The sequence below is a fragment of the Salvelinus namaycush genome, chromosome 28 (assembly GCF_016432855.1).
Source record: "Salvelinus namaycush isolate Seneca chromosome 28, SaNama_1.0, whole genome shotgun sequence".
Taxonomy (NCBI): domain Eukaryota; kingdom Metazoa; phylum Chordata; class Actinopteri; order Salmoniformes; family Salmonidae; genus Salvelinus; species Salvelinus namaycush.
Window position 1 is genome coordinate 8,262,907 of NC_052334.1, and position 72,089 is coordinate 8,334,995.

General features: G+C 40.5%; 2 protein-coding genes across 2 annotated transcripts; both read left to right on the forward strand.

Moving 5' to 3' along the window:
- Window positions 1-20,619: 20,619 nt before the first annotated feature.
- LOC120023016 (tubby-related protein 4-like) lies at window positions 20,620-29,576 on the forward strand. Its single transcript, XM_038966967.1, is given in 14 exon segments — window positions 20,620-20,871; window positions 21,268-21,396; window positions 21,626-21,787; window positions 22,091-22,295; window positions 22,560-22,667; window positions 22,830-22,993; window positions 23,324-23,548; window positions 23,800-24,034; window positions 24,218-24,362; window positions 24,605-24,749; window positions 24,980-25,073; window positions 25,235-25,378; window positions 25,514-29,211; window positions 29,460-29,576. Coding segments are annotated over 14 exon segments (5,823 nt in total).
- A 1,941-nt stretch (window positions 29,577-31,517) lies between these two features.
- Window positions 31,518-48,142, forward strand: LOC120023110 (MFS-type transporter SLC18B1-like). The gene is made up of 14 exons (XM_038967083.1): window positions 31,518-31,777; window positions 32,084-32,226; window positions 35,615-35,710; window positions 37,560-37,633; window positions 37,846-37,993; window positions 38,340-38,496; window positions 38,734-38,870; window positions 39,068-39,169; window positions 45,897-45,988; window positions 46,079-46,174; window positions 46,322-46,396; window positions 46,500-46,593; window positions 46,990-47,039; window positions 47,178-48,142. Exons 1-14 carry the CDS (start codon window positions 31,735-31,737, stop codon window positions 47,233-47,235), a joined length of 1,365 nt encoding a protein of 454 aa, XP_038823011.1. The 5' UTR covers window positions 31,518-31,734; the 3' UTR covers window positions 47,236-48,142.
- Window positions 48,143-72,089: the final 23,947 nt, after the last annotated feature.

Below are 72,089 nucleotides of genomic sequence, written 5' to 3' on the forward strand. Positions count from 1 at the left end.
GAGGAGTAAAACAAAGTTGTCCACTATTGGCATATCTATTTATTATTGCCAATGAAAAATGTGCTGTTAAAATCAGATCCAACAATAATATTAAGGGGTCCAAAATCCAGAGTTTAAAAACAAAGGTGTCATTCTATGCTGATGATTCATGTTTTCTTTCAAATCCACAATTTGGATCCCACCACAGCCTCATAGAGGATCTAGATCATTTGTCTAACCTCTCTGGATTACAACCAAATTATGATACATGTATTATATTGCGTATTGGATCACAAAAAAATACATCTTTTACATTATCGTGTAGTTTACCAATACAATAGTCTGACGGGGATGTGAACATACTCGGTATACATATCCTGCAAGAAATAAATGATCTCACTCCAATATATTTCAATAGAAAGTTAACAAAAATAGATAAGATCTTGCTACCATGGAAAGGAAAATACCTGTCTACTTGTTGAAAAATCACCCTGATTAACTCTTTAGTCATAACCCAGTTTACCTATTTGCTTATGGTCTTTCCTACACCTAGCGACCTGTTTTTTTTTATTATATGAGCAAAGAATATTCCATTTTATTTGGAATGGCAAGCCAGACAAAATTAAAAGGGCCTATTTCTAAAATGAAAATGAATTTCTGAGGGCAGAAATGATTAAATATTAAAGCATTAGACCTCTCACTAAAGGCTTCAGTCTTACAAACGTTATACTTAAATTCGAACTGGTTCTCAGGCAAATAAATAAGAATGTCTCAACCCATGTTCAAGAATGGCCTTTTTCCCTTTATTCAGATTACAACCCCTCGCTTTTGGTTATTTGAAAAATAAATAATCTCCAAAATATCGTTTTTTTTTTATCAAGCCATAGAAATTTGGTTGCAATTTCAGTTTAATCCACCAGAAAATACAGAACAAATAATATACTAAACATTGTGGTTAAACTCAAATACACTAATTGATAAAAAAAACATTATTTTTGATCAATTAGTGTGTAAAAGATATCATAAATAGGACTGGTGGAGTGATGTCACACATGCAGCTAACAAAAATATATGGAAATGTCTGCAAGAGGGAAAAAGTAAGGAGCTTGTCTGTCGGCCTTGCATTATAGACCAAAATTGGTTGAAGAAATATGTTGATAAATCAAAAAATATACCAGTTTCATTTAAGGACCAAAAAATTGACAGCTGCGCAATATAGATTGCAAAATAGTTGGGAAGAGATTTTCGATGTACCGATTCCATGGCACAAGGTTTATGAACTGATACGCAAAACGATGCCGGATCCAATATGGACGGTGTTAAGAGATAGATGGGAGGGGTTGAATGGAGCTGAAGGGTGGGACTAATAACAACAAGATAATTTTTTTTAGATATACTGTGTCTGTAAAATGTATATACTGTAGGTTCAGAATTTTTGTGAAACAGCAAAGTAAAAAAATATATGGCAAATAGAAATCGAACTGGATGGACATCAGAAATAGATGGGAGAGGTTGAGCGTAGAGGAAGGACAGGACTAAAAACAAACAAAAGATAACCATTGTAACATAGATTGTGTCCGTAAAAGGTTTATAGCTGTCACGTCCTGACCTTAGTTCCTTTTTTATGTCTCTATTTTGGTTTGGTCAGGGTGTGAGTTGGGGTGGGCATTCTATGTTTTTCATTCTATGTTTTGTTCTGTGTGTTGTATTTCTATGTGTTTGGCCTGGTATGGTTCCCAATCAGAAGCAGCTGTCAATCGTTGTCTCTGATTGAGAACCATACTTAGGTAGCCTGTTCCCACCTGTGTTTGTGGGTAGTTGTTTCCTGTTTTGTGTTGTGTCACCTTGCAGGACTGTTTCGATTTTCGTTGTTTCTCTTTTGTTATTTTGTATTCAGTGTTCAGTTGTAATAAATGTAACATGGACACGTACCATGCTGCATTTTGGTCCGATCTTTCCTATTCCTCGTCCGAAGAAGACGACAATTGTTACAATAGCGTGTATAAGCAGGAAGTAAAAGCCTAAGTGTTGTTGTTCATTAGTTTACTCCAATTAGGGGAGGGGTGGTAGGGTTAGCGGAAAATAATAAAGGAGATATATTTTTAAAAGATATATATATATAATGTTTTGCTGCCAGACAAGGCTCTGATGATAGCCAGGTGTAGCAGTGGTAAGATGTTGGGACTGCTGTTGGGACAGCTTTATGTAGGCCCTAACAGTTTGTGGGCACCGTTTGTCACCGTTATAGTGAAATTAATGTATTGTTTAGTGTTGTGTTGTGTAGTGGCTTTGCTGGCATGCATTCATCTTATTATTGTTTTTGCCCCACCAAGATTTACATGCTAAAATCTCCTCTGGGTGGTTCTAACAAATATGAGGGGCTAAAATATTATTCATAGAAATTCAGGAAAAGAGGAAGGAGCAGCAAACAGATGCAAAGAGGAGCCACATCTTGTGTCACTTCTCTAAATCTAGCCTACATGAATAGGGTTTGTTCACTGTTGAGTTTACCTGTCAAATACTCAAGCGTTCATGTGGATGTCAAACATATAGCCAACTGTTTGGTAAGATGTACACACACTAGGTTGTCATTGGCTAAACGTAGTAAGCTTTACCTTACATTGAGCCAGGTTAGCACATGCCCAGTTGAAGCTTGGGCATGCCTAAGTAAAGAGTTTGAGAGTAAGGTTTCAACACAAACACGCATGCACACACAGGCACTGAAACATGCACGCTCACACACACATGCACAAAGGAAAAAGTTTTACAACTACATATAGCCTTTAATAACATTTTAGTGTTCAGTCACCATCACATTTTTCTCAAAGATGATGATTTATTCACAAAAATGAATTAATAAAAATACCAAACCTTGCACTTTACATCTCAGCACCTACACTGTTCTGTAGAGTTTAAGACTGAATCTCTATCTAAAAATATTGTGATGATTACATTGCCCACTCAAATGGCAGGTGTTCTGGCCTATTGGCACTCATCGCTTCAACATTTGACATAGATTAGAAATAGCTAAAGCTGACGCCCAGGAAATCATCCTCTTAAAGAGCAGGAAGTTGGTTATCGGGCAGATGTGGCACAACCACACACATGTGTTTCATAGCACAGTAACTATGGTAACAAGCTACACACACAACGAATAGACATAGAAATAGGCAGAAGTGGTACAAACACACAGAGATGTTTCATAACACAGTAACTATGGTAACGAGCCACACACACATCCGCCTACTATCAGAGTGACAAAACATCCACAAGTGGTGCAGGTTACGAGCTGAAATTCGGTCCCAATTCACTCCCTACGCCTTCCCCTTTCCCCTAACCCAGAACCCTTTGATGTTTGCAGACCTGTAAGTTCCATCACTACACTGCTTTTGACCCTTCAGATCTGCAAACATCCAAGGGTTGGGGCCAAGGGGAAGGGGTAGGGAGAGAATTGGGACCACACACTCTCAATTCAGGGATGGATTTAGAATTTCTATGGACAAAACTCCCACAGGTGAAGGTGCTGAAAACCTAGACTCTCAATTCAGGGATGGGCCCTATCAGGGGGTGGTGGTGATGACCTGATGCCCTTGTGACAGGGGGGACACCAACGGAAAGACTCCCTGTATTGATCTGTTCTCTTTCCTAGGATAGACTTCCATTTCAGCGAGCAGAAACATTTCTCATTTGAAGATTGGCTTTGATACACTCTTAAAAATAAGGGTTCCAGTTAGAACCAAATAAGGTTCTTCAGAGCGATGCCATAGGGGAACCATTTGAGGTTCTCTGAAGAACCTTAAAAGGGATGGTTCTTTGAAGAACCACACACAATCATCACCTTATTTTATGGAAATAAGATGTTGAGCCTTATTTGCATATTTCCCAGGGTGCCTTTTGTGTTACCAGTACCACCCAGGACTGTGCTTGCTAGTGACAAAGACATGGTTGGTGCATTCATTTATTTTCAGTCCTGTGACCTTCACCAAATGAAATCCTAAGTGAGTGTGTCATCATTAAAATGTAATTCTTTAAGACAATACTGTACATTATTTCATAATTATTTCATATTTTGTGGGCCTAGTTCAGCGTTTCCCAGAATCGGTCCTCAGGACCCCAAAGGGTGAATGTGGGGGTTTTGCCCTTACACTACAGAGCTGAGTCAAATCAAAGCTGGATGATTAGTTGATTATTTGAATCAGCTCTATAGTGCTAGGGCAAAGAACAACATGTGCACCCCTTGGAGGACCGAGTTTGGGAAACCGTGGCCAAGTTTTACTCTAATACAGTGGCGTGAAACTCATGGTTTACAGGCCATATCAGGTCTGCAAGTCACATTATGCTGGCTTGCAAAGTGATGTGTAATTCCAACTGGAATCCAATCAGAGTGGGGATATCAAACATTTGGAATTTTACCCTGCATTAAAAATAACTGCCAGGGTTGGGAAGACTACCTAAATGAGACTACCTAAAGCATGTGAACTGGAACAACCATTCTAGTAATGGGTGAAATAAGTCCAAGTAACAGATTGGATCAGTTTAGTAAAATGTACATTATTTATATTTGAGTAGCATAAGATTAATGACTCAATCAATGTACATGCAAAAACATAGATATTGAAACAAACGATTCTAAAAATCAACCTGCAATAGAGCATGCTGAGAAATATGATAATGACAGATAGGCGGGGTTTAGCTTCAACTCTGGTTATTAACACCAACACTGAGGTTATTCTACACCACTGAGTGTTAATTTAACTATTTAGAGTGTTAATTTAAATCCTTAATCAACACTCAAAATGTTACACTAAAAAATCTACATTAGGTAACACTGGCCAATTTACTGTGTGATATGAAAGGGACACGTCTGCAGGCTTTCATACATTTCAAGAACCTTTTAGAATTCTGAAGAACCGTAGATGACACATCAAGAACCCCCTACTTAACTATTTATCGAGCAAGAGTTCTCCAAGGAACTTTAAGAGCGGAGGAGGAACCATATTAATTAAGAACCTTCAGCGGAGCTGAATTAGGATTATTCTTGATTCATGTCATATCGGACCTACAGACACTTGCACTTAAGCATGTAACAACAACAACAAAGTAACAACAAAACAAACTCCTACAAACTGTGTTTAATGCTGATCATTAAGTTCAGATAACAAATAGTAATAGCAAGCTATGATTGCTCCATTGCAGCAAGTGTTTGGGCTCCATGGCAACCAAAGTGTGAGATGACTGACAACCTTATCACTTTCCCAAGTAGCATTGCTCTACTTCTCGAAAACAAGACAGTGACTAAGAAGAACTTATTTTTATATACTGAACTATATAAAAATATGAACGCAAGATGTAAAGTGTTGGTCCCATGTTTCATGATCTGAAATAAATGATTCCAGAAATGTTCCATATGCACAAAAAGCTTATTTCTCTCAAATTTGGTGCACAAATTAGTTTACATCCCTGTTAGTGAGCATTTCTTCTTTGCCAAGATAATCCATCCACCTGTCAGGTGTGGCATATCAAGAAGCTTATTAAACAGCATGATTATTACACAGGTGCACCTTGTGCTGGGGACAATAAAAGGCCACTATAAAATGTGCAGTTTCACACAACACAATGGCACAGCTATCTCAAGTTTTGAGGGAGCGTGCAATTGGCATGCTGACTGCGGGAATGTCCACCATAGCTGTTGCCAGAGAATTCAATGTTAATTTCTCTACCATAAGCCACCTCCAACATTCTTTTAAATAATTTGGCAGTTCGTCCAACCAGCCTCATAACCGCAGACCACGTCAGCCCAGGACCTCCACATCCGTCTTCTTCCCCTGCGGGATCATCTGAGACCAGCCACCCGGACAGCTGATGAAACTGAGAAGTATTTATGTCTGTAATAAAGCCTTTTTGTGGGGAATAGCTAATTCTGATTGGCTGGGCCTGGCTCCACGGTGGGTGGGCCTTGCTCCAAAGTGGGTGGGCCTATGCACTCCTGCCCAGTCATGTGAAATCCATAGATTAGGGCCTAATGAGTTTATTTCAATTGACTGATTTACTTATATGAACTGTAACTCAGTAAAATCTTGGAAATTGTTGCATGTTGCATTTATATTTTTGTTCAGTATACATAGTGAGGAAGTGTCGTGAACATTTTGTGTGGTTTAGAGCAAACAGGATATGTTTTTTTTATATCAATGTCACCAACTATGTGTAATATGTGGCTCTGGAAACCAACTGCCACATTTCTGAGAATTAATTCTTATTGCACTATATATATATATATATTTTTTTTACATTTATCTAGGGACAAACTACAACCCTGCTTCTCTTTGTAGCTCGATGACCACTCCTTCTATTGCAGGAATTATCTAAATGCATCTCATCAGTTACCTTAATGAAATTATCAATTACTTTAACTTTAGTTCCCAAAAAGACTACAACAACAAGAAAACACAAGAGGTTCCTTATTCACTGTTTTGGGATGAATGAATAGGAGTCATTCTCTCCAATGTAATAAGACTGCCATAGCCTATCCCCCAGGCAGCACTTCAGTGGCAGTGCATTACAAGCAAGACATTGTTTCCTGGGTGATTTGAAAAGTCATAGTCAATCGATCAATAATATAATATTACTCTTAGCAAAAAAATGTATCTTTAATTTACAATCTGTAGGAACTATGTGAAAAATCACAGCACAATTGGAAAATGTATGGCAATTAGAAATCAAAACTGGATGGTCTTCAAAGATAGATGGGAGGGGTTGAGGGTAGCTGAAGGGTGGGACTAAAGACAAATATATATAAAAAAGATAACTAATATAAAATACACTGTGTCCACAAAATGTATATAGTATGTATAAACTGGACATAGAAGCCTAAGTGTTGTTGTTCATCAGTTTACTCCAATTAGGGGAGGGGTGGTTGGGTTAGGGGAAAATAATAGAGAAGGAAGATATTTAAAAATATATATTTAAAATAATATACACTACCGTTCAAAAGTTTGGGGTCACTTAGAAATGTCCTTGTTTTTGAAAGAAAAGCCATTTTTTTGTCCATTAAAATAACATACAATTCATCAGAAATACAGTGTAGACATTGTTAATGTTGTAAATGACTATTGTAGCTGGAAATTACAGATTTTTAATGGAATATCTGCAAAGGTGTACAGAGGCCCATTATCCGCAACCATCACTCCTGTGTTCCAATGGCACGTTGTGTTAGCTAATACAAGTTTATAATTTTAAAAGGCTAATTGATCATTAGAAAACCCTTTTGCAATTATGTTAGCACAGCTGAAAACTGTTGTCCTAATTAAAGAAGCAATAAAACTGGCCTTCTTTAGACTAGTTCTGTATCTGGAGCATCAGCATTTGTGGGTTCAACTACAGGCTCAAAATGCCCAGAAACAAAGTACTTTCTTCTGAAACTCGTCAGTCTATTCTTGTTCTGAGAAATGAAGGCTATTCCATGCGAGAAATTTCCAAGAAACTGAAGATCTCGTACAGCGCTGTGTACAACTCCCTTCACAGAACAGCGCAAACTGGCTCTAACCAGAATAGAAAGAGGAGTGGAGGCCCCGGTGCACAACTGAGCAAGAGGACAAGTACATTAGAGGGTCTAGTTTGAGAAACAGATGCCTCACAAGTCCTCAACTGGCAGCTTCATTAAATAGTACCCGCAAAACACCAGTCTCAACGTCAACAGTGAAGAGGCGACTCCGCGATGCTGGCCTTCTAGGCAGAGTTCCAAAGAAAAAGCCATATCTTAGACTGGCCAATAAAAAGAAAAGATTAAGATGGGAAAAAGAACACAGACACTGGACAGAGGAACTCTGCCTAGAAGGCCAGCATCCCAGAGTCGCCTCTTCACTGTTGATGTTGAGACTGGTGTTTTGCGTGTACTATTTAATGAACCTGCCCCCGCATATTGTTTGAGATGTGTCCGAATAGAATAGAATATAATAAAATAGAGTAGAATAGAGGAGAATATAATAGAATAGAGTAGAATAGAGTAGAATGGAGTAGAGTAGAATATAATAGAATAGAATAAAGTAGAATATAATAAAACAAAGTAGAATAGAATAGAATATCGTGGAATAGAATAGAATATAGTAGAAAATAATAGAATAGAGTAGAATAGAATAGAATAGAGTAGAATAGAATAGAGTAGAATATAATATAATATAATATAATAAAGTAGAATAGAATATAGTGGAATAGAATAGAATATAGTAGAATAGAAGAGAATGGAATGGAATAGAATATAATAGAATATAGTAGAATACAGTAGAATATAGAATATAGAATAGAATAGAGTAGAATATAATAGAGTAGAATAGAATAGAGTAGAATAGAGTAGAATAGATTAGAATCGCATATAGTAGAGTAGAATAGAATAGAGTAGAATATAATATAGAATAGAGTAGAATAGAATAGAGTATAACAGAGTAGAGTAGAAAAGAGTAGAATAGAATAGAGTAGAATAGAATAGAGTAGAATAGAATAGAGTAGAATAGAGTAGAGTAGAATAAAATAGAGTAGAGTAGTATAGAGTATAATAGAATAGAGTAGAATAGAGTAAAATAGAGTAGAATAGAGTAGGGTAGAATAGAGTATAATAGAATAGAATACAGTAGAATAGAGTAGAATAGAATATAGTAGAATAGAGTAGAAGATAATAGAATAGAGTAAAATAGAATAGAATATAATAAAGTAGAATATAATATAGTGGAATAGAATAGAATATAGTAGAATATAATAGAATATAGAATAGAATAGAATAGAATAGAATAGAGTAGAATAGAGCGGAATATAATAGACTAAAATAGAATAAAGTAGAATAGAATATAATAGAACATAGTAGAATAGAGTAGAATAGAATAGAGTAGAATAGAATAGAATAATATAGAACAGAATAGAACAGTAGAATAAAGTAGAATAGAATATAGTGGAATAGAATATAATATAGTAGAATATAATAGAACATAGTAGAATAGAGTAGAATAGAATAGAGTAGAATAGAATAGAATAATATAGAACAGAATAGAACAGTGTACAACAACTTTGTCTGTATATGTGTGTCTGGGAAAGTCTGCATTGTTCATTCTACCATGCAGGGGAACGTGGCAAACTCCAAACATTCAGGCACAGAGCCAAATTATTGAACAAACTCCCGACATGCGGGCACATAGCCAAGGTATTGAACAAACTCCAGACATGCGGGCACATAGTCAAGGTATTGAATCAGAATAATAGCAAGGCGGCACAGCATACATACAGTACATATACAGAAGGTTTGTCTAAAATGGCATCCTATACCCTATATAGTGGACTATGTTTGGTCAGAGCTCTGGCCAAATGTAAAGTAGTGCACTATATAAGCCAGGGAATAGGGTGCCATTTCGTACACATCCAAAGTATCAGTACCCCAATAGAACCCAATTGAATGAGATCTACCTTGCAGTTTTTGCATCACGTTGGCAATGTCCTTGGAGTTTCTTCCGGACTTCCATGGTGAGGCCATGTCGTTTCTCTGCTACTGTACTGGACCACAGTAGGTAATACACTGATGCAGATGAGACAACACGTTACTTTTCTGAGAAGGGCAACCCTCATGCCCCTCCTCTCTCTGACTGTGTATCTCTCTTCTCTCTGTCTGTCTATTTGTCTCTCTCTCTCTCTGTCTTATCTCTCCCTCTGTCTCTATGTATGTCTCTTTGTGTCTCCGTCTGTCTCTCTGTCTATCTCTCCCTCTGTCTGTCTCTCTGTCTATCTCTCCCTCTGTCTGTCTCTCTCTGTCTCTCTTAGTCTCCGTCTTTCTCTCTCTCTCTCTCTCTCTCTCTCTCTCTCTCTCTCTCTCTCTCTCTCTCTCTCTCTCTCTCTCTCTCTCTCTCTCTCTCTCTCTCTCTCTCTCTCTCTCTCTCTCTCTCTCTCTCTCTCTCTCTCTCTCTCTCTCTCTCTCTCTCTCTCTCTCTCTCTCTCTCTCTCTCTCTCTCTCTCTCTCTCTCTCTCAAACAGCAGAGGGGTCCACTCAAATCTCAGGTTTCAGATAGGGGGATGAGCAGTTTTGCTACCCAGTGGCAGTCGTCCTTCCATTCAATGTCTAGAGAGGAGAGAGGAGAGAGAAGACAGGTGTGCCAGTCAGTGTGTGCCAGTCACTGTATCGAATAAAAATATTCAACAAAAATGCGTCATGTTTGCAACAAGGTACTACAGTAGAACTGCAACAAATATGGCAAAGAAATGAACTTTATGTCCTGAATACAAAGTGTAATGTTTTGGGAAAATCCAACACAACACATAACTGAGTACCACTCTTCATATTTTCAAGCATGGTGGTGGCTGCAACATGTTATGGGTATGCTTGTCATTGGCAAGGACTATAGAGCTAAGCACAGGCAAAATCCTAGAGGAAAACCTGGTTCATTCTGCTTTCCAACAAACATTGGGAGACAAATTTACCTTTCGGCAGGACAATAACCTAAAACACAAAACCAAACATACACTGGAGTTACTTACCAAGACGACATTGAATGTTCCTGAGTGGCCTAGTTACAGTTTTGACCTAAATCGTCTTGAAAATCTATGTCAAGACTTGAAAATGGCTGTCTAGCAATGATCAACAACCAACTTGACAGAGCTTGAAGAATTTTAAAAAGAATAATGGGCAAATGTTGCACAATTCAGGTGTGCAAAGTTCTTAGAGACTTCCCCCAGAAAGACTCACAGCTGTAATCACTGTCAAAGGCAACTCTACTAAGTATGACTCAGGGGTGTGAATATTTATTGCTTTATCTTGACCAGGTCGCAGTTATAAATGAGAACTTGTTCTCAACTGGCCTACCTGATTAAATATAAAGGTGAAAATAAAAATAAATAAAAACGTATGTAAATTTGATATTTCTGTATTTCATTTTCAATACATTTGCAAAACATTTCTAAAAACATGTTTTCACTTTGTCATTATGGGTATTGTGTGTAGATGAGTGGGAAAATAAATCAGTAAAAATGTAATCTATTTTGAATTCAGGCTGTAATACAACTAAATGGGGATTAAGTCATGGGGTATGAATACTTTCTGAAGGCACTGTCAAGCATGTACTATTAGATGAATTTCAAATAAACAAATTCACAATACATAGCTCATAAGCCTTTATACATGTGCTTAAAATGCATTATTACCAAAAATCCCTAGTGCATACAGTATAAATGAAAATACTACGAAAAAGTGACATGAAGTCTACTGTAAGCCTACAGTGCATCATCTGAATAAACTGTCAAAAAGTGTTAATTTTGAGCCGCACTTCAAACAACAAAGACTTTGCATAGTCACTCACTTCAATGTAGGCTCTATTAGGAGTTCTAGTCTCGCGCTTTTGCATCCATTAGATATAGGCTATACGAGAAATATGCCTTCCCTCATTTGGTGAAATAACAAAACAAAAAAAGGAACATAGCCTACGCAGTTGTAGTACTAGTAACACATTAGTAAAACAAATTGATACAAATTGATGTATCTAGTAAAATAAATGTAACTAATAAACGTTGTTCTAAATACAGTGTTCAACCGTTTCTTACCACTTCACTGTCAATTCTGCAGCCAATCCTGCAGCCTCAACTTTAGGCAGGAAGTGTATGTTTTACTATGTTGCCAATGGTAACAATCAAACGTTGTAGCGGTTTCCTAAGTGTTTGTAGCAATAGTGTTGAGTGTGCAACATTGTAGAAATATTAGATACACTTTCAGTTCCTTGTAGTTTCTTGTTATAAAAAAACGTGATAATATGATCCTCGCGCTAAAGTTAGCTATACGCGCCATGTCGAATTGGAACATTCCTTCCCACTGGGCACAGACATCAATTCAATTTATATCCCACGTTGGTAATTTAATTGAAATGACGTCGAAACAACTTTGACTCAACCAATGTGTGCCCAGTGGGTTTCCTTTACAGTTTTTTTTTTACATTCTATTGGTGTCCAGTGATGATGCCTGTGAATGTGTCAGTGTGTGGATGTCACAGAAATAGGGTGTAGTTTGAAACATGTTATTACTTCATTCAACCATTGGCATGTGTACATTGACATGTATACATTTTGTTATGCACATTCTTTTGCAACAAATATGTTAGTAATGTACTGTTTGTATCATCTTATTTTATCAGCTTTAGCTTTCTTTCCTACAATCAGACGTTTCATGAGCATATGTTTTTTTAAATGTAAATCTGTCTATCATTGGAATTCACTGCCATCTTCTGGTTCCTTGAAGTAATGTATAGTTTGTCAGCCTGACTGTATGGGTCTACAAACAAATCAAATTTTATTTGTCACATGCGCCGAATACAACAGGTGTAGTAGACCTTACAGTGAAATGCTTATTTACAAGCCCCTTAACCAACAATGCAGTTTTAAGAAAAAAAAGAAATACAATTTAGAAATATAACTAATAATTAACGAGCAACAATAAACAATAAATAACAGTAGTGTGGCTATATACAGGGCGTTCCTGTACAGAGTCAATGTACGTGGCCACAGTGCTAACTACACAGTGCATCTTAGTAGGCCAAGTAATTAGCTACAATATACTTTTATTCAGCAATGTCTATTTGACATCTAGATTCTAGGCAACCACTTCATATCAGCAATTCAGTGACAGCACCCATACATTATTGCAGCCTACATGGGAACCACTGGAGCAAGGGAGGACTTAGAGTTTAGGGAAGTGGGAGTAGCACAACAATTGAAGTAAATCCCAGCACACTGTATACTTGATTGTGTGCACTGCAGACTTTTTTTGGACAGTGAGTTTTCTTGGTGGGTTTGCCTATCATAACCTTAGTGAAACACTTGCAAGACACTTGGAAACAAATAGATTATTGTGTGCAACAGAGTGTTGTGTTTATATTTATGTACGCTCTACCCCCTTAGTCCCTATCCCTATACATTACAATATACATTTGCAGCACTTTATAGAACATCAAAAAGGCTCTTGATCTAAAAATCACATCATTGCCATACAAGTAAATCACCATATTTGAATAATGGAGCCAAGAGGCCATTGTTCACAAGAGGAAATTATGTCAGAAGAAGCAGCCTTGTTTCCCAGAGTTCTGTCAGAGGAAGCAGCCTTGTTTCCCAGAGTTCTGTCAGAGGAAGCAGCCTTGTTTCCCAGAGTTCTGTCAGAGGAAGCAGCCTTGTTTCCTAGAGTTCTGTCAGAGGAAGCAGCCTTGTTTCCAAGAGTTCTGTCAGAGGAAGCAGCCTTGTTTCCCAGAGTTCTGTCAGAGGAAGCAACCTTGTTTCCTAGAGTTCTGTCAGAGGAAGCAGCCTTGTTTCCAAGAGTTCTGTCAGAGGAAGCAGCCTTGTTTCCAAGAGTTCTGTCAGAGGAAGCAGCCTTGTTTCCAAGAGTTCTGTCAGAGGAAGCAGCCTTGTTTCCTAGAATTCTGTCAGAGGAAGCAGCCTTGTTTCCTAGAGTTCTGTCAGAGGAAGCAGCCTTGTTTCCTAGAGTTCTGTCAGAGGAAGCAGCCTTGTTTCCAAGAGTTCTGTCAGAGGAAGCAGCCTTGTTTCCCAGAGTTCTGTCAGAGGAAGCAGCCTTGTTTCCTAGAGTTCTGTCAGAGGAAGCAGCCTTGTTTCCAAGAGTTCTGTCAGAGGAAGCAGCCTTGTTTCCAAGAGTTCTGTCAGAGGAAGCAGCCTTGTTTCCAAGAGTTCTGTCAGAGGAAGCAGCCTTGTTTCCTAGAGTTCTGTCAGAGGAAGCAGCCTTGTTTCCTAGAGTTCTGTCAGAGGAAGCAGCCTTGTTTCCAAGAGTTCTGTCAGAGGAAGCAGCCTTGTTTCCAAGAGTTCTGTCAGAGGAAGCAGCCTTGTTTCCAAGAGTTCTGTCAGAGGAAGCAGCCTTGTTTCACAGAGTTCTGTCAGAGGAAGCAGCCTTGTTTCCAAGAGTTCTGTCAGAGGAAGCAGCCTTGTTTCCCAGAGTTCTGTCAGAGGAAGCAGCCTTGTTTCCAAGAGTTCTGTCAGAGGAAGCAGCCTTGTTTCCCAGAGTTCTGTCAGAGGAAGCAACCTTGTTTCCTAGAGTTCTGTCAGAGAAAGCAACCTTGTTTCCTAGAGTTCTGTCAGAGGAAGCAACCTTGTTTCCTAGAGTTCTGTCAGAGGAAGCAGCCTTGTTTCCTAGAGTTCTGTCAGAGGAAGCAGCCTTGTTTCCAAGAGTTCTGTCAGAGGAAGAAACCTTGTTTCCTAGAGTTCTGTCAGAGGAAGCAGCCTTGTTTCCAAGAGTTCTGTCAGAGGAAGAAACCTTGTTTCCAAGAGTTCTGTCAGAGGAAGCAGCCTTGTTTCCAAGAGTTCTGTCAGAGGAAGCAGCCTTGTTTCCCAGAGTTCTGTCAGAGGAAGCAGCCTTGTTTCCTAGAGTTCTGTCAGAGGAAGCAGCCTTGTTTCCAAGAGTTCTGTCAGAGGAAGCAGCCTTGTTTCCTAGAGTTCTGTCAGAGGAAGCAACCTTGTTTCCTAGAGTTCTGTCAGAGGAAGCAGCCTTGTTTCCTAGAGTTCTGTCCCACACAGATAAGCAAAGCCCTAGCAATTTTTTTTTTAACTAGAGAGAGGGGCAGGAAGCATGAAAGCAAAGTTTCCGCTATTGCAAGCAAAACAGACAGAGAAAAAAATGAAAAAGTTCAGTTCAGTGTGTTGCAGGGTTCAAATAATTGTATTTTCTGTATTATAATGGCGTTCAATGAGAAAAATTTCATTTCTGTATATACTACAATCCTTTAACATTGGCAAGAATTTTAAGCCTGCCTTATTAATACATGTGTATTTTTTTCATTAAGGAAATGCTATCTGCATTAGTATTCTGTATAGGATGCATTTTACAGTACACCTTATGTTATTTTGGTCTTATAATACATACTTGTATATAATACATCAGTCTGGAATCGTTAGTCAGGTGAAATGTTAATGCTGAAAGTTATTGTCTGAATTTAACCGACAGTCCTTTAAGTGATATGAGACCATCTTTGACTGTTCAATTTAGTACTCAGTTTCTCATTACAATTGTGGACTATGGAAGCAATCATTTGCAATTTATCAAGGAAGTTAAACTAACATTTTGAATCTGATAACTCAGTTATACAACAAGTGAGTTCCTTGCCTCTCCTTTTTGATCAACCCCAGCAGGCAAAACTGGTTGCAATGATGTCATTTTAACCAGTTTTTCCCACTATCCCAGCACACATCCTTTGGTGTCAGATCTCTTCAAATCTGTTGACTTTAAATTTGTGTGACATGCGGCATGTCTATGTCTAGACTATTCGTGCTACATTAGGGAAAGTCTTGAAAAGTTGTCTAATATCTTCCATATTTGCCTTGATGACAGCTTTGCACACTCTTGTCATCAAGGCAAAGGGTGACTACTTTGAACAATCTCAAATATAAAATATATTTTGATTTGTTTAACACTTTTTTGGTTACTACATGATTTCATATGTGTTATTTCATAGTTTTGATGTCTTCACTATTATTCTACAATGTAGAAAATAGTAAAAATAAAGAAAAACCCTTGAATGAGTAGGTGTGTCCAAACTTTTGACTGGTACTGTAGGTTAAGTGATTATTACAGTAGGGTTTACTGCTGGCAGTCTTTGGAAGAGACAGGGGCCCTGTGTTTATAGAGAACTATTCCGTTTTAGGTAAGGTGCCCTTTGGCCTTTTGGCCCTCGTTTGGTCCAACGTCCATCCTGCCTTCTTTTCAGTCTACTAACTAAGAGAACTTCAAAAGATCGATTAAAATAAATAAATTGTGCTCTGATTGACCATACTATAGGCCATGTTTTTTTTATGAACTGTATTCCAATGGAATCTATGTGCAATAAGATGAAGGGGGATTGTCTCTTATGGCCGATATTTCTGTGATATCTTAATAAAGTTCTTAATAAAGTTTTTATTGTGATCCAGTCTAATCTTGTTTGCCTACAACTCCATTCTATACATCGGATAGTTTCTGTGATATATCAGCAGTACAGAGGGATGAGTTTCTGTAAAAGCAACATCAGTAAAGTGGAATCAAACATATATTTTAGTGGGGTGCAGGGTCAGAAAAAGTAGGTTTAAAAAAGATAGAACCGGAACACTCATAAGCTCTTCCACATACCTTACCTAATAAACAACGTCTCGATCCTGCAAGGCTCTTCGTCAGGTCGTAAAAGCTACAATATTATTAAAAACACATGTATGTTTTTGTTGCAAAATGATTTCCGATTATTGCTGGAAAAATATCTTAATCTGTTGACTCACTGAGATCAACATTGATATATGATATTTTTATTTCTTATCAACTGATTTTTCTCTGAAAATTGCATGTTTTTGTTTGTGTACCAGGTCATCATTATTGTATTCACACTGGGGATCTTATAGAATCGCTACATCCTTCATACTGATGTGTTTCCTGAGATCTTAAAATCTCTACGGATCGGTGCCCCCCTCCCCGCATGACGGTTGAGCTAACATAGGCTAATGTGATTAGCATGAGGTTGTAAGTAACAAAATCAATTCCCAGGACATAGACATATCTGATATGGGCAGAAAGCTTAAATTCTTGCTAATCTATCTGCAATGTCCAATTTACAGTAGCTATTATAGTGAAAGAATACCATGCTATTGTTTGAGGAGAGTGCACAATTATGAACTTGAAAATGTATTAATAAACGAATTAGGCACATTTGGGCAGTCTTGATGCAACATTTTGAACAGATATGCAATGGTTCATTGGATCAGTCTAAAACGTTGCACATACACTGCTGTCATCTAGTGGCCAAAATCTAAACTGCACCTGGGCTGGAATAATACATTATGGCCTTTCTCTTGCATTTCAAAGATGGTGGTACAAAAAAAACGCATGTTTTTTCTTTGTATTATCTTTTACCAGATCTAATGTGTTATATTCTCCTAAATTAATTTCACATTTCCACAAACCTCAAAGTGTTTCCTTTCAAATGGTATAAATAATATGCATATCCTTGCTTCAGGTCCTGAGCTACAGGAAGTTAGTCATTTTAGGCGAAAATTGAAAAAAGGGTCCGATTCTTAAGCGATATAAACACCTCTCCCTGCTCTGTGAGAGCTGATGATCCGCACATCACGACTACAATTAAAAACGACCTGGAACGTGCCCAATGTAACCTACATGGCAACTGGGATTAAAGGAGAGCCAAGCGTCAGCTCAAACAGTTTGGCAACGAATGATTTATATATACACTAGATGACACGGGGTCTCTATGTTGAAGCCACCGTACCTCCATCTTGGCACTCCCCCACCGTTGTGAAAAATATTTTGGAAGCTATAGAAATGCATTTATTAATTTCTATATTAGTTTTTGCCACATGGATTATATTACAGACACATTAATACATAGTTTTAATTTATATTATGTGAGCTAAACATAAAAAATATATAAATATATAAACTCAGCAAAAAAAGAAACGTCCTTTCACTGTCAACTGCATTTATTTTCAGCAAACTTAGCATGTGTAAATATTTGTATGAACATAACAAGATTCAACAACTGAGACATAAACTGAACAATCAATGGGATTGAGATCCGGGCTCTTCGCTGGCCTTGGCAGAACACTGGTATTCCTGTCTTGCAGGAAATCACGCACAGAACGAGCAGTATGGTTGGTGGCATTGTCATGCTGGAGGGTCATGTCAGGATGAGCCTGCAGGAAGTTTACCACATGAGGGAGGAGGATGTCTTCCCTGTAACGCACAGCGTTGAGATTGCCTGCAATGACAACAAGCTCAGTCCGATGATGCTGTGACACACCGCCCCAGACCATGACGGACCCTCCACCTCCAAATCGATCCTGCTCCAGAGTACAGGCCTCGGTGTAACGCTCATTCCTTCGACGATAAACGCGAATCCGACCATCACCCCTGGTGAGACAAAACCGCAACTCGTCAGTGAAGAGCACTTTTTGCCAGTCCTGTTTAGTACAGCGACGCGGTAGGATTGTGCCCATAGGCGACGTTGTTGCCGGTGATGTCTGGTGAGGACTTGCCTTACAACAGGCCTAAAAGCCCTCAGTCCAGCCTCTCTCAGCCTATTGCGGACAGTCTGAGCACTGATGGAGGGATTGTGCGTTCCTGGTGTAACTCGGGCAGTTGTTGTTGCCATCCTGTACCTGTCCCGCAGGTGTGATGTTCGGCTGTACCTATCCTGTGCAGGTGTTGTTACACGTGGTCTGTCACTGCGAGGACGATCAGCTGTCTGTCCTGTCTCCCTGTAGCGCTGTCTTAGGCGTCTCACAGTACGGACATTGCAATTTATTGACCTGGCCACATCTGCAGTCCTCATGCCTCCTTGCAGCATGCCTAAGGCATGTTCACGCAGATGAGCAGGGATCCTGGGCATCTTTCTTTTGCTGTTTTTCAGAGTCCGTAGAAAGGCCTCTTTAGTGTCCTAAGTTTTCATAACTGTGACTTTAATTCCCTACTGTTTGTAAGCTGTTAGTGTATTCACGACCGTTCCACAGGTGCATGTTCAGTAATTGTTTATGGTTCATTGAACAAGCATGGGAAACAGTTTTTAAACTCTTTCCAATTAAGATCTGTGAAGTTATTTGGATTTTTAGGAATTATCTTTGTAAGACAGGGTCCTGAAAAAGAGACGTTTCTTTTTTTGCCGAGTTTATATAAAAAAAAACATTTTCCTCTTAAATATAATTTGTAGAGATTACTGTTGTTACTGTCCCCACTACTACAACAAAAATTCTTAAATATGTGCAATTTTGTTCTTTAATCATTAAATTGACATTTTGTAGAATTCCATTCATTCCAAGCATTTCGCTACACTCGCAATAACATCTACTAACCTTGTGTATGTGACCAATACAATTTGATTTGATTTGATATGCAGGACTGCTCCTACTAGGGAGTGCCAATATGGCCGACAATTGGTTTCAAAGCCGCCCAATGGCCAACACATGGCATTGCAATCCAGGGTTTATATACACTATTTTTGGCAACGCGACTGCACCTTATCATTACAAGTATTTGGTGTACTGCACAGATCAAGGATATGACAGCGACCTTATATTTGATAAAGTGAGTTCTGCATCGTGTGCTCTTTTGTTGTGTGTGTATGTGGCATGTACATGTTGTCAGTTTTGCGATTGGAATTGGTCAGATAAAGAAATACGAAAGAGGGAAATCATCCGTTTTATACAGGTTCCTCGAGATCTCTGATTCCATCTAAACGAAAAGCGGTGGATGAGGGTGATGGCTTTCATTTCCATGCATTATCTTAATTCACTGTGATAGCGCGATTTGATTGATTCGTTGAGTATCCATCTTATTGTAAATATGGAAAATATAGCCGATGAATCGCCTACTGATATATATATATAAATAGCCCACCATATATATATATATATATATATATATATATATATATATATATATATATATATATAACGTTATATATATATATATATATAAGAAATAGCCCACCATATATATATATATATATATATATAACGTTCGCTTGCCATAAGGTTTTATTATTTTTCCGTGTATTAATTGAAATCTATACGTTTTATTGAATCAGTATCGTGTTAATGACGTAACAGACTGATCTCAGTACCTATGGAGACACGAACGCAAGAGTGTTCGGTTTAGAATGTGCAATGCAGTGTTGCATAAAGACCATGATTCTCGCTTGCCATTCCATTTAATAGCTGAGAGCAATATTCATTTCAAGGTTGATGCACTGAATGGACAAGGCAGTGATTTTCCTGTTTAAAGACTTCACCTATTCGATTGAATCTATAGCGTGTGTACAGGCTATTGATATTATTGGAATAGATACATTGGCTTAAGCCTAATTCATTCTTTAACTTTACATTTTTTCTTGACATTGAATAGTCATCAAACTGCATTGCCCCATATTGTAGGTATTTTGTCAGACACTTGATTGGAATCACATGAAGACACAGGCCTATGTAATGGCCCTGTCATAGGGTACCAATCAGGATAGACATTTCAAGACCTGAGGCCCAAGCCGTCTTGGTGTAGTAAACTGAATGCTGTGAAACCTTTCATTTATATATTATTTTCTCTTTTCCGGACATTAGGAATTCTCTTGGTCTTCAGTGCACCATCTGCATGGAAACATGGACACCACCTACAGAGGAGGAATTGTAGTCAACAATGTCCAGGAATTGTGAGGTGAGTAACATGTGGGCAATTTTCGTTTATTTTGTATTCTATTCTACATGTTATATCACCTGGTCGTATATAGCCGAGTAATATTGAGTTATGACTTGACTGTATTGGATGGTTTAATAGGCCTACCTCTTGGAGAAATAACCTAAGCACTTTAGCCTACCTAATGACCTAGAATAAAGTGTGATGTATAAAATAAAATAAAACGAAAACAAACAAAGAATCAAGCAAGTCAGTCGATTAAACTATTTTTATTTAATTTAAACGGTGAATCCCATTAAACAGTGAGTCTTGTTATGCGAATCCTGCATAACAAGACCAGCAGCAATTACACATTAAAAGTTAGAGACACAAATGCTTTAATCAAGAACATAGGAAACACAGAAAACACACATAAATAAAGGTTACCATGTTCTCCTCCTCTGTTTGCCTCCTAGCCTGGTCACTCAGTAAGGATGTTAGCTGCTGTGGAACATGGTCCCATCCTCTGCAGCGACTCCAACATCCTCTGCCTCTCCTGGAAGGGCCGGGTCCCCAAGAGCGAGAAGGACAAACCGGTGTGCCAGCGGCGCTACTATGAGGAGGGCTGGTTGGCCACTGGGAACGGGAGAGGGGTGGTGGGCGTAACGTTCACATCCAGCCACTGCAGGAGAGACAGGAACACCCCTCAGAGAATCAACTTTAACCTGCGAGGACACAACAGTGAGGTGTGTGGGCCGGCTTTGTCATTTTTGTGTTTTCAATATCTTATTAGGCAGAGAACTGGGCAACCATTAGAACATTATTTGATGTGTGTTAGTGTGAAGTATGTATAGTATGTATATATATATATATATATATGCATATTCAATATTTTCTCTGAAACCGTCTGATAACTTTCAATTATTGTGTAGCTTCTAGGTTATACTGAGGCTTTTGTAAGAGCTCACATCTGTACCATCAGCAACTGGGGTGGAGGAAATTCACTGTTTTGTTGTTTTTCCCATCAGGACAGTGGAGGCCTATTTCATGTTGAATATTGAACTGTATTCCACATTCACATTCCTAGACAGACCCCTGTGTTGGTGGAGTGTAATAGCAGTTGCATTGTGTTTTCTCTAAAGGTTGTGTTGGTCCGTTGGAATGAGCCCTTTCAGAAGCTGGCCACGTGTGACATGGAGGGAGGCATCTTTGTTTGGATTCAATATGAGGGACGGTGGTCTGTGGAGTTAGTGAATGACCGCGGTGCCCAGGTAAGTTTGTACCTGCCCAGGTAAGTTTGAAGTCATCAGCACACACACATCATCATTGATCATATGAAATGCACAATCATCATCATCATCATCATAGTAATATATTAATTGATGGGAAGAATATTAGTTCAAGGATAAAAAAAAGTTCATATTTCTTTGTATTTGTGAAAATATCATGTATTGATGTATGTATGTATGTTTACTCTTACCTCTCATCTTTCTCCATCAGGTGAGTGACTTCACATGGTCTCATGATGGCAGCCAGGCCCTGATCGCCTACCGGGATGGGTTTGTCCTAGTGGGGTCAGTCAGCGGACAGAGACACTGGTCCTCAGAGATTAACCTGGAGAGCCAGATCACCTGTGGCATCTGGACACCTGATGACCAACAGGTAAACCGCCTCAATCAATCAATGCATTAAATGTATCAATAAAGCCCTTATCACACCTAAACAAAACATTGTTACATGTATTACACTTTTACATACAGATACAAATACACCTGATATATTAAATCATCTGTTGGTTTCCAGGACACAGATGACGTCTAGTCCAGGACTAAAAATAATGTGGGACCCTGTTACACCCTATAATGGAGAATATTTTGTTCTTAGTCAAAGGCTTAATCTACGTCCAGGAAACTGGCTCCATATAGGCTTTCTCTCATAAAATGATTCCTGCCCACTGTACTTCAGGTGTTGTTTGGTACGGCTGATGGTCAGGTGATAGTGATGGACTGCCATGGTCGTATGATCGCCCACGTCCTCCTGCATGAGTCAGATGGCATTGTCGGCATGTCCTGGAACTGTCCCTGTTTCCTGGTGGAGGACAGCACAGAGAGCGACACCGACTCTGATGACAATAACACACCTCAAGGCAAGATCATGTAGTAATTATTATGTAAGATAGTGTGCTTATTTAGATAATGTAAGCACTGCTTTTTTGGGCACCGATATCGACACTAACTCTAATGACAACAACCCACCTCAAGGTAATATATTGTTTTAAATCTAAAACAAAGAACAAGGGAATCCCTGTTTTATACCTCTCTCTAATGTACCGCTAACTTTTTTTTTACCACTGATTTGAACACTATGATTGTGCACTACGATGGTGACAGTACATTGGCCAGGAGGCTAATGTGTATATTTTTCTCTCCCCTAGTACGTAACCTGAAGCCCGTTCTGACAGTCAGCTTCATATCAGGAGACATCAGTTTGATGAACAACTACGATGACCTCGCTCCTACCGTCATCCGCTCAGGACTAAAAGGTACTGACTTTATCAATCTTCTGTGTGTGAGCAAACCAAATTCGTAAAGTGAAGTAGTTTGCTGTCATTAAGAGCGATAATGTACTGGGGAAACCCACCACTGTGTAATATATAGATACTCTCCAGTATGAACGTGATGTGACTGAAGCCTCTCCTCTTCAGATGTGGAGGTACAGTGGTGTTCGCAGGGGGACCTCCTGGCAGTAGCTGGGATGGAGAGACATGGTGTCCCTGGAGTCCCCTCTGGCTCTATCATGAGGAACGCCCTGGTCAAGTTCTACAACGTCCAAGGAGAACATATCTACACGTTAGAAACACCTGCCCAGGTGAGCTCCCCTCTGATTTCATCCTCTGAAACGTTAGGGTGATATTTACAAACTTGTTTTAATCTGTTTGCATGGCATAATTTCAACCAGTTTTGCCTTCTGGGTAGGTCCTCTAACACATATAAGTCAAAGTCTATAGGTCATCTGAAATCTTCAACCAATAACCACAATGCTAACAGGAATTAAACTTAATATGAAATGTTGTCTTGCCACACTTCCAAGTCTCGTTCAGTTCAGTCGGCTATGGAGAAAACCAGAAATCAAGGTTCCATACAATGTGAATACAACAGGGCTGACTGGAAACCTGCCTTGTCAACCTTTGCCTTGCAGCGCCCCATCACCACCATCTGCTGGGGCCATAGAGACTCTCGTCTGTTTCTGGCATGTGGCCCGGCGCTGTATGTGGTGCGAGTGGAGCACCGGGTGGCCAGCCTGCAGCTGCTGTGCCAACAGGGCATCGCCAGCGCCCTGAGGGAGGAGAGGGACGTGGGCAAACTCAACATGCCTTCCTTACTCTGCTCCTATGTCACCACCGCCTTCATACCCACCATCAAGGTAGAAGGAGATTTATTCAGTCGGCTACTGTAGGCTATTATCTCAGCTCAAAGACTTGTTCATTTCAAAATCACATCACCCCTTGGTCGTAACCCTTTAATGTTTGTAGATCTGTAACTGTGCTGGAAGCTCCATCAATACCCTGATTATAACTATCCAGACTCTCAAGCTCTAAAGGGCTAAGGGGCCAAGGGAAGGGGTAGGGTGCGAATTGGGAACCAACTGTTAATGCTCTTCTCTTGTTTCTCTAGCCTCCCATTCCTGATCCCAACAACATCCGGGACTTTGTCAGCTACCCCACGGCTGGCAACGAAAGGTTGCACTGCACCATGAAGCGAGCGGAGGACAACCCCGAGGCAGGGGGACCCTGTTACACCCTATACCTGGAACACCTAGGGGGGCTGGTGCCTATCCTCAAAGGCAGACGCATCAGCAAGCTACGCCCAGAGTTCATCATCATGGACCCCAAAACAGACAGCAAAGCAGGTGGGCTTGGCACAGGAAAAGGTATTATAATGAGCTTTTAAAAAATAGATAGTATGTCAGACACAAACAGCTTCCCCTACTATTGTTTTTCAGAAGTTCTACAGTTCTGACCTGTTTAGGTTGAGTCATAGATCCTTTTTTATTTGTTGTTTGTTTGTATGTATGTTTTTTTGTTTATTTCAGACGAGGTGTGTGTGAATGCTATGATCTCCTACATGACTGACAGCTGTAACTGTTCCGACTCCAGCGACATTGAGTTGAGTGATGAGTGGGTCGGGAAGAAGTCGCCTAAACTATCCAGAGGAAACAGGTCTCCCAAGCATTCCAGGTATCTTTCATTACAGTGGTCTAGATTCTGTAGGAATGACATTATAAGATTTCTATTTACCATATTCAACTTTAATCCTAAACATTGCCTGTCACTGATCCATCTAATTCAATAGCTCAAGTTTCCTAAATGTCATATTTATCATTTGATTTGTTCTAACTTGTTGTAACGACAGTGTTTATTATTTAAAATTAGTCTACTTTGCTCTTATTTGTCATTGGTTTTGTTGTTTTCTGGCGTAGAAGGAACATTGAATCAAGAAAATCTCCCAAGACGTCTAGGACTAGTCAGGAAGGGCTTCGATCGCCAAGGTTACCAACGAAGAAGCCTCTGATTCGTTCTCCCAGTCTGACACGTCGAGAGATGTCCATGGATGGAATCTCTGAGGTATTATCTGAATATGTGTTATGTGGAAAGTTCATAGTGATTCTATTGGCTGAAACTGCTGTTTTCGCTTGTTTCGATTTTGACACTTCCACAGCCGGAAGTAAATCAGGTAGGTAGCTAGCTAGCTAGCACATACGATACTTGGTTCTGGGTTCTGAGATCATCTTTCATTTGGTTAAAAAAAAATCACCAAATAATCAATCTGCCTTTTTATTTGCCTGGTTTCACAGCATAATTACCTGGCTCAAGTCACGTCCAATATTTGGGGGACTAAGTTCAAAATTGTGGGACTTGCTTCTTTCTTACCTGCTAATCTGGGTGCAGGTAAGATCACTACAATGTGAGAAGAACAAAATGTACACATTAAATCACACATTGCCCAATTTAATTTAAACTTTTTACGTTTTTACTTTATTTTGACTGCTATTTCCTTTCTGTCATTTTTCTGTCAAATTTGACCAAAGACATGTTTCTCACCATTTCAGTTATCTATAAGACCAGTTTGCTCCATCTACAACCAAGGCAGATGACAATCTACCTTCCAGAGGTGCGGAGAATATCACTTGACTTCATGAGCCTGCCAGTCTTTAACCCCAACGTCTTCAGTGAGGATGAGGATGACTTGCCAGGTATGAATGAAGGAATGAATTGGATTTCACTGGATTTTTCAGGATTATTAAATACAGGATTTTCAGAATTTGAAATTTGTGTGGATTAATGTGTATGTTGATGTAATTCATAAGAGTCCCTGACTTGTGTTTCAGTAACGGGACCATCTGGAGTGACAGGTGACAACCCTCCATGTACGGTCAACATCCCCATCGCGCCCATCCACAGCCCCGCCCAGGCCATGTCCCCCACTCAGAGCATTGGTCTGGTCCAGTCCCTGCTGGCCAATCAGAACATTCAGCTGGATGTCCTGACCAATCCCACAGCTACGGCTTCAGCAGCAGCAGCAGCAGCAGCAGCAGCAGCAGCAGCAGCGGCCTCAGCCTCTGTTCTGGGGTCTGATCATGGTCAGGATGCTGTGGCAGTACATTACAGTGGGACTCTAGGAAGGTACTCTAACCCAGGACAGGTGATATTTAATGGGCTAGAGATGGGTCCCCTCCTGGCTGGAACGTTACCTCCACCTCCGCCTCAACATAACCTCCCTCAACAACCTCACCAACAACGTCCTCAGTCACAACAGACGCACCAACAACAGCAGTCCAAACAACCACAGCAGATACAAACGCAACAGCCGCAGCAGCAGCAACAACAGAGGATGCAACATCAACAACTACAGCACCAACAACCACAGATTCCACAACATCAACAACTACAGCACCAACAACCACAGATTCCACAACATCAACAACTACAGCACCAACAACCACAGATTCCACAACATCATCAACACCTACAACAGCTTCACATACAGCAGATCCAACAGCAGCAGCAGCAACAGACTCAGCAGCACCAAGCACTGCAACAACAGTACCAACAACAACAGGCGGCACTGCAACAGCAACAACAGCAGATCCAACAGCAGCACCAACACTTGCAACAGCAGCAAATCGCTCAGCAGCACCAACAGATGCAACTGCAGCACGAGCAAATGCATCAGCAGCAGCAACAAATGCAGCAACAACAACAGCAGATCCGACAGCAGATTATTGAGATGAGGCAGCAACAGCAGCAGTTGCAGCAGCAGCATCAGCAGATACAACAGCAACACCAACAGATGCAGAGGCAGCACCAACAAATGCAGCAGCAACTGAAGCTGCAGATCACCTTGCCCCCTCCGCCTACTGGCTACCCCGCCATCTCTTTGCAGCAGTTTCAGGTACCCCACCCCAGTCCAGAGTTGGGACCAGAAAGAGGACAGCAGGGCCATACTCAGAGCCATACTCTGGGCAGGCCAAGTCTACCGCGATCCAGGCCTCCATCATTCATTGATGTAGACAGCTTACGGTCTAGACCTCCTTCCTTCCTCGAAGCAGACACATCAAGATCTAGGCCGCCGTCATTCATCGACATAGACACAATACGGACTAGACCTCCTTCTTTCATTGATGTAGATACCGGTACATTGCGATCTAGACCCCTGTCTTTCCTCGATGCGGACTCCTCCCGATCTAGAACTCTTTCATTCATAGACACAGACACACTACGGTCTAGACCTCCTTCCTTCCTCGATGCAGAGACTTCCCTTGAGATCCAGATGAGGAAGGTGAACGCTCCCCCGCCCTACCCAGGAACCGTAGTGTCTGCAGCCACCGCCACAACCTCCACCGCTCCTCAGACCCTCATCACCAACTGTGACAACCCCAACATACTGGTCACAGCAGACCCTTGTCTGAAGAAAGACGAGTTCTCACTCCACCCAGTTGGTCTCCAGTACCAGATGGGATACGAGAGGATCACGACCTTTGACAGCAGTGGGAATGTAGAGGAGGTGTGTCGCCCTCGCAGAAGACTCATACGCAACCAGAACGCCTACGCTGTTCAAGGCATGGGAGGTTCGGCCACACTTAAAGTCACCTCATCGTCTGACAGTAAGAAAGTCCATCTTCCTTACAGCTCAGCGACTCTAAGCCGCCTCTCGGTGCCACGATACTCCATACCCAGCGGAGACCCGCCCCCCTACCCAGATCCAGCCAATCAGGTTAACATTAACACGACAACACTTCCTCCTCCCCAACGCATGGACAGTAGTCACATGATTCACGCTACCTTGCGACGTGACAGGCGAGATGGGGAATCCCGCTTGAAGGTGTCCCAGATGGTTGATGCTTCAAGGACTCTACCGTCCAAGTCTAAGATCAACAGTGCTGCACTAGCGCTCTCTTACCAGCAGAGGGTGCCAACAGCTCTATATACCTGCACTCAGTGCAGCAGCAACAGCAGCAGCACCAGTGTCAGCGTTAGCGGGGGTGGTAGTAGCAGCAGTGGCATAGCAGGAGGCACTGTGGTGCGGCAGGATTTCCCACCAGGAAAAGGTGCTCATCACAGCACCATCATTGTCCACTCCAAAAGCACTTCACCTCTTGCTTCTCAGTCATCGTACAATCTGCTGAGTCCTGTTGATAACAGCAGGGATAGGACTGTATACGTGAACTCTGCCTTTACTGAAGACGAGGCATTAAGTCAGCAGTGTCGTCACTTGACTCTTGGGGAGGTTAGTTTGACTCTGAAACGTCCTCCGCCATACCAGTGGGACCCAAACACCGCAGAGGAGTTCTGGATACCTCAAGAACAGACTATCTTAGCTCCCCCTCCACCACCAACGCACAAGCCCCCACCCCCACTCATCTTCAGCAATGCTCAGCACCTGGACATGACGCGGCTGCCTTTCCTACTCTCAACAAAACCCCCCAGCAGCCCAAGCACTGTTACTTTCCCATCGGGTTACCAGATCTCCCTGTCACCTTTCCCTCCAGGGGGAGGTCAGGGTGGACCCCCACTCCAGTCAATGCAGAGCCCTCCACCACCCTGCCTTCCCAACGAAGTAGTTGCCCCAGTTCCCCAGTTCACCCAGCAGGACCCCAACCTGGTCTTGCCACCTGGATACCCTCCCAACCTTGCCAACCTGGCTTGCTGCCCTCTGCCACCGATGTACCCAGGAGCTAGCTCCTGTGCCGGGCTTCAGCTGCAACCTGTTAGCCTGCACCCCTGGAACCCCTACAGCCTACCCATGCAGGACCCCTCGGGCTCTGCCACCCTGCCCAGCAAGTCTCATCAACTGTTAGAGAAGCCAGTCCTCTCCCCATCTCCTCCTACGGTTCCTCCTCCCCCACCTCCTTCACTTCCTCCTCCTCCTCCACCAACCATGCTGCCAAAACCCAAAAGCCCCACAGAGGAGCTGACGGAATCTGCCAGTAGCTTCCAGGAGCCGTCTTCTCTAAATGACAGCCCTGTTCCAGACCGGCAGGGGACTGACAGGTTCAGCAAGAAGAGCCGTAAACGTCTGGACAGCCGAGCTGAGGAGGCAAACATGACCACCGTCTCAGAGGGAAAATCCAAAAAGGAAGGGCGCGCCCTCTCCGACTTCAACTCCCTCATCTCCAGCCCCAGGCTGGGCGGCAGGGAGAAGAAGAAACCCAAAGGCCAGAGGGAGCAGCTGAACAAAACCAAGAAGCTCAACAGGACAAGTACCACCAGCGAGTTCCAGGATAGTTCTGAGAGTGAGCCCGAGCTCTTCATCAGTGGAGACGAACTGATGAACCAGAGCCAGAGCTCCAAGAAGGGCTGGAAGAGTAAGAGGAGCCTGAGGATGGCCAGTGAACTGGAAGAGATCAAGTGCAGGAAGGCCAATGAGAGAGAGGACCGCGGGCTGGGCAGCCAGGGATTCGTCTACGTCATGGCCAATAAGCAGCCACTCTGGAACGAGGCAACACAAGTCTACCAGCTGGACTTTGGAGGACGGGTCACTCAGGAGTCTGCTAAGAACTTTCAGATCGAGTTGGATGGCAGACAGGTAAGATTTTGCTTTTATTATTTACAGAAACCTGGATGATTTGTTAATAACGGCAGTTGTATATAAGTTAGAATTCTAAAATCAGTGTAGTATTGTGGTTGCTTAAAATACCAACTGTCACATTGACCTCTTTATGGCTTAGCTGAGTCAGTACCCATCGAGCTCCAGGTAGACATTGAGCGATGAAAACAGGCCTTCCTCAAAGCGTTATATCTGTTTCCCAGATTTTTCCCCCTGTCTTTCTACAGGTGATGCAGTTTGGCAGAATCGATGGGAACGCCTATATCCTGGATTTCCAGTATCCTTTCTCAGCAGTGCAGGCCTTTGCTGTGGCCTTAGCCAATGTTACTCAAAGGCTGAAGTGAGAGACTGCTCTCACCCAGTGCCACATATGTGTCATATATATATGTATCTTTTCCAACCTATACTGGTGCATAATGACAACATAATCAGAGATGATGTTCCTGGGTCCTGTAACATGGGACTGTCTATTTAGTGCTTTGCAAGCACAACACGGTTTATGGGGCTATGAACAGTGGTGTAGTGGAGGGTAAACGCACGTAAACACCGTTTACGCACCTTCTTTCTTTTGCGCGAGCGGAAATATGCATTGAAAGTATAGGGTGCTTCAGCGTTTACCCACCGATTTGTTTTTTACAACTACATCACTGGCTATGAAATACACTTTAGTAGGCCTAATATAAAAACATTTTAGAAGGTAAGTTGCTCTTACTTACTGTATCTATGCTTCGGATTTAAAAACTGCCCTGTGGAGAAGTGCAATTTTAAAAGACCTGATTAAAGAAAAAGTGCAGTGCTGGACAAAAGTGTTGAAATGATGTATTGTGAGAAAGGAGACCATATTGATTGTGGAAAGACAACAAGATGAGTTTGAAGGAATTAGAGGTATTAGAGTTTATTTAGAAGTTATTTATAACATCACTTCTATGAAGTGATCCTATAGGAATATCCACATTTCCCTAAGTTGTGCCATTATTGACAAGCCATTATGTAAATGTTATTGTATGACCACATACTCCCCTACAACATTAATTGGAACACATTCATAAATAAATTGTAACACCTGTATATTATCAATGTTAGACCTAACTTTCTGCCAATCATCTCTTTTAGTAGACCCAATGAAAAACAACAATTTAACGCATGTGTAAATCAAATGCATGGATCACGTTATCTGGGACAAAGTTTATACAGTAGAAATCCCACCTGCTGCCAGATCGGTCAACTCATGTTAAATCATACAACAACAACAACAACAAAAAGACAAGCTAACCTCTGAATTAATGTAACATTATGGTGTATAAACTTGGTTGGCTCTGTGTTTTAGTCAGTCACTGGTGGTGTTTAAAGATGCTACTTGAACATTGCATTTGAATGTGAAGTGCTTTGCCTCCTTGGAGTTGCTGCTGCTTTTTGATAGAGATTGTCCGCATTAGTGCTAATAGTGTCACATGGTATTGAAGACATCAAAGTTATAATTTTTATATTTTCAGATTTTAATTTATTTTTGATTGACTGATTAATTTGTGAACATGTTGTTCAGTAATTAACATGTCTGGTGCTGCTTTTTTTTAAAGTATATCTGCAGGTTTATTTGAAACGGTATTGTAGACAAGTTATGTGATGATTCAACTATTCAATGCTTAGCATTGTTACTCTACTGTGTCATACAGCAAGACTTCAATGCGTATTATACAATACAGACAGTATTGTATAATACAGACAGTATATACAGTATGGTGTGGTCATTGTGTTATTGTCATCACCACCTAAATTAATATTATTGTATTGCCTAGATGGATTTTTCTTAATTTTTTTTCAATTGTATACAATGATTTTTGTCCAGAATATATATCAGAAGATATATCATTAAAGATAGGTCTAACTGATTTCCAAACACTTAATAAAATGTATAACATTGAAGACACATATCTATGTCTCTTCTGTGTGTGTGTGTGTGTGTGTGTGTGTGTGTGTGTGTGAGGGGGCGGGATTTATCAAACGTCACCAGTCTATTCACAGTGTGTGTAGGGGGGGATTTATCAAACGTCACCAAGCCACCCCTACTCAAAATGTTAGTTTCACAACTCTCGATTTGTCAGGGGTGTAAGCATTAGTCCAAACAGTTACAAAACGTTTCGTTTTGCAATTAAAACGACAGTTTCTATTGGACAAATTCAGCTAGGTCTCTACACGTTTCGTTCCTTTTAAGAAACGTTTATCAACAGAATAGTTGTAATAAATAAAACCCAGGCCTCCTCCAGACTCCAGGTTTTGGCGAATTCTCGACCATAGTGCTCATTCTCCAGTCCTTATTCAAGGGCACGATATTTCTGAGATGTCCACTGGCGCCGAAGAGTCATTTACGAATTTAACAGGCCACATTGTGACACATTTGGTTTCCCTAACTTTATGAAGCAGTATCTAACGTTATTCATGTAACAGACATTTCAGTCTCGGCATTTGTGATTTGAATAGCAATCCGGATTAGTAGGATAATCTATGAATGACAACAATATGGATTCTGATGAAGTTCAACAAACAGGTCGGTGAAATTAAATTATATAAATTGCCGTTTTTCTATGTAATCTAATAAAACATTGTTTCTCAATTCATCTCAAGTGTCTAATTTAAAATGTCTTCAGAGTTTGTAGGCGAATTCAACGAATGAAAGTCCTACCACTACAGATATTATAAATGAGCTACATTTAAGGAATGCACTTGTTGGTTGCCTAAACGTTGTTACAGTCTTACTCAGACAGCAAGTATGTCATGTTCTAATTTAACGATTCCTTGTTTTTTAATGCCCAAATTGTATTCACTGTTTTTTTTATTTGTATTATTTCTGTAGATGACAGCACAGTAGAAGAACCAACAAGTATTCCTAATCAAAGGATGACAAGACATCAGATCCTCACATTGATATCAATCGCATCTGTCAACTTCAGCTCGATGATTTGTTACTCTATACTGGGACCATTCTTCCCCAAAGAGGTATTGTGGAATAGCCTACCAACAGTTTTACTTCCTCATTGCGTATGAAATATTGTTACAGGTTTTGTTTTTTCAGATTTAAGTTGAGGTTGGACTTTAGCCGTATAGCTCGTTAGCACGTAGGGCGCACCGATTGGTGTCTTCTGTGGTATATCGGATATCGCACAATTTATTGTGCATCAGCCACCTACTATGCGAGACGGAAAGAGGATTACCGATTGGTGTCACCTCGTTAGTCAATATGTGTTACACCTGTGCTGGTTGCCATCTCGTTAGTGGGAAGTCGTTTCACCTGTGCTGGCCCAGGTGCTATTTACGAGTGGCTGGCCCAGTGCACCTGTTGTCAAATGTGAAAGGTTGCGTCAATCAAATCTGGTATCAGGATAAAATGTGATTCAAAGTCACCGAATATACTTTAAGTATTTTTATTTAACATAAGCTCAGAATGGTAAATGCAATTTTCGTATATACGGGTTCACTGTATCACCACGCAGGGTAAAGCAGGGAACTGACTGAAATAGTACAGACATCTTCTTTTATACTGTTTCAGTGGTAGTTCCAACTTCAGAGTTGGCCTGTCACAGTAGAGGCTTAGCGTGGTTTAAACTTGCTAGCCTATCGGTGGTGTCCAGACACAGCACTCAGGATTCAAATGTCCGGAATGTTATTTGTGAAGATTGAACTGATTTGTTGGTTTCTACACATTCCTCAGTTCCTGTTTTCTTGTTATTCAGCATTTTCCCATCTTGTCTCAACCTTGGGGTTAGCACAGTCGACACCCCAGATTAACAACAGCTTTTCTGCAGTCACGCTATGTTTTGTGATTAACATGTCCTATTTCTATAAGGCATATATTTCTGTTAAAAAGAGAACAATACCATCCTTCACACAAATCAAGTCAAATCAAATGTTATTGGTCACATACACATGGTTAGCAGATGTTATAGCGAGTGTAGTGGAATGCTTGTGCTTCTAGTTCAGACAGTGCAGCAATATCTAACAATTCCACAACAAATGGAATGTGTCATTGGATGAGCAATGTCAGAGCGGCATAGGCAAGATGCAATAGATAGTGTAGAATACAGTATACACATGAGATCAGTAATGCAAGATATGTAAAAATTATTAAAGTGGCATTAATAAATTGACTAGTATAACATTTATTATTGGAGGCATGTAGGCTAGTGGTTAGTGTTGGGCCAGTAACCGTGAAGGTTGCTAGATCGAATCCCCGAGCTGACAAGGTAAAAATCTGTTCTGCCCCTGAACAAGGCAGTTAACCCAGTGGCCCTAGGCTGTCATTTAAATAAGAATTTGTTCTTAACTGACTTGCCTAGTTAAATAAAGGTTAAATAATATATTTTCAATTAAGTATGTAGGTAGCAGCCTCTCTACTAGTGATGGCTGTTTAACAGTCTGATGGCCTTGAGATAGCTGTTTTCAGTCCCAGCTTTGATGCACCTGTACTGACCTCGCCTTCTGGACGGTAGCGGGGTGAACAGGCAGTGGCTCGGGTGGTTGTTGTCCTTGATGATCTTTTGGGCCTTCCTGTGACATCGGGTGCTGTAGGTGTCCTGGAGCACAGGTTATTTGCCTCCGGTGATGCATTGGGCAGACTGCACGACTGTCTGAAGAGCACTGGGGTGGTGCAGTTGCCGTACCAGGCGATGATACAGCCCGACAAGATGCTCTCAATTGTGCATCTGTAAAAGTTTTTGAGAGTGTTTGAGGTGACGAGCCACTTCTTAAGCCTCCTGAGGTTGAAGAGGCGCTGTTGCGCCTTCTTCACCACCCTGTCTGTGTTGGTGGACCATTTCAGTTTGTCAGTGATATGTACGCCGAGGAACTTACAACTTCCACCTTCTCCACTGCTGTCCTGTCAATGTGGATAGGGGGGGTGCTCCCTCTGCTGTTTCCTGAAGTCCACGATCATCAGTTGTCTTGAGAGATGTGGAGGGTCAACACCTTTAGTTGGCGCTCCCTATTTGATGTAATTTTGTGCCACTGTTTTGGTTTGCTTCCTGTCTTTACGTTGTGTGGGGTTTTTCTTTTGTTTGCCTCTTCTTGAGCAGATTTAGTGTTAATGGTGGGTATCTTTTAGGTTCCAGTTGTTGTTGCTAGGCAACTTGCAGTGGACACCCCCATGAGTGTCTTTCAGAACCCCTCCTAAAACCCCTACCTGTTTTGTTTTGGTTGTCAGCGACTCTTTGTTAGTTCACCCTTCTGTTTGAGTGATATATGGTTTTCTTGCTGGAGAACGTAACAATATACTAAACTGTGAGTTAATGCGGAATTATTATGCAGAATCATGATTTCTTTATTCAGATTCTAGAATTTAAATATTACTAAGTTAATGTTTAGCAGTACCATAGTAAAGTACACTTAATTGTAATGGTTGGATGTAAGATACCAGTTCAGACTAGATGTCATGACTGACAAGTGGTTGTATTTGTATAATGTGTTGGAAACGAGAAAAGCACCAACGCATACAATGGATACTCAGTCACACATCAACTCATGCAAACCAGAAACTCACTCCTGCAGGTTCATGCTCTACGACAGGGCTCTCCAACCCTGTTCCTGGAGAGCTAACCCTTCTGTAGGTTTTTGCTCCAACCCCAATTGTAACTAACCTGATTCAGCTAATTATTAGAATCAGGTGCACTAGATTAGGGTTGGAGTGAACCTACAGGACGGTAGCTCTCCAGGAACAGGGTTGGAAAGCCCTGCTCTACAACAGAGTATAACAGAAAGTGGCCCAGGTCCTAATCCAGGCACTTCTCCTGTCTGGACTACTGCAGGTCTCTGTTGGCTGGGCTCCCTGCTTGTGCCATCAAACCCCTGCAATTTATCCAGAACGCTGCAGCCCGCCTGGTGTTCAACCTTCCTAAGTCACCCCACTCCTCTGCACACTCCACTGGCTTCCAGTTGAAGTTCGTAGCCACTACAAGACTATGGTGCTTGCTATGGAGTAGCAAGAGGAACTACCTTCAGGCTATGCTCAAAGCCTACACCCCAACCTGAGCTCTCTGTTCTGCCACCTCTGGTCTCTTGGTACTCCCAACCCTACGGGAGGTCAACTCCCACTCAGCCCAGTCAAAGCTCTTTTCTGTCCTGGCATCCCAATGGTGGAATGAGCTTCCCCCTGATGCTAGGACAGCAGAGTCCCTGCCCATCTTTTCCATAAAGTTAACTGTTGTGACTGTTTTCCAAAGTATTTTGTGAAGCACATGCCTTCTCTTTCCAAAAGGAAAACAACAGCTTGTACACAATCATAACTGAAGCTTTTTCACCAAGCTTTTTGGTGTTTTGCAGTATCTGTATGTTTGATATAGTAATTTATTGATAGATACAGGAGCTTTACTGTATGTATGTTGTCTCTATACAGGCCGTGAAAAAAGGAGCCAGTCAGACTGTCATTGGCCTTATATTTGGCTGCTATGCTCTGTTTAATCTGGTGGGCTCCGTAGTACTGGGTAAATATGTAAGTATTTTGAATAACTAGGCTACTAGGCTTCAGAAAGTATGCATACCTCTTGACTTCTTCCACATTTAGTTGTTACAGCCTGAATTCAAAATATATTAAATGTTTTACTCCCACCCATCTACACACAATACCCATAATGAGAAAGTGAAAACATGTTTTTAGAAATGTTAGCATATATCTCATTTAAATAAGCATTCACACCCCTGAGTCAATAGATGCTAGAATCACCTTTTGCAGTGATTACAGCTGTGAGGCATTCTGGGTAAGTCTAATAAGATCTTTGTGCAGCTGGATTGTACAATATTTGCAAATTGTTCATTTTTAAATTCTTCAAGCTCTTGTCAAGTTGGTTGTTGATAATTGTTAAACAGTCATTTTCAAGTCTTGCCATAGATTTTCAAGTTGATTTAAGTCAACTGTAACTAGGCCACTCAGGAACATTCAATGTGATCTTGGTAAGCAACTCCAGTGTATATATTTGGTTTTGTGTTTTAGGTTATTGTCCTGCTGAAAGAAGAATTTTCCTCCCAGCACCCCTGATAAATCACAATTTAAAAAATCTTAATATTATAAAATATATTTTCCCCAAACATAACACTGTATTCAGGACATGAAGTATTTTTTGCAGTTTTACTTTAGTGCCTTATTGCTATCAGGTTGCATGTTTTGGAATATTTTTGTTTCTGTACAGGCTTCATTCTTTTCACTCTGTGATTTAGGTTAGTATTGTGGAGTAACTACAATGTCGATCCATCCCTTTCTCTTATCACAGTCATTAAACTCTGTAACTGGTTTAAAGTCACCATTGGCCTCATGGTGAAACCCCTGAGCAGTTTCCTTCCTCTCCGGCAACTGAGTTAGGAAGGACCCCTGTATCTTTGTAGTAACTGGGTGTATTGATACACCATCCAAAGTGTAATTAATAACTTCACCATGGCCTCTTGAGTGGTGCAGCGGTCTAAGGCACTGCATCACAGTGCTTGAGGCGTCACTACAGACCCGGGTTTGATCTCAAGCTGTGACCGGGAGTCCCATAGGGCGGCACACAATTGGCCCAGCGTCATCTGGGTTAGGGGAGGGTTTAGCCGGAGGGTTTTACTTGGCTTATCAAGCTCACATTGGTACGGCTGGGTTCCGGGTTAAACGGGTGGGTGTTAAGAAGCGCTGTTTGGCGGATCATGTTTCGGAGCCCGTTGGGGAGTTGCAGCGATGAGACAAGATCACAATTGGGGAGAAAAAGGGGGGTAATATATAAACCACAAAAACTTCACCATGCTCAAATACCAATAGGTGCCCATCTTTGCGAGGCATTAGAAAACCTCCCTGGTCTTTGTGGTTGAACCTGTGTTTGAAATTCACTGCTCGACTGCGGGACTTCACAGATAATTGTATGTGCGGGGTACAGATGAGGTAGTCATTCACAAATCATGTTAAACACTTATTGCACACATTTCTTTCTGCTGAACTTATTTCGGTTTGCCATAACAAAGGGGTTGAATACTTATTGACTCAAGACATTTCAGCTTTTCATTTAAAAATAATTTGTCAATTTCCACTTTGACGTTATGGGGTATTGTGTTTAGGCTAGTGCGACACATTCTCAATTTTAATCCATTTTAAATTCGGGCTGTAACACAACAAAATGTGGAATAAGTCAAGGGGTGTGAATACTTTCACCCTGTTCCCTATGTACTTCTGATTAGGTACCATAGTGCTCTGGTCAAAAGTAATGCACTTCATAGGGAACAGGGTGGCATTCGGGATGCATACTACGTTTAGTCATCAGACTACTCTGCTTGCAATATGTCTTTTCACACACACAACACATGCTTATCTCTCCTTTCAGATTGTTCAGATCGGGGCAAAGTTCATGCTAATTTCAGGCTTATTTGTGTCGTCAGTGTGCACCATTCTCTTTGGGTGAGTGAGATTTGATAGTGTTCTGCAAGCATCTCATACTGTCTATTGTGATTAATGGCAGATGACTACTTAAATAAGTTAGTTATCCATCAACAGATTCCAGGCAAAGTTCTATTGAGAACACTATTTTTTTAAGTGCCCTCCTACAATTTTTACTCAACATGGACAAATACATATTTTCATCTAATTATTTTCCTGTTCTTGTTTTACAGCTTACTCGACAAAGTTCCTGACGGAGCTACTTTTATTATCCTGTGCTTTATCATAAGGTCTGTTGACGCTGTGGGCTTCAGTGCTGCAATGACCTCTTCTTTTGCAGTTTCAACAAAAGTTTTCCCAAACAGTATAGCAACTGTTCTGGTGAGTTTAGTCAGCCAACCCTTGTGTAAGAGTCTGTATGTTATGTGGTGGAATTAAATACCATGTTCATTCAAAAAAGCATTATGGTTGAGGTTAAAATGTTTTGTATCCCAAGAGTTTGGCACCATTCGTCTGTCTGAAAGCATCCTTAGCAATGAGCATTGTAATTAGTTCCTCTATTTGGTCATAATAATAATATGATGATGATTCTATTCTATTTGGAACTGGAAGCCATACAAACAACATTTTAAGGCAGATCCTTCTACTTTGTAAATATAAGCCTGTGGGTACGAGTTAAAACTGAATGTGCACATTTACTTAGTTGAATATTGTGTTGTCTTCTTAGGGTAGTCTGGAGATCTTTACAGGGCTGGGTCTTATACTGGGACCACCAATAGGTGGATGGCTGTATCAGTCGTTTGGATACAATGTTCCTTTCATGGCTCTGGGATGCTTCCTATTTCTCATGGTCCCCTTCAACATGTACATCTTACCAAGCTTTGGTAACGGTTTATTTATGGTTTATGAACTTTTAACTAATAGTTAGCCGTCTGTAATATATTTCTAAATACCTTATGTCCCCCACTTTTAAAGAAAAGTGTTAACTTGTGTAAAGTTTTACCTAAATGTTTAAGTTATCTGAGTCTAAAAGATACGTGTTGAGACCAAATGTTTTCTCTTTGTCATTATGAAATGATTCCTGTGATGATATTTCCTGTTATATTATTCTGATTGTTCAGCTGCTGATCCTAGCAAGGACTCCTTCTTCAGGCTGTTCACGCGTCTGAAGATAGTCCTCATATGCTTTGCCACATTCACCCTGAGTTCTGGACTCGGCTTTCTAGATGCGACCTTGTCCATATATGCCATTGATACGGTAAATCAAAGCATACACAAGGGTTGAGGTGAATTCCATTTCAGTTTACTTCCTAAATTGACTGAACTGAAATACCCCAACCCTGGTATACTTGAAAGTCTCATATTTGAGAATGTATTTGTCACGTTTCAAAATACGATTATGTCCAGTAGGATGGATCTCGGTAACTTAATGTTTCTGTTTTTGTTTCCATATAGTTTGACCTGTCTCCAGGTTATGTGGGTCTTCTCTTGCTTGGTCTGTCGTTGCCTTACTGTCTAGCCTCACCTCTGCTTGGTATCATCAGTGACAGGTTTCCTGTGAGTACAGTTAACCCAACACTACAACACTATAATACACTACATTGTTGGTTAAGGGCTTGTAAGTAAGCATTCCTGTTTTCAGCACATGTGACAAATAAAATTTGATTTGATTTACACTATACAACATTATACTATACTACATTATACTATACAACATTATACTAATCAACACTATACTACATTATACTATACAATGCTACATTATACTATACTACACTATACACACTACACAACACTACACTATACACATTACACTGTACAGCGCTATATTATACTATACATCACTACACTACATTATAATATACAACAATATGCTACATTATACTACACTATACAACAGTATACTATACAACACTGTGCTACATTATACTGTACAACTACACTATGCTACATTATACTGTATAACTATACGCTATAAAACTATACTACATTATACAACACTATGCTATAACACTATGCGTCTTAATATATTACAACACTGTGCTAAAAACACTATACTACATTATACTATACAACACTGTTACATTATAGTATACATTATAGTATACGACACTATACTACATTATACTATACAACTATACACTATACAACACTACTATACAATGCTACGTTATACTAAACAACACTATGCTACATTATACTATACTACATTATACTAAACAACACTATGCTACATTATACTATACTACATTATACTATACAACACGATGTACATTATCTACATTATACACTATTATACTATATTACACTATACAACCCTACTCTATACTATACAACACCATGCTACATTATACTATACAACACTATACCGCACCATTGTATACGACACTATACCACACTATACTACACAACACCAGACTAGACTACAGTATACTATATATACTACACTATAGTATACAGCATTATACTACACTATGCTACACTGTACTATACACCACTATACTACATTTTACTATACAACACCATGCTACATTATACTATACAAGACTATGCTACATTATACTATGCAACACTATGCTATAAAACACTATACTACATTATACTATACAACACTGCTACAGTATATACACTACATTATACTATACAACACTATACACCATTACACTACACAACACTATGCTAAATTGTACTATATAACACCACGCTACATTAATGTATACAACACTATGCTACATTATACTGTACTGTACTACACTATACTATACACCATTATATGATACAACACTACACTATACACCACTACACTACGCTACAATATACTATACAACACTATGCTACACTATACTACACTACATTGTACTATACAGCACTACACTATACTATTCAACACTATACTACATTATACCATACAACACTATAGTATACAACATTATACTATAAAACACTACATTATACGATACAACACTACATTATACGATACAACCCTATACTACATTATACAACACTACACTATCCTACATATACAACACTATACTATATTACACTATACAACCCTACACGTTTACAAAACTACTACATTATACTATACACCACTATGCTACACTACATTATACTATACTATACAACGCTACACTATAGTATACAACTCTACATTATACTATACAACACTATGCTACATTATACTATATGCCACTATACAACCCTACACTATACGTTTACAAAACTACTACATTATACTGCACTATAGTATACAACACTACAGTATACTACACTATAGTATACAGCACTATATTGCACAACACTATACTATACTACATTATACCACACTATACTACATTATACTATACAACACTATAGTGCATTATACTATATTACACTATAGTATACAGCACTATATTGCACAACACTATACTATACTACATTATACCACACTATACTACATTATACTATATTACACTATACAACCCTACACTATACGTTTACAACACTAATACATTATACTATACAACACTATACTGCACGGTAGTATACAACACTATACCATATTATACTATACAACACTACACAACTATACAATACAACACTACACTATAGCACAATATACTACATTATACTACACAGCACTATACTACATTATACTATACACCACTATGCTACACTACATTATACTATACAACGCAACACTATAGTATACAACTCTACATTATACTATACAACACTATGCTACATTATACTATATGCCACTATACAACCCTACACTATACGTTTACAAAACTACTACATTATACTGCACTATAGTATACAACACTATAGTATACAACACCATACTATACTACACTATAGTATACAGCACTATATTGCACAACACTACACTATACTACATTATACTATATTACACTATACAACCCTACACTATATGTTTACAACACTACTACATTATACTATACAACACTATACTGCACGGTAGTATACAACACTATACAACACTACACTATACAACAATACACTGTACAATACAACACTACACTATAGCACAATATACTACACAGCACTATACTACATTATACTATACAACACTATGCTACACTACATTATACTATACAATAATATACAACGCTACACTATAGTATACAACTCTACATTATACTATACAACACTATGCTACATTATACTATATGCCACTATGCTGCATCATACCATACAACACTATGCTGCATCATACCATACAACACTATGCTGCATCATACCATACAACACTATGCTGCATCATACCATACAACACTATGCTGCATCATACCGTACAACACTATGCTGCATCATACCATACAACACTATGCTGCATCATACCATACAACACTATGCTGCATCATACCATACAACACTATGCTGCATCATACCATACAACACTATGCTGCATCATACCATACAACACTATGCTGCATTATACTGTACAACACTATGCTGCATCATACCATACAACACTATGCTGCATTATACTGTACAACACTATGCTATAAAACACTATGCTGCTTAATATATTACACCACTATGCTAAAAAGCAATATGCTACATTATACTATACTACATTATACTATACATCACTACACAACACAACATGGTAGTATACAACACAATGCTACATTGCAGTGTACAACACAATGCTACATTGCAGTGTACAACACAATGCTACATTGCAGTGTACAACACAATGCTACATTGCAGTGTACAACACAATGCTACATTGCGGAGTACAACACAATGCTACATTGCGGAGTACAACACAATGCTACATTGCGGAGTACAACACAATGCTACATTGCGGAGTACAACACAATGCTACATTGCGGAGTACAACACAATGCTACATTGCGGAGTACAACACAATGCTACATTGCGGTGTACAACACAATGCTACATTGCGGAGTACAACACAATGCTACATTGCGGAGTACAACACAATGCTACATTGCGGTGTACAACACAATGCTACATTGCGGTGTACAACACAATGCTACATTGCGGTGTACAACACAATGCTACATTGCGGTGTACAACACAATGCTACATTGCGGTGTACAACACAATGCTACATTGCGGTGTACAACACAATGCTACATTGCGGTGTACAACACAATGCTACATTGCGGTGTACAACACAATGCTACATTGCGGTGTACAACACAATGCTACATTGCGGTGTACAACACTATACATTTACAGCACTACTACATTATACTATTATACTATGCAACACTATACAATACAACACCATACTACATTACCATACACTATACGACATTATACTATACAACACTTTACTACATTATACTACATTATATAACACTGTGCTACTCTATTCTACATTATACTATACAACTGTATACTATACTGCATTTTACTATACAACACTATACTGCATGATAATATACAACATGATGCTACATTGTACTATACAATGCTACATTCTACTATACAACACTATATTCTACTATACAACACTATACTACATTATAATATACAACATTATACTATACGACAATGTATCCTATATTATACAGCACTGCACTATACACCATTATACGATACAACACTATACTACACCATAGTATACTACACTATACTACATTATACTATACAACCACACTGAACTATACAACACTATGCTATAGTATACAACACTACACTATATTATACCACATACTATACAGCACTATACTACATTGTACAACACTATACTACATTGTACTATACTACAGTATACTATCCAGCACTATACTGCACTGTACTATACACCATTATACTATACAACACTATACTATACTACATTATACTATACAACACTACATTATACTATACCTCACTATACAAGACTGTGCTATACTACATTATACTACACAACACTATACTACATTATACAACACTATACTATACTACATTCTACTATGCAGCACTATACTACATTGTATATTATACTATACTATACAACACTACATTATAATATACAACACTATACAAGACTGTGCTATACTACATTATACTACACAACACTATACTACATTATACAATACTATACTACAGTATACTATGCAGCACTATACTACATTGTATATTATACTATACAACACTACATTATACTATACAACACTATACAAGACTGTGCTATACTACATTATACTACACAACACTATACTACATTATACAACACTATACTATACTACATTATACTATGCAGCACTATACTACATTGTATATTATACTATACAACACTACATTATACTATACAACACTATACAAGACTGTGCTATACTACATTATACTACACAACACTATACTACATTATACAACACTATACTATACTACATTATACTATGCAGCACTATACTACATTGTATATTATACTATACAACACTACATTATACTATACAACACTATACAAGACTGTGCTATACTACATTACACTATACAACACTACATTATACTATACAAGACGCTATACAACACTACAAGACTGTGCTATATTACATTATACTATACAACCTAATATACTACACCACACTATACAACATACTATACTACACTAATATCAAATAACATTTATTTATAAAGCCCTTCGTACATCAGCTGATATCTCAAAGTGCTGTACAGAAACCCAGCCTAAAACCCCAAACAGCAAGCAATGCAGGTGCAGAAACACGGTTCCTAGGAGAAACCTAGAGAGGAACCAGGCTATGAGGGGTGGCCAGTCGTTTTCTGGCTGTGCCGGGTGGAGATTATAACAGAACATGGCCAAGATGTTCAAATGTTCATAGATGACCAGCAGGGTCAAATAATAATAATCAGTGGTAATATACAATACTATGCTACATTATACTATACAACACTACGCTACACAACACTATAAAACACTACACAACACTATGCTACACTACAATATAGTATACAACACTACACAAGACTGTGCTATACTATACACCACTACACAACACACTATACAAAATACTATGCACTATGCAATACTATAATATGAAACACTATACAACACTACACAACAAAATACACTACAATACTATAAACCCCAATACTAGACTACACAATACTACACTTAAGTGATAATGCCCGAAAAGCCAGTGTTTGGAGGATATATAGGCACAGGTGTTGTTTGGCCTGAGAAGTCCAGTGCTGGGAAACCGTGCCAACATATCCTCCAAACACCGACTTCAATGGCATTATCACTTGTATTCAACTGGTTACCAGCATATTCAAATAGTGATTGACATATTTTCATGAAATGTTATTTTGATGAATTTATTCATCCCGACACAAATCTAGGGTTGCTACCCAAGCTGGCTGGTCATTCGTTCTATCGGTTCGGTTGCCAGAGACCCGACCCACTCTTTCAGTCTTTTTGTTCTGTATCTATGGACAGAACTTTCATTCTAAATGTTACATTGCCATACTGGCTGGCAACGTTCTTATCCCTTGCTTGCTAGCTTGCCAACTACGGCTAACTTAGTCACGTCAAACACTGCAGTCAGAATAACAGCAAAGTAGCTGCATTTGCATTTGTTTAAGCTGTTTTCTAGTGACATTTATTTGGAATCATCCATAATAATGACCTAATGAGGTGCGATTTCGCCTGGCATAGAAAATGTGCTCTCTCATCAGGACACTTGTTCAGGGGAGCTATCCAACAACACAGCTAACACAATCCCTTCAAACTGAAGCTGGAAAAACTGCAAACTAGCTGCACTTCGTTTGGTTTTACCTTTTTTTCAATTGACATTTCTTGAGGCTAGCTGATTCATGATTTCGACGGGCTGAGAAACGCTGCCTGCCTGTCTCGTCCCGACACGTTCATTACTGTGGTACAGCTGGAGATCAAATTTGAATATTGAAACAATGTTGGCGAGACAGACAGCAAGGTTTATACAAATCTCCTGTTAAACTAAATGTTAGTCTAAAAGAAATGTGAGAATGTCTAGATGCTTTTTATAGTTGAGATCAAGTTTATAAATTGCCTGGCTGGGCTGACGAGACACTGGATTGCGCAGTCAGATGGAACAGAGTAAATAGGCATTTTAACATAATAGATTTAGCCGGTGGTAACTTGTGGAATAGACACTGGCTGGAATGTGGTTTTAACCAATCACCACTCAGGATTAGACCCACCCGTTGTATAATATACTATATTCAACACCAACCAATACCAGTGGTGTATTGTAGTCACAACTTCTCTTTTATACATATACAATAATGTGATTTTACCTTCTGGTTGTGTTTGCAGTCCACGAGGCCGTGGTTCATGGTGCTAGGAAGCTTGTTTACAGCGACTGGCTTCTGGTTCTTAGGTCCTGTCCCCATTCTGCAAATAAAGAGGTCAGCATCTGTTATTATCAGTGTGAATGTACTACTTGTCCTGCTATTATTGCTAACTAGAAGCCAATATGATACTTTTTTTGTCTCTAGTCAGCTGTGGCTGGTGGTTTTCATGCTGGGTATCATAGGATTCTCTCTTAGCATGACTGCCATCCCTACCTTCCCTGAAATACTCGACTGTGCATAGTGAGTTGACCATTTACATACACCATGGCACTTGCGCACATATACAAATATACTTTATTTACAATGTCAATTTTCACTTAGAAAAACAGATATCATCATGCACGAGGTACAGAATCCAAAATAATATTGATAATTTTCCAATGGCAGTGAAAATGGATTTGAGGAGGGGCTGAGCACTCTTGGACTGGTGTCTGGATTGTTTGGAGCAGTGTGGTCCTTTGGGTGTGTACTTGCGGTCTTTGTTATATTAAGTCCCTGAGGCACAATTTGAGAGTTGGAGTTCGGAGATATGAATTCTTAACAAAGGTGTGTTTTATTTGTTCAGGATGTTTTGTGGTCCAACGCTCGGTGGCTTCATCACACAACAGCTGAGCTTTGAGTGGGCTGCTTCTGTTCAAGGAGGCCTGGCCTTTCTAGCCGTATGTATTATAATAATGTATTTTATATAGTGCTTTTCATTACAACAAGAATCTGACACTTTAAAAAAACAAATCAGACATTTGGTTCTGGTAGTTCTTGGCCCATGGTCTCCCACAGCTTCAGATGAATGGTTGAGGCAGTTCAGCAGGGCAGATTGGACATTTATGAATCCTATTAGGCACACTTCAATACTGTCAGTCCTGCCCCAACACTCCTGACTGCTGTCTCCTGACCCCTAGAAACGGGGAACTCAAATGTCTTTGCTAAATTGCTCACTTGGACATCAACACATTATTTCTGCTAGTTAGTAAGATTGGGGTCACATGGATTTTTTTTTTTTTATATATTTTTCAATGTGCTTTCTGAATATGACTAATGTTTCCTCTTTTCCTCAGGCTTTTTTTCTTGGTGTATATTTTCTCTGTCAAAGAACACGACAAGAAAGGTAATGATTCCATAATAGATTTAGTTTATTTACATAAACAAGTAAAACATTTGTTGAGAGAGCCATTTGAAAAGAGTAACAGGTTCGGAGAAGTTGGTATTTGTGCCTGAATTTGCTTTTATTTGTTGGGATCTGAAGGGCTCCTCAAATCCAGATGAAAAGACCTTCCGATGAAGCTACCCATCTGCTGACCTGAACAACGAGCATCTACCAGGAACAATAATTTATATTTTCTGCTGTGAGAAACTGGCCAAATTAAGATCCTACACCTGTATATGTACATAGGTGCTAAACGTGGAATGTAACTTGTATTAAAATATACAACCTAAGAGGATGATACTACACAAGTTATCATTTGTTGTCATAGCATTAGCAATCATAACAGAAGCAGTTCCGTTTGCATTATGCCAATACCATATAAGACCTGTGTATATAATTACTTGAACTGTCAAGGACCTCAAAAAGCCGTGGTAAAGCTTTGGAACTATTTGAATTAGCTTTTAACAAACTATTTTAAAACACCATGTACTTCGGAGCAGGTGAATGTTTCACAAAATAATGTTTACTTGACGATAATCAAAGTGCATTTATACATATCAGTTGGCTATGTTAAATATGCCTCTCATTCTCCAATCTTCACAGCACCTGACATGGGTTATGTTTGAACAGTTAACCTCCTTTATGGCTATGTAGATTGACCATATCGGTGACGGCAAGAAAAAAATATATATTTTCAAATGGACCAATCAAGCAAGTATTGTATGTCCACTTATTAAGTGATATAAAATGCAGTTCATTCAAGGACACTAATATTTGAATATGTAACTAATGTAAGCCTAGTCCTTTGTTGTAGTTACATGCCAACTATTTCCAAACCATTGCTTTCGGAAGAATGTTTCACAAAATAATTTTTACTTGACAACTCAAAGGGCGTTTTAACAGTATCTGATATTGAAATGCAGTACTATGTAAATGCCTTTCATTTGCCAATCTCTACGACATGGATGATGTCTGAACAGTGGGGTCAGAACTCCATACATGGAGTGATTTCAGTGCCAACATTGTTTTTGAATTAACATATTCAATATTTTTTCATTTGTAATGGACAAATGTAATCATTCATAAAGGGCCCGATTTCCGATATTACGCCTTTCAAATGCACTTCTCAGTAGTTGATATTCAGGCTTACTTCATGAAGATGGTAAAAGGCTTTGCAGGAGTGGTTCCCCTTGAGTGTGCTGAATAAATGTAATTCAACCGCTAACAAACGTCCCACTTGCTGGCCAACAGATTTTTGGTGGAATTTACATTCAATAGGGTTTTAAGTACATTTATCTTAAGCCTTCCATTTAAATATGGTGTACCTTTTTTAATTAGAATTTTGTGGACAGACTAGAGTACATGGAGCAATGAAAGAATGCCATCTACAGTGCATTCAGACCCCTACGTCCACATTTTACGTTACAGCCTTATTCTAAAATTCAATCTTTTTTTAACCCCACATCTATACCCCATAATGACAAAGCAAAAACAGGTTATACATTTTTGCAAATGTATTAAATACAAAACTGAAATAACATTTACACAAGTATTCAGAAGCTTTACTCAGCACTTTGTTGAAGAACCTTTGGCAGCGATTACAGCTTTAAGTCTTCTTGAGTATGACACTACAAGCTTGGCACAACATCTGTATTTGGGGAGTTTCTCCCATTCTCCTCTGCAGATCCTGTCAAGCTCTGTCAGGTTGGATGGGGAGCGTCGCTGCACAGCTATTTTCAGGTCTCTCCAGAGATGTTAGATCGGATTCAAGTCCGGGCTCTGGCTGGGCCACCCAAGGACATTCAGAGACATTCAAGCCACTCCTGCGTTGTCTTGGTTGTGTGCTTAGGGTCATTGTCCTGTTGGAAGGTGAACCTTCACCCCAGTCTGAGGTCCTGAGCGGCCTGGAGCAGGTTTTCATCAAGGATCTCTGTACTTTGCTCCATTCATCCATCCCTCAATCCTGACTAGTCTAACAGTCCCTGCTGCTGAAAAACATCCCCACAGCATGATGCTGCCACCACCATGCTTCACCATAGGGATGGTGCCAGGTTTCCTCCAGACATGATGCTTGACATTCAGGCCAAAGAGTTCAATCTTGGTTCTCATGGTCTGAGAGTCCTTTAGGTGCCTTTTGGCAAACTCCAAGCGGGCTGTCATGCCTTTTGCTGAGGAGTGGCTTCCGTCTGGCCACTTTACCATAAAGGCCTGATGGAGTGATGCTCTGATCTTGTAGATTATTTAGGAAAGTAAGCATGAATCATAAAAAAATATTTGTTTGGAGAGCCTTTATGCACGAAATATATTGATTAATAAAAAGTGGTTTGATACAATCCATATAATATTGGAACGTGGAGAGAAAAGTGTTCAATGGGGTTGAACAATAGTTCTATAAATCTACCCTAATTCTCACCAATCATGGAACTGTATGGCAACGCTCCAGTCGTTGTGAACCGTTAGCCAGGTTCCAGGTTTAACCTGCTATGTGGTGGTCTGAGTTCCATACTGATCCAAAATGGGCTACATGTCCTAAATTACTACACAACGTTAGCCTAATATAATCCACTAATGCTAGTGACCCTCAGGAACAACGACACGGACGTGACAGAGGAACGAAAGGTAACTGGAATGATGAAAAAGGTAAGCTTCAAATTTGAAGAAAACTAACACTAAAGTGACAGTTTAAAATATATATGGGTCTCACTGACCGTGGCTCTCGATAGTGGCTAATATTTAACATGATACAAATTGTAAAATAAAACCTGAGAAAAGCCTGGGCATAGGCTAGAATTAAAACATTCTAAAGAAGAAGATCAAGCGAAGTGGAGGTGTTGTTTCCTACCTTCACCTCCTGGGGGGTGGCCCGTCAGGAACTCCAGGACCCAGTTGCACAGGGCGGAGTTCAGACCCAAGGCCCCGAGCTTAATGATGAGCTTGGAGGGTACTATGGTGTTGAATGCTCAGCTACAGTATAGTCAATGAACAGCATTCTTACATAGGTATTCCTCTTGTCCAAATGGGATAGGGCAGTGTGCAGTGCGATGGCGATTGCATTGTCTGTGGATCTATTGGGGCGGTAAGCAAACTGAAGTGGGTCTAGGGTGTCAAGGTAGAGGTGAAATGATCCTTAACTAGCCTCTCAAAGCACTTCATGATGACAGAAGTGAGTTCTACTGGGCGATACCTTTGCTTTCTTGGGTACAGGAACAATGGTGGACATCTTGAAGCAAGTGGGGACAGCAGACTGGGATAGGGAGAGATTGAATATGTCAGTAAACACTCCAGCCAGCTGGTCCCCACTATGGATGACATCTGAGCCGGCGGCCTTGCGAGGGTTAACACTTAAATATCTTACTCAGGTCGGCCACGGAGAAGCCAACGTGAGTAAGACATTTAAGCGTGTTAACCCTCGCAAGGCTGCCGGCCCAGACGGCATCCCTAGCCGCACATGGAGAATGCTGCTATTTCCCAAAAATTCACGGAGATAATTTTTCCACTTTCCAGGTTCGCTTGACCTTATTCATGGTTTCCTTGTACATAAAGGTGGTGGAATGATGAGGTTATTAAGTGAAGGTCAGAATAGGGTTTATCTGTAGACACACCTCCACCACTCCTTCATTTCGTAGATCTCCACCTGAACGAATAGAGGGTGAATAACATGCTATTCTCGTGATTAAATTCAAGGTCAGAATATGCATAGGGAGAGATGCATAAGAAGGGAATAAAGTTCCCTTTACACGTACTTAATTCAGGTCGGAATCTGTGCCAAATTGAACTTGTATTTAATTATTTGAAACTGAATTGAATGAATATTGCATTCAGTTTTAAAATGACATTTATATATTCAGTTTCAATTGCATTCATTGTCTGTATTCAGTTTACAAACCATAATTGCAAGTGTTTTTGTTGGTGTACTTTTTACCCCTTTTTCGTGATATCCAATTGGTAGTTACAGTCTTGTCCCATCGCTGCAACTCCCGTACGGACTTGGGGAGGCGAAGGTTGAGAGCCATGCTGTAACGTTTGGCGTATGAAGATGAGGAATCATCGGACCAAAGCGCAGCGTGGTAAGTGTTCATGTTAATTTATTAAAACAGAACACTAAACAAAATAACAAAGAGAATGAATGAAACGAAACAGTCCTGTCTGGTACAGACACAAAGACAGAAAACAACTACCCACAAAACACAGGTGGGAAAAGGCTACCTAAGTATGGTTCTCAATCAGAGACAACGATAGACAGCTGCTTCTGATTGAGAACCACACCCGGCCAAACACACAGAAATAGAAAACATAGAACACAAAACATAGAATGCCCACCCGAACTCACAAACCCAAAATAGGGACATAAAAAGGATCTCTAAGGTCAGGGCGTGACACATGCGTCCTCCAAAACACGATCCTGCCAAGCCGCACTGATTCTTGATACACTGCTCGCTTAACCCGGAAGACAGCTGCAGTTGTACTGGTCGGAGGAAACACCGTACAACTGGCGACCGAAGTCAGCGTGCATGCGCCCGGTCTGCCACAATAAGTCGCTAGAGTGCAATGGGACAAGGATATCCGCGCTTCTTAACACCCACTTGCTTAACCCGGAACCCAGCCGCACCAATGTGTCGGAAGAAACACCATCCAACTAGGAACCGCTAGAGCTCAATGAGCCTGGTAAAACCCCCCGGCCAAACCCTCCACTAACCCAGACGGGCCAATTGTGCACCGCCTCATGGGTCTTCCGGTAGCGGCCGGCTGCGACAGCCTGGGATCAAACGCGGGTGTGTAGTGACGCCTCTAGCACGGGAGGCCCCTCATAATTTCAAGTTTACCAAAGTTTCATATATTTAACTTCTCAGGTGCATTCAGATTCGGTTTTCAAATTCAGTGCTTTAAATTCAGATTCAAAACAAAATGCTGGTACTTTGCCAGGCAAGAAAGGTAGAGGAGAACAGATAGAATCAAACTCTGTGGTAAACAGAAGCTACAGTGGAGGCACCAATGGAGCAGTTTCTGCTGGTTTTCTGAAGCTAATGTGGCATGTTCAATTTGGCTCTAGCATTTGAACCGTTTGGGCTTTAAGCTATTATGACCCCAATCCCAAGAAAGCTAAGACTCATTAGAAGGGGGTGTGACAAAAAAAATGGTGAAGTTATTAATTACACGTTGGATGGCGTCTCCAAAGTGGAGGGCAGCAGTGGTTAGAGTGTTGGGCCAGTAACTGAAATGTTGCTAGTTCGAATCACTGAGCTGACAAGGTAAAACTGTAATTCTGCCACTGAACAAGGCAGTTAACCCACTGTTCCTAGGCTGTCATTGTAAATAAGAATTTGTTCTTAACTGACTTGCCTAGTTAAATAAAAATAAAATCAATATACCCAGTCACTACAAAGAGGAAGGAAACTGCTCAGGGATTTCACCATGAGGCCAATGGTGACTTTAAAACAAGTTCAGTCTGCTTTCTAACAGGCACTGGGAGACAAAAGTACCTTTCAGCAGGACAACAACCTAAAACACAACACCAAATATACACTGGAGTTGCTTACCAAGATGACATTGAATGTTCCTGAGTGACCTAGTTACAGTTTTGTCTTAAATTGGCTTGAAAATCTATGGCAAGACTTGAAAATGTCTTGCCATAGAGAGACTTGTCCAAGTTCACCTTCCAGCAGGACAATGACCCTAAGCACACAGCCAAATCAATGCAGGAGTGGCTTCGGGACAAATCTCTGAATGTCCTTGAGTGGCCCAGCCAGAGCTCAGACTTGAACCCGGTCGAACATCTCTGGAGAGACCTGAAAATAGCTGTGCAGCAACGCTCCCCATCCAACCTGACAGAGTTTGAGAGGATCCGCAGAGAAGTGCTTGTAGCATCACACCCAAGAAGACTCGAGGATGTAATCACTGCCAAAGGTGCTTCAACAAAGTACTGAGTAAAGGGTCTGAATACTTATGTAAATGTGATATTTCAGTTTATTATTTTTTATAAATTAGCAAACACTTTTAAAAACCTGTTTTTGCTTTGTCATTATGGGGTATCATGTATAGATTGATGAGGGGGAAAAAACGATTTAATACATTTTAGAATAAGGCTGTAAAGTAACAAAATGTGCAAAAAGTCAAGGGGTCTGAATACTTTCCGAAGGCACTGTATGCAGACATAATTTAAAACATATTAGTGAAAAAAGCACTATGTTTAAGCTTTACAGGATAGTTTCCTTTATAAACATACTTGTTATTTTCTGTTCAAAGAGGAATTTAGCGTTAAATTAGTGTACTATTAACCATAGATCCATGGGTCTAGGTATCAGGCTCGAAGGCGCTATTGGACTGCCCTCTCCTGGGGCTGGGCGTCAGTGGTTTGCTGTCTGCAGCCTTGGTTTTCCTCTTGGTAGATGATGATTCTGGGACATCGGGGTCAGAGGATGTGGCTGGTGGTGGGGATGACGGAGCTTTGAACTTCTTCACTAACTTTTTTGTTTTCTTCACTCTTTTAGATACACAGAAAACAGCCAAAAATGTTGAAAGTGATTGAACAATTACTAAAACCATTTACATTATGTATTTAACCTTAATTATCTAGAATAACGTATAAGCTATTATGTATCTAGTGTAACATATGTTATAGCTTAGTATCTAGTAAGTACATTTTCTTCCCATTTTCTCACTATGTGGTTAGAAGATGTGTACACAATACATTTAAACAGGATGATATCAGAAGGACTGCTGTGACCTATGAGGACTGTTGCTGTGAGGAAGAGGTCTGTTGCTGTGACGTATGAGTACTGTTATGAGGACTGTTGCTGTGAGGAAGAGGACTGTTGATGTGACTTATGAGGACTGTTGCTGTGAGGAAGAGGGCTGTGCGGAAGAGGACTGTTGCTGTGAGGAAGAGGACTTACTTGGTGGCAGCAGGCTGCTCAGGGTCTGTGTCCAGCTCAGAAATGAACTTGAGTTCCCCAGAGACAACAGTAGCAGACACCTGTGAGTGGAGGGACAGGAAATAAGAAGAGAGGGGACAAGGAAATGATTAGTCCAGTAATTCATATAACCTTTGTTACCCGATGGAGAGGAACGAGACAACACACAGAAGTGAGGACTGTATTGGTGGAGGGGATGTCTGTAAAAAATAATCACCTTGCTACATCACAACCAGGAGACCCTTTAGCTACATCACACAACGATTGCTGAAACAGAACCCACTGTCTCCTTACCTTGGTAGGCGTCAACCTCTCATCTGATAGGTCAGTCCGTTCAGACAGGGCAGACTGTGCCTCTAGGGCATGAGACAGCTCCTCCTTGTAATTCCCTGGGATTGTGAGATAAAAAGTGTCTGCTGAGTGCATATACTTTTTTTAATGTAGAACAGATATAACACTCTACTTACGCTCTTCCACAACATAGGTAGCTGCGAGGTATCCATGCTGTCCGTTAGCCAGCAGGCCAAACCACCTGTTGTCTTTGTAGAGCACACGGATGGCGTCACCACACGGTACAGTTAACTCATCTGACCGGTGGGCACTGTAGTCATACAAAGAGACAACCTGACAGAGAGAGAATAATTTTAAAGGATTTAAGAATTATTGACCATGGTGGTAAAATAACTGATTATGTTTAATTTGTCATATTTGATTTTTGGGCACAGTGTGTTCTTGTAATAAAAACATCAACTTACCGTTTGATGAACTGGTACCAAAGAATCTGCTTCTACTCTAATTGCTGTAGACAGATGATCAGATAAGCTCTGAAAGAAGAAAGGGAGCTTTTATAGACTTCAATTACATATTAAACTTCATGCATTACTGTCTCTTTCAAAAAGATAAATATTCAGTCCATAAGACTACAATGAAGTTACCCAATAAAATACACATGAAAGGAAGCAAAGAGAAAAGCATGAATGGCTGCCAAATATAACATTATAATAATGCCTTACTGTCTGTAGCCTGCGAGATGGAGCTCTTCTTAGACGCTCGCCCACTGGGCTGAAACCAGCTGCAAACAGAGAAGAAAAAGTGAAAAAAGTTATGCCATATTAATATATTAAATCTTAGATAAAACTCAAAGCATACATAAATGGTAGAGGTGTGAACACCTACGGCTACAGACACAGGTGAAGACAAGGAGAGGCCCATCTAGGTCTTTATGTACAGTGTACATGCTGCTCTGTAAGGTCCTTAACAGGTCTAGTGATTCTGGAAATGTTCCGTTTTGTTCATTCTTCCCCTTGTTGTTGGAATGTCTGGCCAAAGCTCTCATTCTGCAAGAATGGGTCTTAAGCTCATTTGGTTAAACTGACCCCAATTGTCACAAATTATTGACGACACAGTAGTTCACAGAGCTGCTTAGATTCATAGACCTGTAGCAGTACAATCTGTCTCTTCCGCTTCATCTGCATTGACATGGAAACACTTGACAGTTGAAAACAATATTGTGGAAGCTCCTCTTTAGGCTGGCTTCCACCTGTTCAGTACTTTCAGATCAAGGATCAATGCAATGGAGGCCAGGACGTGAGGAGTGGACAGATCTTTTTAGAGAAAGGGCCTGTCTGGAGCCACTCACTGTTCTGGGAGGTGAGGGTTGACTGGGGGATGAACTGAGCTCCAAGGGAACCAGACAGCTGCAGTTTGGAATGTGGTGGCAGGAGGGACGAAGAAGGCAGGGGAGTTCAGGTCCATCTGGAAGAATAAAAGTAAGAATAATTGATTGTCCATTGACTTTTAATATATTTCATAAAACATCAAAATGCACCACTGAACAAATTCTGTTTGGTGTAAATGCATGAAGTGGGGTGTCAATATACACTACATGACCAAGAGTATGTGGACACCTGCTCGTCGAACATCTCATTCCAAAATCCCTAATGTACGTGTCCTCTTGCTCAGTTGTGCACCGGGGCCTCCCACTTCTCTTTCTATTCTAGTTGGAGCCAGTATGCGCTGTTCTGTGAAGGGAGTAGAACACAGCGCTATACGAGATCTTCAGTTTCTTGTCAATTTCTCTCTAGCATGGAATAGCTTTAATTTCTCAGAAAAAGAATAGACTGACGAGTTTCTGAAGAAAGTGCTTTGTTTCTGGCCATTTTGAGCCTGTCATCGAACCCACAAATGCTGATGCTCCAGATACTCAACTAGTCTAAAGAAGGCCAGTTTTATTGCTTCTTTAATCAGAACAACAGTTTTCAGCTGTGCTAACATAATTTCAAAAGGGTTTTCTAATGATCAATTAGCCTTTTAAAATGATAAACTTGGATTAGCTAACACAACGTGCCATTGGAACACAGGAGTGATGGTTGCTGATAATGGGCCTCTGTACACCTACAGTGGGGAGAACAAGTATTTGATACACTGCCGATTTTGCAGGTTCCAGAAATCCAGAAAATCACATTGTATGATTTTTAAGTAATTAATTTGCATTTTATTGCATGACATAAGTATTTGATACATCAGAAAAGCAGAACTTAATATTTGGTACAGAAACCTTTGTTTGCAATTACAGAGATCATACGTTTCCTGTAGTTCTTGACCAGGTTTGCACACACTGCAGCAGGGATTTTGGCCCACTCCTCCATACAGACCTTCTCCAGATCCTTCAGGTTTCGGGGCTGTCGCTGGGCAATACGGACTTTCAGCACCCTCCAAAGATTTTCTATTGGGTTCAGGTCTGGAGACTGGCTAGGCCACTCCAGGACCTTGAGATGCTTCTTATGGAGCCACTCCTTAGTTGCCCTGGCTGTGTGTTTCGGGTCGTTGTCATGCTGGAAGACCCAGCCACGACCCATCTTCAATGCTCTTACTGAGGGAAGGAGGTTGTTGGCCAAGATCTCGCGATACATGGCCCCATCCATCCTCCCCTCAATACGGTGCAGTCGTACTGTCCCCATTGCAGAAAAGCATCCCCAAAGAATGATGTTTCCACCTCCATGCTTCACGGTTGGGATGGTGTTCTTGGGGTTGTACTCATCCTTCTTCTTCCTCCAAACACGGCGAGTGGAGTTTAGACCAAAAAGCTCTATTTTTGTCTCATCAGACCACATGACCTTCTCCCATTCCTCCTCTGGATCATCCAGATGGTCATTGGCAAACTTCAGACGGGCCTGGACATGCGCTGGCTTGAGCAGGGGGACCTTGCGTGCGCTGCAGGATTTTAATCCATGACGGCATAGTGTGTTACTAATGGTTTTCTTTGAGACTGTGGTCCCAGCTCTCTTCGGGTCATTGACCAGGTCCTGCCGTGTAGTTCTGGGCTGATCCCTCACCTTCCTCATGATCATTGATGCCCCACGAGGTGAGATCTTGCATGGAGCCCCAGACCGAGGGCGATTGACCGTCATCTTGAACTTCTTCCATTTTCTAATAATTGCGCCAACAGTTGTTGCCTTCTCACCAAGCTGCTTGCCTATTGTCCTGTAGCCCATCCCAGCCTTGTGCAGGTCTACAATTTTATCCCTGATGTCCTTACACAGCTCTCTGGTCTTGGCCATTGTGGAGAGGTTGGAGTCTGTTTGATTGAGTGTGTCAAACAGGTGCAGTTAATACAGGTAATGAGTGGAGAACAGGAGGGCTTCTTAAAGAAAAACTAACAGGTCTGTGAGAGCCGGAATTCTTACTGGTTGGTAGGTGATCAAATACTTATGTCATGCAATAAAATGCTAATTAATTACTTAAAAATCATACAATGTGATTTTCTGGATTTTTGTTTTAGATTCCGTCTCTCACAGTTGAAGTGTACCTATGATACAAATTACAGACCTCTACATGCTTTGTAAGTAGGAAAACCTGCAAAATCGGCAGTGTATCAAAAACTTGTTCTCCCCACTGTATGTAGATATTTCATTAAAAAATCATCCGTTTCCAGCTACAATAGTCATTTACAACATTAACAATGTCTACACTGTATTTCTGATCAATTTGATGCTATTTTGATGGATTTTTTTTTCTTCTTTCCATTCAAAAACAAGGACATTTCTAAGTGATCTCAAACATTTGAACGGTAGTGTTGGAATCATGTAGTAACCAAAAAAGTGTTAAACAAATCAAAATATATTTTATATTCTTCAAAGTACCCACCCTTTGCATTGATGACAGCTTTGCACACTCTTGGCATTCTCTCAACCAGCTTCATGATGTAGTCACCTGGAATGCATTTCAATTAACAGGTGTGCCTTGTTAAAAGCTAATTTGTGGAATGTCTTAATGCATTTGAGCCAATCAGTTGTGTTGTGACAAGGTATACAGAAGATAGCCCTATTTGGGCTTTATTTTTATTCATTATTCACTGTATATTTATTCCTCATCATTTTTTATTTTACATCTCTGTGTTGTTGGAAAAGGACCCGTAAGTAAGCATTTCACTGTTAATCTACACCTGTTGTCTATGAAGCAGGTGACAAAAAACTTTTATTTTATTTGCACAGTGCACTAACACCCCCTAGAGGAGGTATGTGGATATGGCATCAAGCCATTAAATAGTGACAACACATACACAAATACCCTAAAATGTAAATATCCTACGCATCAGCGTAATCAAGGTTCCACACCTCTCTTTCCCAGGCAGGGTGTATTTGAGGTGCCGTCAGGAGGTAGACAGCAGACTCTGGTCGTCTCTGGACCAGCAGAGATCATACACAATACTGAGGTAGCCGTTGAAGGCAGCCAACACCTTTTCTGAAGGAATCTCATACACTGAGAAAAAAACAAAACAAAGGATTAGATGATACTTCAATAATACTGCTAATACACAGAAATCTCATCATCAGCCCTTCAATGCGAAAATGCACTTTGCAGCAAAACACTTATATCGCAGCAGTAACTAAGGAGGGCAGGTTTTGCAGGTGGTCAATTCGGCTTCAGATCACAAGAATAACAAGAAGTAAAGTAGATTGGCACGTCTATCTAAATACAGAATACAGTAGAGGAGGATGAGGGTTAGAGAGAGATCTGATGAGTGGTTAAAGTTTTACCTATGATGGGGAGAGCATCTCTGTCAGCACATGCAGCAGCCGGCCTCCTGCCGTTGTGGGAGAAGCGCACGGTAAAACAACCCATCTGACCACCACGGAACGACAGCATGGGCACACCTACAACACATATACAACTTCATCAAATAACACAACTGAAGACAATTAATGGCATTTCCTGGCAAACACAGAACCACCACAGAAAATGGTGTCAATGTTGTTTCAAAGTTGTGTTTCTCAACGTACCATCACGACTTGTGAAGAACAATTAGACAACACTTGAGTTGGGAAGTAGTTGGATACTAAAACAAAGATAGAACATGATGCTTACAACAGAGATTCTTTTGTTGTCCACAGGTTGTGTCTCGTTTCTCCTGGTGATCTCACTCTGCAGCTCGGACCAAACCACAGCTCACTACTACTACTACTACTACTAACTACTACTACTACCTACTACTACTACTACTACTACTACTAACTACTACTACTACTACTACCAACAATCCTGTACTAATAAATTGTTATTATACTCAATCTTGTTAGTATTATAAGCATTATCACGTCATAGTAATGGTAGTTTTGTTAAAGCAGATATGTACATGATCGGGTAGTTTAAGGCCTTTTGCAGTGATGTAAAGGGTGGATGTGTATCTGTTACGGGGGTATCTCCTCCAGCAGTCTACCACCTCCATGGTCTCGTCTCTTGCCCCCCCCCAAAAAAAGGTTGAGAATACCTGCCTTACTGCTTCCTTACAGGTTCATGCAAACCTTACTGGAGTTATGAAAGTTCATCCTGCAAGACTTCTACACACCTCGTCTCCCTCTCAGAATCCAATGACGACCTCAGCTTGTTCTTCTTCTTCTTTGCACCTTCATTATTTAATGTTACTGCTTCCTGAGGGGCAGCGTTGGTCTTGTCCGTTGTTGACTTCTTGTGTACAGTCTTCTTCACGGTAGCCCTCTCCTCTTCCTGTGTCATCTGCTACTGGTACTCATGGAGTAACTCGTCCTTGGGTTCCAACGCAGCCACACTCTGGGCCCCAGACACCTCCTCCTCTCCTCTTCCCTTTATTATTCTTTCTCCTATGTATATTCCCAGGGTCTTCCGACTCCAAGGAGGCCTTGGATTTGGCTGTTTTGGCATTTCCAGCAGTATTGTCAGTCTGGTCGATCTAAATGTTATAAGTGTCCTCCTGCTGCACTGAGGCTGGAGGCAGCTCCCTCCACTCTTCCTCTTTCCTTTGGTTGGTTGCTCCTTCTCCTAGTCCTGGTTCCCGTTGTTGTTGTTGACCTTCTCTGCTACCTCCCTCTCCCTGAGCTTGTTCTTGGTGAAACAAGGGCTGCCCTGGTCAGGGTCATAAGTGTTCTGGAGGATAGTCTCATTGTCCTCTGTGTCTTTCACAAGGTCAAGGTTATGTTTCAAAGTCTGGAGCTGAAAGATAGGAGTGGGGATGCAAAGGTGAGAACAGGATTTATGTGCATGGACGTTAATTCACAGGTACCATGCACAACAAATATTGTAGGCTACAACATTATCAAACTGAAAGTGATTTCAGCCCCCAAGCATTCTCAATCTGACCTATTCCAACTTGCCACAATACTCTCCTGCTCTGGCTGAGCTGGACTCTTCTTCTTCTCTGAATGTAGCCAGGTCAGTGTATATCTTAAAAACCTCATCAAGGCTTCACTCTCTCCGGCTGGCATTCTGAAGTGACACTCATTCTGCTTGCAAAGGGCCCAAGGCAGTGTTTCCTCCTGAAAAATGCAAGGCAGCGGATTATTAATCAGATACATTCATGTGGTAGTTACTGTAATAAATTAGCTAACAGGGTACAATACAATGTTATGGGTCTGATTGCAAGCAACGGAAGTTTTCTAACTTTGTATTTGACCAGCCTGCAATCTGCCTAGCCAGTCCATCTTGACCACATAGGGTAGGCCTACTGAACTGATGAAAGACAAACATAGATAGCTAGCTAGTTATCTTCTTTGCAAAAAGCTGTAGCTAGCTGGCTTGCTAGCTGACCGTTACAGTATAGTTAACGTTAGCTAGCTGATAACGTTAGCTAATCAGCTAAATGAATCTGGCTAGCTACAAGGGTCACCACAATGATGCCAAGCTTTACAGTGTCTTGCAATATTGTTTATTTAAGTGAATGGACATGCAAACTAACATCAACAACATGTAAAACATACAACATACGTGAGTAAACGACAGTGATTGTGACCCCGACACCGGCTCCGTTGCGATGGTTTCCAAAACAACAACAGCAAGGAAAAAAATCTTGTGGATGACGTTTCAGTTATGGTCTTTGATTTGATTTCACAATAAAAAATAAAACAATGTGTACAATGTCACTTTTTTTCAGATATAATGTTTCCCTGGAGATTACATTTGAAAATGTATCCAAGACATTACACATATGGTTTTCTTTTTCTTGTACAATAATCAAAAACATATATAGACAAAAACAATAGACAATTTAACATTTACATACATACATTTCAACATTTATTACACGTTTTCATCAGCCATTATTACCCATTTCTGAATCTACTCTGCAGAACTCTACTTTCAAAAGCAATGAATTAATAGCAAAACTTATATGCATTTATCTTTTATGTATTCATAATTTTGTATTTTAAGGAATGTTGAATCATATTTCGTTGTATATACATGTTCAGAATGAAACAAAGGAACGTGCAGTCCACTGGGCGAGAACAATTATGTCACGTGGCGTCTTAAACTCTCCATGCACTTTACAGGTAATGCCTTGGCACTGGCAGGCAGGTGCATGTCTTTCTTTGTTCCAGCAGAGACACGCAAATACATGGCTTGCGAAGAAACTACCACCTGAGCACTGCTACTGGAATTCAACGAATAAGTAACATATAGCCTATATAACGTGTATATTAACAATATATATGTTATACTATAGTGGAATGAATGTTGATTTCACTTTGCTTTGGAGATGGCCACCGGAATATGTGAAAAGTGTGCACAACTGCTAAAGGACTTCGTTGCTTATGTAAAGAGATTGCCATCTGAACTTGTACAGAAGATAACGGAGTGTATAAAGAACCTGTCAAGATGTAGCTGTCTGCGGAGGAAGAGAGCAACTGTTGCATCCTATATCTCAGAGCAGCACGAGAGACAGGCTGCTCGTGCACTACTGAACCACCTGGACACAGGTATTGGTATTCTAAATGGATGTGTAGTCGTGCACACCAGTCGAATCAAAGTTTTAACTACACTGCTCAACCCAGTATTGTCTACAGGCATTAAATACATAGGAGCATCTGGGAATCATGGGTCAGCATCACAGGAGGTTGGTGGCACTTTAATTAGGGAGGACGGCTCGTGGTAATGGCTGGAGCAGAATAGGTGGAATGGTATAAAATATATCAGACACGTGATTTCCGTGTTTGATGTCATTCCATTTGCTCCGTTCCAGACATTATTATGAGCTGTCCTCCCCTCAGCAGCCTCCACCGGTCAGCATTAATTTATTACAGGTCAGTCGAACACACCTCGGTCAGTGTACTGTGTTTAAGTGTCATTTTAAATAGCATATTGTGTCATGTTAATATTTGAGACAGATTGTTATTATAAAGATTTCTATTCCATTGTAATAGTATACTGTTTTGTAGTGGCTGTGCAGTACAGGTCTACCATCAGTTTATCTATTCTATTGTAGTGATATGCTTTGTGACAGAAGTGACCAGTATTATGAAAATGTCTGACCAAATGTTTTCCATGAGGGCAGGAAGATAAGAATGGATTCCCCCTGTTACATGGAGGAAGCCAATAGGTCTGTAGGCAGAAATCTATCCCGTACAGCCTATAACTCTCTATAGGTAGTTGAAAATAAAAGAACATGATTGGTGACATGATTGCCTCTCATCCTGTCTTGTTGCAGTGGATTATCCTCTACCTGTTGCTCTCCTGGAGCCATACACAGCCCTACTGCTCTCTAATGACATGGAGGTACAGAGGATCACCACTCTGTCCCTGGTTCATCTGCTAGTGAAGAACAAAGGTATGTACACACAGACACACACACATGCACTGTCTCAAGGTTGAACACTGTACTATTGTCTTCCAGTGAGTAAGGAGCAGGTGATTGAGACAGGGATGCTGATGCCCCTGCTAGAGATGCTCCAGTCTGGGGACACCACTGTCCAGTGTAACTCCTGCCAATGTATTGCCTCACTGGCCTCCTCAGGTTGGTGGACTAGTGTTTACTTTTGATTTTAATTATATTGATCCCCAGACAGAAAATGAGATGTCACTGGCTGAGACATGACAACATCACTACACATGACGACATACACACTTTATTGATCCCCAGCCAGTGACTAGATATCGCTGGCTGAGACATAACAACACCACTACACACGACGACATACACATTACAACATTAGTGCAACAAAGTGCTGGTGCTATTGTCAATGAATTTCTTGTTTACAATCGATAGGATCAGGTTTCTCTACATTTGCTTTCCCCACAAACTGATTTACTCTCAGATAAGAAGCTAAGCACAACATGTATGATATCCCTGCTGAAAGATGTACACGGCTTCTTGCTGGTTAATGAAAGGTGAAAGGCATGGCACATGTGGGACGTCGTGTTCCATGTATTCTAACCCAACATTCTATTCTAACCCAACATTCTATTCTAACCCAACATTCTATTCTAACCCAACATTCTATTCTAACCCAACATTCTATTCTAACTCAACATTCCATTCTAACTCAACCTTCCATTCTAACTCAACCTTCCATTCTAACTCAACCTTCCATTCTAACTCAACCTTCCATTCTAACCCAACATTCTATTCTAACCCAACATTCTATTCTAACCCAACATTCCATTCTAACTCAACCTTCCATTCTAACTCAACCTTCCATTCTAACCCAACATTCTATTCTAACTCAACATTCTATTCTAACTCAACCTTCCATTCTAACTCAACCTTCCATTCTAACTCAACCTTCCATTCTAACTCAACCTTCCATTCTAACTCAACCTTCCATTCTAACCCAACATTCTATTCTAACTCAACCTTCCATTCTAACCCAACATTCTATTCTAACCCAACATTCTATTCTAACCCAACATTCTATTCTAACTCAACCTTCCATTCTAACCCAACATTCTATTCTAGCCCAACATTCTATTCTAACCCAACATTCTATTCTAACTCAACCTTCCATTCTAACCCAACATTCTATTCTAACCCAACATTCCATTCTAACTCAACCTTCCATTCTAACTCAACCTTCCATTCTAACTCAACCTTCCATTCTAACTCAACCTTCCATTCTAACCCAACATTCTATTCTAACCCAACTTTCCATTCTAACCCAACATTCTATTCTAACCCAACCTTCCATTCTAACCCAACATTCTATTCTAACCCAACATTCTATTCTAACCCAACATTCTATTCTAACTCAACCTTCCATTCTAACCCAACATTCTATTCTAGCCCAACATTCTATTCTAACCCAACATTCTATTCTAACTCAACCTTCCATTCTAACCCAACATTCTATTCTAACCCAACATTCCATTCTAACTCAACCTTCCATTCTAACTCAACCTTCCATTCTAACCCAACATTCTATTCTAACCCAACATTCTATTCTAACTCAACATTCCATTCTAACTCAACCTTCCATTCTAACTCAACCTTCCATTCTAACTCAACCTTCCATTCTAACTCAACCTTCCATTCTAACTCAACCTTCCATTCTAACCCAACATTCCATTCTAACTCAACATTCCATTCTAACTCAACCTTCCATTCTAACTCAACCTTCCATTCTAACTCAACCTTCCATTCTAACCCAACATTCCATTCTAACTCAACCTTCCATTCTAACTCAACCTTCCATTCTAACCCAACATTCTATTCTAACCCAACATTCCATTCTAACTCAACATTCTATTCTAACTCAACCTTCCATTCTAATTCAACATTCTATTCTAACTCAACCTTCCATTCTAACTCAACCTTCCATTCTAACTCAACATTCTATTCTAACTCAACCTTCCATTCTAACTCAACCTTCCATTCTAACTCAACATGACTCTGTTGTCCAAACTAGACATGACATTTAATCAGTATTTTTTTGTTGTTGTTATTGCCTCACATTTATTTAGACTCAAACCGGGAAGCTATCGTGTCAGCTGAAGGGGTGATTCCACTACTGGTTTTAGCCAAGTCTTACGATCCCCAAGTCCAACAGAATGCAGTCTGGGCTCTTTTAAACCTCACACAGTCTGGTAGGTCTGCACAGAACTATGTCCACCAATACATAATGTACTGTACACCCTGTACTATGCACACATCTCAGGTTGCTGCCACATTCTGGGTTGTTGCTGTATTGATATGACCACAGTGGGTGGAGTTCAAATGACACATTAGTTGGCTGTGATCTAATTGTTTGCTGACCTTTCAAAACAAGTGACTTGTGTCACTTAACCATAGAGATCAATCAAGAATAGATAGATGGATGGGTTTATTAATGTGGTCCCAACATAACCCTCATAACTAATTTCTAGACATACTGTACGTCTCCATATCTGACCATTATTTTGTCTGCCTTCTTTTACCTTTCCATTAATCTTGCATTACATTAGCCTTCATTGCTGCTCTTCTTTCTAGAGAGGACGATGGGAGTGTTATGTCAAGAAGGAGCCATTCCTGTACTGGTACTTCTGTTGCAGTCCTCCAACTATGAGGTCCAGGTAAAACATCCACTGTCACTGTCTCTTGCCCTCAAGCCAAATATTGTTGTTTTATAACCACATCAAAGTATCTATGTGCTGCAGTTTTTTAGTGGTTATTTGTTTAAAACAATAGTACGGTTATAGCATGATGACCAAGCGTGTGCTTATTTTGTCCCAGTGGTCTTCAGCCTGAACTTCTATTGTTCTCTGAACTGAACTGATATTCTGTGTGTATTTTAGTTCTACAGCTGCTCTGCCCTGAGCAATATAGCCACTGTCCCGGGCCATCATCCCAAAATGTTGGGCATTGGAGACCGTTTTTTGTTGAAGTCTCTGCTGACACTCATGTCCTCATCAGTGCCGAAGGTAATGGTTGGTCTTAAAGGGATACTTTGAGATTTTGGCATTCAGGCCCCGTATCTACTTACACAGAGTCAGATGAAGTCGTGGATACCATTTTTATGTCTCTGTGTCCAGTATGAAGGAAGTTAGAGGTAGTTTCACCAGCCAATGCTAACTGGAGTTAACGCAATGCCTGGAAGTCTATGAATATCTACTAGTATGTCCAACAGATGTTACACTTTCACACTGAAATGTATTCTGTCATGAAATGTTTTCTTACTCAACCTTAGGCCAAATGTTTGTATTTTATTTCTAGAATGCATCCCAAGCTTGCAGATGCCTCCAAATCCTTTCAGGGAATGGTAATTCTAACGTTTAACCACAGAACACACTCTGTTATTGTTTTAGGCACATATTCAACACAGATTGTACAGAGCCTTGTGGATTGGATGCCGTGTTGTGCTTTGTTTTGTAGTTGTGACCCAGGAGCAGCTGATGTACCTGAACTGTGTGTTGCCTCTGAAGGCCCTGCTGTGCTCCGCTACTCCCCCTCTGACTGAGTCTGCTATAGCACTACTGGCTGAGCTAGCCACACACCAACCCAATAGAGTGAGATTTTTTAAAACTAGATGTTGATGGGCGCAGCTGTAGCTTAAAAGTTAGAGAGGTGGGCTAGTATATGGAGGGTTGTTGGTTCAAATCCCAGGTTTGACATATCTGACAGGATTCTATCTATTATATAATGATGGTGGTGATTACAATCTATGTTATGTGTACCGATGTTAGCAATCCGCATTCATTGTGTTTCCCTCTAGGAGGGCCTGGTGAATGAGGGCCTGGTACAGGTGATAGGCCAGCTGCTCCTCTGTCACAGATCCAGCTCCATCATCAACCACAGTGTTGTTACCATCACCAACCTCAGCAGCACCAGCGAGGGACAGCAGGTAATAACGGCTGCCATGTCGCTCACTCACTAGAATATGAGGCTCTGTTCCAATGTCCACACTACCATATGACGTAGAACGCATGCCCATAACATTGCTTCATTCTTACTGGTCTGCTAGTATGGACATTGGAATGGAGATGTGGTTTCCATCTATATGTTCAGTCACATGTTAACTTTTATCAAACCAAGAATGGTCCTTTAAGATGAATATAGAGACACTGATCTGGTGATGTCATATGAATGCAGTGATCATTGGAAGCCATTTTAAATGCATTTTCATTTATGTGGACATGGGATGATCAAGTCTCGTGTTGTCTACAGGCTGTTATGGACAGTGAGTGTGTAACGGGACTTCTCAAGGCCCTTGTGTCCAGTGTGACCTCAGAGGAGACCGTTCTGTGTGTCACTTCCTGTTTACATCACCTGACAAGCTGGGGTGAGAATACAAGCAATTCATAAACCAGTTTAATTTATGTCACCTCACCTCTATTACAACTTTTCTCTTTCCTTTTCAGACTTACTTCAGTCTCATTTGGCCACAAAAATTACTCCTGAACATGTTTCAAGTCTGGTGAAGTTCTCTGCACAAATGGACAATCTAGAGCTGTCCTATAGGTCTGCTTCCATCATCAGCAAACTAAAGATGAACGGTAATATGCATGTATTTTGTTTGTTGTCTAGTCCCTTTATTTTATCTGTGACTAGCACAATGATTGATAGTGTAATACTTGCAATAATAAATATATTTTGTCTTAAATGCTATACTGTCTGTATCAGCAAGAGTGTCCCATGTGTGCTCATACAGATGGGCTTTGTGATGTACATACATTCACTGAAAACCCACACACGGTTATAGTAACAGTATTGCACTTTTCATGTTGCCTACTTTTGGCCAGCTAAAAGCCGAACCACCGATCAAGCAACATTATGGACTAAATGTTCAAATCCTGTTGCTGCAGGATTATTTTTCTTTTACAATATACAGTACCAGACAAAAGTTTAGACACACCTACTCATTCAAGGATTTTTCTTTATTTTTACTATTTCCTACATTGTAGAATAATAGTGAAGAAATCAAAACTATGAAATAACACATATGGAATCATGTAGTAACCCAAAAAGTGTTAAACAAATCTAAATATATTTGAAATTCATCAAAGTAGCCACCCTTTGCCATGACACTCTCTCACTCTGTGTCTCTCTCGCTCTGTCTTTCTCGCTCTGTGTCTCTCTTGCTCGGTCTCCTCTCAACCAGCTTCACCTGGAATGCTTTTTCCAACAGTCTTGAAGGTGTTCCCACATATGCTGAACACTTGTTGGCTGCTTTTCCTTCACTCTGCGGTCCAACTCATCCCAAACAATCTCAATTGGGTTGAGGTCGGGGTGATTGTGGAGGCCAGGTCAACTGATGCAGCACTCCATCACTCTCCTTCTTGGTCAAATAGCCCTTGCACAGCCTGGAGGTGTGTTGGGTCATTGTCCTGTTGAAAAACAAATGACAGTTCCACTAAGTGCAAAGCAGATGGGATGGCGTATCGCTGAAGAATGCTGTGGTAGCCATGCTGGTTAAGTGTGCCTTGAATTCTAAATAAATCACTGACAGTGTCACCAGCAAAGCACCATCACATGTCCTCAGCCATGCTTCACGGTGGGAACCACACATGCGGAGATCATCCATTCACCTACTCTGTGTCTCACAAAGACATGACGGTTAGAATCTAAAACCTCAAATTTGGACTCATCAAACCAAAGGACAGATTTCCACCAGTCTAATGTCCATTGCTCAAGTCTCTTCTTATTGGTGTCCTTTTAGTAGTTGTTTCTTTGCAGTAATTCGACCATGAAAGCCTGATTTCACGTAGTCTCCCCTGAACAGTTGATGTGTCTGTTACTTGAACTCTGTGAAGCATTTATTTGAACATATCCTCTGAAGCAGAGGTAGCTCTGGGTCTTCCTTTCCTGTGGCGGTCCTCATGAGAGCCAGTTTCATCATAGAGCTTGATGGTTTTTGCGACTACAATTGAAGAAACTTTAAAAGTTCTTGAAAATGTCTGCATTGACTGACCTTCATGTCTTAAAGTAATGATGGTCTGTCGTTTGTCTTTGCTTATTTGAGCTGTATTATGGACTTGGTATTTAAACAAATAGGGCTATCTTTTGTATACACTCCTACCTTGTCACAACACAACTGTTTGGCTCAGACGCATTAAGAAGGAAAGAAATTCTACAAATTAACTTTTAACAAGGTACACCTCTTAATTGAAATGCATTCCTCATGACGACCTCATGAAGCTGGTTGAGAGAATGCCAAGTGTGTGCAAAACTGTCATCAAGGCAAAGGGTGGCTACTTTGAAGAATCTCAAATATAGAATATATTTTGATTTAATACTTTTTGGGGGGGTTACTACATGATTCCATATGTGTTATTTCATAGTTTTGATGTCTTCACTATTATTCTACAATGTATAAAATAGTAAAAATAAAGAAAAACCCTTGAATGAGTAGGTGTGTCCAAACTTTTGACTGGTACTGGAGGTCAAATTAAGATCCTAGATCTGTACATGGATTTTTTTTCTTGTTGCTCATATATCATACAGAACATGTCATTCAACTACTGACGCCACAGTACGCTGCCATCTCTGAATATCTCCTGATGTACCTCAAGAACCAGGAAGTGCGATTCCAACAGCTGAGTATTGTTACTCTATGCAACCTCAAGAATGGTTGGTCATGGTTTTGTAACAGCACTTTAACCAGTCATGCTGTCTATGCCTAAAATACCACATTTCTGTGCTTAATGTCAATAGCACTACTTTCTAGTCAGTTATCCTGAGAAACATAAACTGAAGTGCATTAACATAAGGGCAGGTACATGCAGTTATAGTCAATGGCTTGTTGTTGTGTTATACTATGTAATGCCCTGCTCTGCTATGCTATGTCATGTTGTTCTTCAGACGGAGAGTTTTCAGTGCTGATGAGTGGTAGTGTGCTGGAGAAGCAGCTAAAACGGGTGCATGCACAGACGGAGCAGACCAGGCAGTTACTGCAGGCGATTCAGATGCCTCCATCCTCCTGACCTGTCCACTGGAGCTGTCTCTGCTTCAGGACACGGGCTGACACCTCTCTGCTTCAGGACACGGGCTGACACCTCTCTGCTTCAGGACACGGGCTGACACCTCTCTGCTTCAGGACACGGGCTGACACCTCTCTGCTTCAGGACACGGGCTGACACCTCTCTGCTTCAGGACACGGGCTGACACCTCTCTGCTTCAGGACAAGGACTGAGATGTGGGACATGCATATCACTGTTTGAACTGACTTGCCATTACCTTTGAACCTGACAATGATTACTGTGTCGTGATTATGTGTTTAATGATGATGAGGCATTTTATTTTCTGAGTGATTACATTGTTGTGTTCTAAGCATTTACATCCATATTGCACTTGTGAACAGGGGGAAAAGAGGTCTATTATATTTTCATTTTTATATAGATTCAATGCTTTTACAGTTGACAAACCATTATTTAATGCCGCGTTCAGGTGCTAGTCGGAACTAGGAAACTTTACATTTCAGACTTCCTAACTGGTTGTAGCTATACACGTGCCGCGTTCAAGCAGTTAGCAAGTCGAACATTTCAGTTTCCTAGCACGTGAACGCGGCATTTATACAGCGTGTTTGGAAAGTATTCAGACCCATTGACTTTTTCACATTTTGTTACGTTACAGCCTTATGCTAAAATGGGTAAAAAAAAAAAAAAAAAAGATCCTCAATCTACACACAATAGTATGAAAGTATTCAGACCCTTTACTCAGTACTTTGTTGAAGTACCTTTGGCAGCGATTACAGCCTCTAGTCTTCTTGGGTATGACGCTACAAGCTTGGCACACCTGTATTTGTAGAGTTTCTCCTATTCTCTGCAGATCTGCTCAAGCTCTGTCAGGTTGGATGGGGAGTGTCGCTGCACAGCTATTTTCAAGTCTCTCCAGAGTTGTTCGATCGGGTTCAAGTCCGGGCTCTGGCTGGGCCACTCCCAGACATTCAGAGACTTGTCCCGAAGCCAATCCTAGTTGTCTTGGCTGTGTGCTTAGGGTCATTGTCCTGTTGGATGGTGAACCTTCTCCCCAGTCTGAGGTCCTAACCTGCTCCAGAGCGCTTTTCATCAATACTTTGCTCCATTCATCTTTCCCTCGATCCTGACTAGTCTCCCAGTCCCTGCCCTGAACAACATCCCCACAGCATGATGTTGCCACCACCATGCTTCACCGTAGGGATGGTGCCAGGTTTCTTCCAGATGTGACCCTTGGCGTTCAGGCCAAAGAGTTCAATCTTGGTTTCATCAGACCAGAGAATCTTGTTTCTCATTGCCAAAAGGCACCTAAAGACTCTCAGACAAACTCAAAGCAGGCTGTCGTGCCTTTTAACTGAGGAGTGGCCACTCTACCACTCTAAAGGCCTAATTGGTGGAGTGCTGCAAAGATGGTTGTCCTTCTCGAAGGTTCTCACATTTTTACAGAGGAACTCAGGCGCTCTGTTAGAGTCACCATCGGGTTCTTGGTCACCTCACTGACCAAGGCCTTTTTCCCGATTGCTCAGTTTTGCTGGGCGGCCAGCTCTAGGAAGAGTCTTGGTGGTTCTTCCATTTAAACTTCTTCCATTTAAGAATGATTGAGACCACTGTGTTCCTGGGGACCTTCAATGTTGCAGACATTTTTTGGTACCCTTCCCCAGATCTGTGCCTCGACACAATCCTGTCTCAGAGCTCTCCTTCAGTCTCATGGCTTGGTTTTTCCTCTGACATTCACTGTCAACTGTGGAACCTTATGTAGACAGGTGTGTGCCTTTCCAAATCATGTCCAATCAATTAGATTTACCACAGATAGACTCCAATGAAGTGGTAGAAACATCTCAAGGATGATCAATGTAAACAGGATGCACCTGAGGTCCATTTCGAGTCTCATAGCAAAGGGTCTTAATATTTATGTAAATAAGTTGTTTTTTAAATTTGTAATACATGTAGAAAAATGTATACAACACTG

Coding starts and splice junctions, on each gene's coding strand:
- LOC120023110 (XM_038967083.1), top strand. CDS start 31,735: ATGAATGACAACAATATGGATTCTGATGAAGTTCAACAAACAG. Junction 35,711..37,559: donor CCGTAGTACTGGGTAAATAT/GTAAGTATTTTG, acceptor CTCTCCTTTCAG/ATTGTTCAGATCGGGGCAAA. Junction 38,497..38,733: donor GTACATCTTACCAAGCTTTG/GTAACGGTTTAT, acceptor CTGATTGTTCAG/CTGCTGATCCTAGCAAGGAC.